General features: G+C 35.7%; 4 protein-coding genes, 2 non-coding genes and 4 pseudogenes across 8 annotated transcripts in view; 5 read left to right on the top strand and 5 right to left on the bottom strand.

The window, feature by feature from the left end:
- Positions 1-1,921: 1,921 nt before the first annotated feature.
- LOC143620085 (glucan endo-1,3-beta-glucosidase pseudogene) lies at positions 1,922-3,278 on the top strand (annotated as a pseudogene).
- A 125-nt stretch (positions 3,279-3,403) lies between these two features.
- Positions 3,404-3,476, bottom strand: TRNAK-CUU (transfer RNA lysine (anticodon CUU)). Its single transcript has one exon. It is a non-coding gene; the product is annotated as a tRNA-Lys (tRNA).
- Positions 3,477-4,711: 1,235 nt separating this feature from the next.
- LOC143619936 (uncharacterized) lies at positions 4,712-6,783 on the top strand. The gene is made up of 4 exons (XM_077091755.1): positions 4,712-4,906; positions 4,983-5,105; positions 5,192-5,353; positions 6,266-6,783. The coding sequence occupies exons 1-4, from the start codon at positions 4,800-4,802 to the stop codon at positions 6,567-6,569; spliced, it is 696 nt and encodes a 231-aa protein (XP_076947870.1). The 5' UTR covers positions 4,712-4,799; the 3' UTR covers positions 6,570-6,783.
- A 794-nt stretch (positions 6,784-7,577) lies between these two features.
- On the bottom strand, positions 7,578-9,601 carry LOC143620002 (actin-7-like; annotated as a pseudogene). The gene is made up of 4 exons (XR_013151270.1): positions 9,520-9,601; positions 8,982-9,376; positions 7,915-8,530; positions 7,578-7,825 (listed from the first exon to the last, which is right to left on the bottom strand). The product of XR_013151270.1 is annotated as an actin-7-like (transcript).
- A 7,114-nt stretch (positions 9,602-16,715) lies between these two features.
- Positions 16,716-20,018, top strand: LOC143620084 (APO protein 2, chloroplastic pseudogene; annotated as a pseudogene).
- A 5,318-nt stretch (positions 20,019-25,336) lies between these two features.
- LOC143619935 (ubiquitin-conjugating enzyme E2 7-like) lies at positions 25,337-27,241 on the top strand. Its single transcript, XM_077091754.1, has 6 exons — positions 25,337-25,388; positions 25,479-25,581; positions 25,767-25,864; positions 25,946-26,046; positions 26,564-26,641; positions 27,003-27,241. The coding sequence occupies exons 1-6, from the start codon at positions 25,337-25,339 to the stop codon at positions 27,078-27,080; spliced, it is 510 nt and encodes a 169-aa protein (XP_076947869.1). The 3' UTR covers positions 27,081-27,241.
- Positions 27,242-28,250: 1,009 nt separating this feature from the next.
- TRNAH-GUG (transfer RNA histidin (anticodon GUG)) lies at positions 28,251-28,322 on the bottom strand. The gene has a single exon. It is a non-coding gene; the product is annotated as a tRNA-His (tRNA).
- Positions 28,323-36,571: 8,249 nt separating this feature from the next.
- Positions 36,572-38,602, bottom strand: LOC143619933 (F-box protein At1g30790-like). The gene is made up of 2 exons (XM_077091753.1): positions 38,075-38,602; positions 36,572-37,296 (listed from the first exon to the last, which is right to left on the bottom strand). Exons 1-2 carry the CDS (start codon positions 38,563-38,565, stop codon positions 36,627-36,629), a joined length of 1,161 nt encoding a protein of 386 aa, XP_076947868.1. The 5' UTR covers positions 38,566-38,602; the 3' UTR covers positions 36,572-36,626.
- Positions 38,603-48,315: 9,713 nt separating this feature from the next.
- Positions 48,316-51,551, bottom strand: LOC143619932 (ACT domain-containing protein ACR9-like; annotated as a pseudogene). The gene is made up of 5 exons (XR_013151256.1): positions 51,272-51,551; positions 50,321-50,539; positions 49,707-49,816; positions 49,316-49,637; positions 48,316-48,641 (listed from the first exon to the last, which is right to left on the bottom strand). The product of XR_013151256.1 is annotated as an ACT domain-containing protein ACR9-like (transcript).
- A 4,936-nt stretch (positions 51,552-56,487) lies between these two features.
- Positions 56,488-60,948, top strand: part of LOC143620083 (uncharacterized) — a 10,061-nt gene continuing 5,600 nt past the window's right edge. Inside the window, exons 1-2 of the mRNA XM_077091862.1 lie at positions 56,488-56,520; positions 56,608-56,713. Coding sequence (XP_076947977.1) covers positions 56,488-56,520; positions 56,608-56,713 — 139 coding nt within the window. The remainder of the gene's footprint in view (positions 56,521-56,607; positions 56,714-60,948) is intronic.

Genomic DNA, 60,948 nt, shown 5'->3' with positions numbered 1-60,948 from the left:
AGAAAAATTAGATATTTAGATTTCAAATTGTTTGACCCGACTGACCCGAATCACCCACCTGACATGAGGTGACTCGTCGAACCAAAAATTTTTGGGTCCATAATTTCTGTCACTGCCGTCACTAAATCCAAACATCGCCACTTGCACTACTTGAATGACTGTTTGAAGTCCGGTTGAAATGAAAGTTAAAAATTCCAAGTTTTCAACGCATTGTGTATTAACTTAAAAAAGAATTAATCAGGCATGTTTTAGTATAAAAAATGTATAAGTTTCGTTCGTGCTAGAAAAATAAAAAATAAAAAAAATAACGTAAAGCCAAAATCGTCCATAAAGTTTGGTCATTTATGTGATTTCCGTTCAAAAAATTTCTTTTTTACATATGTACCATTGAGGTTTCCCATTTCTTGCCAAAAATGTCCAAATCGTTAACTCCATCTAATTAAGGGGTACAAACATCTTTTCACTTTTATTTTATATTTTGTTCTTTTTTTTAATCCAAGCCCCCTACTTCCCCAACCTAGGGGGTGTTTGGGATTCCTAATTTTACCTCTTTATAATTTTTCATTAAATTAATAAGTTATAAAGTTGTAATTTCTGAAACTTTTCCTCTCATAATATAAGTAATCTCAAACACCTTGATACTTTTAAAAAGTTAATATAAGTTATAAGTTGGAGAAAATAAGCAATCCCAAACACCCCTGAGTCATGATCTAAAGTTCTATACCCTAAAATTTGAGTTTAAACGGTCTTCAACATCCATCTTTCACACGAACTCAAGCCACCGTCTGTGCGTCGTGGCTGATACATCATATGATTATACACTTTCAAATGAATTGCTGGAGAAACACGGCCCGCAGTTTGGAACAGATTTGGGTGTAGGTTACGTTTTTCTAGCAGAGAGGAAATCGCGTTGCGTTTTTCCGGCAGATTGCGTCCTCACCTCTCTGTGTGGTCGATGGCCACTAATGTACTAGTGATGTGAAACCGATGTGTGGTGATGGTGGTGGTGTGAAATCGATGGCCTCTAAATTGATGTTCCTGGTTACCTCCGACGTCTTCCCTGGCGAAGAAGAAAATGAAAACTTATTGAAGTCAAAGAAGAATGTAAATTATAAGATGTACAAGTATTAAAACACATGTTGTACAAACTAAAAGTTCGAACGTAAGAAAACGAAAGCTTATTAATTAAAGTGTAAAGAAAGAAACAAAAATTATATGATGTATAAATACGAAAGAATGTTGTACAAACTAAAAGGCACGAACTAAATTGAATAGTATAGATGTGTGGAGAATCATATTTGTTAATTATATATTAAAAGTAGATCTAATAATTCCTATTGAATGATGTTATTTATTTTATTATCACTGACTGTCACAAATTTAAAAAGTTGGTTTTTAATGGTCCTCCGTTAAAAGGGATTAACGACGCTATGTTTTTTATAAATTTCAAATTAATGTTTTAAAGGTTTTGATAAAAAGAAGGATACGAATCAATTTATATAAAACTTAGTTCCAAAAATAGTGATCCAAAACAACGTAGTGGTGGTCCTACATTCATGCATGTTCGCTATCAACCGATCCCAATAGCCCGAGATACTTGCTGCGTTTTTAAACCAACAAGATGACTCGAATCCTTTCTCGGCATTTCAATATCACAACTGTTGATTAATCTTCATCGGATCTCCAACATGTTGTGGTAACGAATTGTTGGAGAAGTTGTGGTGCAGTTTCTTGATGTAACAAAAACGATGATCCATTCAACTAGTAATTATTGTAAGTTTCTTTTTGTTTAATATTATCATTATCATTTTTCCTTATTTCAAATTGTTATATGGTTTGTGTAATCCTTGAGAATGTTTCTAGTACCTAGTCTATTAAACCTTGAAGATGTTCATCTAGCTTTGTACCAACATTAACAGATATGGAGCTTCCGAAACGATTATCCATGCGTCATCTTCTTCTTTTAGCCACATTCCTCCGAATCGTATTGCCCGTGTGCTCGATCGGTGTAAACTATGGCACGACTGCCGACAACCTCCCGTCGCCTAGACAAGTCGCACAATTCCTTAAAGAGAATACGATAATCGACCGGATCAAAATATTTGATATGAATAGTGAAATCCTGAAAGCCTTTGCTAACACGGGTATCTACGTGACAATCACCGTCCCGAATGGGGACATCCCATCCCTTACGGATCCTGATAAGGCGGGAAAATGGGTCCAAGACAAAATAAAACCATATTACCCAGATACGAAAATCCGTTACATCGCTGTTGGTAACGAGATTCTCCACTGGGGAACTAAGGAACAAATAGACAACGTGGTCCCCGCCATGAAAACGCTCCATGGAGCGTTGGAAAAGGCGGGAATGGGTGAAATAAAAGTGACAACACCACATTCACTAGGTATATTATTATCCTCAGACCCTCCCAGTTCTGGTGCATTTAGAACTGGGTGGGACGTCGAGATATTAAAACATATGCTTGAGTTCTTGAGCAGTACCAAGTCAGGGTTTATGGTTAACCCATATCCTTACTTCGGGTACTCCCCAGGTAACGATAGTTACGCTTTGTTCCAACCAAACAAGGGGTTTGTCGACCCTAAAACCGGGAACAAGTATGAAAACATGTTTGATGGATTGATGGATGCGGTGTACTCCGCTATGAAGAAACTAGGATACTCGGATGTGCCTATTATAGTTGGCGAGACGGGTTGGCCATCGCTCGGTGAGCCATGGCTTACATGGGTAAACACCGACAATGCGAAGGCATACAACGGAGCGATGATCAAGAAGTCTACATCAAAAGATGGAACCCCATTAATGCCGGGAAAAAGCTTCGAGATCTACATCTTTGCATTGTTCAACGAGAATCAGAAGCCCGGTTCGCTTGCAGAGCGAAATTTTGGGCTGTTCAAACCAGATTTCACGGAGGTGTACGACATTGGTGTCATGAATGGAACTAAGCCAACATTTGTAAGAACTTGAGCATAATTTATGAAACAAAGTTTTGTGATTGATGTTTTATTAATATTTGAATTTTTTTGTTTTTTAGAGTCCTGAGGGTTCTCCGTCGTCAAGTCCAGATGGTAGTGTTGGTTCTGGAGGTTCTTCGGGTAGTTCTGATAAGTCTTCGGGTGGTTCTGATAAGTCTTCGGGTGAGTCACAGTCGGGATCTTCGGAAACAACTCCTTACAGACACAGTAGTTCATCGACGAAGGTTTCCAAAGGCATTGTTGCTGTTGTTGTTTTTGTACTGGCTTCTTTTTTTATGTTGTAGTAGATTGTCAAGTTATTAACTTAGGAATTGAATTTTTATATTGTAATTAATGATCGATGTTAATCGTAAAAAATATTAGTTTGTCCGTAACAATGCCATGTGACATCCTAATTTCAAAAAACATTCGCCCACCGTGGGGCTCGAACCCACGACCACAAGGTTAAGAGCCTTGCGCTCTACCAACTGAGCTAGACGGGCTGCCGTGCCTGCGTCTTATGAAATAACCACTGTATATTTTAATTGTGATTGTAGTGTATAGGAGTTTTGACATATTATTGGTATGTTAATTGTCATAGTTAAATTTAGGTTAATGATTCGAGGAGATTGTGTTTTTCTTTCTTTTGATTGAACTTTTTTCAAACTGGATTTCGATGTGACAAGCTCGTAAACGGGTCGATTTGGGTTAAATACTTGGTCTCTAAGCCAACTTAATACGGTAATAATAGTTAGTTATTTTTTTACCCATTTTCGTTTAATAGCATCTTAGGAGTAAGTTATTATGTTGTATGCACTTCCTTTATGTGCTCGCTGTTGGTGAATTCATGTTCGTAAGTGGTTCGGTTTGGGGGACGATCAAGGAGTGTTCCTTGGGGTGCAAGGAATATATAAAAATAATATTGATTAATTTATGGATGATTATCTTCCAATCCTAATCGAGTTATGATAGGATATGTGTTAGATAATTATTGTAGAATTAATTAATTGTGTCCCATTTATAGTAGAACATGTTTAGGTTTGCTATATATACCGTGTTTAAGGATAAGGACTTTGTAATCAAGTTTTGAGTTGAGTTTCTTGATTAATAAATGGTTGGGGTGAATTAAGCCAATATCCGATTTGTGTTCTAATACTGAAATCAAACTTTTTCACCAATTAATAGCCTTACTCGTTAATTTTGTGCACTCAGTTATTAGAAACCGAATCAACATGACAAGTAATGTGAAACTTTCACGTATGAAAAGTTGAAAATATAATAGACTCGTAATAACTGAATAAAACATAACCATGGTGAACTTTTTGTTATTGTATGAAAAGTTAGAAAACATAGTAAAATGGCATTTTTGCTTATTAAAAATGAATCAACATGATAAGTTGATAACTAACATGAACATTCTCGATACTTGTATGAAAAGTCGAAAACTTACAAAATAGACTCGCAAGAGTATTTTAAAAACATGAATTTTGCAAAAATGTTTGACCAAATCTAGCTCAAAAGACACGTACCTAAAGACATGCATAATCAGCCAAAACCTAACATCATCAATTTTAGCTTTTTGAATTTGAATGGCTCAAAACCTAACATTTAATCCATGGTTTCTTTGTTTTAAACTCAACATTTGTCATTCTCATTACATAGGCCAAATCCACTTCTTATCTATTGGGTGTATTTGGTAATGGAGTAGTTGCAAACCCTTATTAGTTTAGGTATATTCAACTCAAAAAGACATTAATTTATTACTTACAATTTGTACACATAATGATATTTATACAAACTTTTAAGATCAAAAGGCAAGCAAAAAAATGGGTTCTCCTTCCTTCCAAGAACTCAAAAAACAAGCTTCTTTCTTTTTCAAAGAGAAGATCAAAACCGCTCGATTGGCCTTAATGGATGTCACGCCTGCACAACTGTAAGCTTGTGTTTTTAACTTGCGCTTTTAAATTTGTTTTACGTTTATAGTTTAAATTTTTATTTTTGATATTTAGATTGACTGAAGAAGCAACTGATGAAGATGCATGGCCACCCAACACGCGAACAATGGGATTAATATCACGTGCGGCTTTTGAAGTCGATGATTATTGGAGAATTGTCGATATTCTTCACAAAAGGTGTTTAATCTAGTGATACTTTTGTATTTAAGTGGGTTGATTTATTATTTATGAAATGAATTTGCAAGTTTTGATGGGTGTTTTAGGTTATGTAAGTTTGATAAAGAGAATTGGAGAGGCTCTTATAAGGCTCTTGTTTTATTGGATCATTTGCTCACACATGGCCCAAATAGAATCTGTGAAGAATTTCAATGTGATAAAGAGGTTATCAAGGAGATGACTATTTCCCAACATTTTGATCAAGAAAGGTACGCATAGGCTCTTAAATGGGCCGTGTTTGTAGGTTAGTAGGTCGAAGTAACATGAACTGAAAATTTGGCATGTGCCCAAAAATCATGTCAGATGCATAAACTTAACACGACATGAATTTTCACGGGTTGACACGAAGATGACACGTTTAACCTGAATACAAATTTGTACAAGCTACAAGTTTTAGAAAAATGTGAATTTATATAAATGAGTTGTTTTTATAAACTTGATGCATATTTTATCTGTTGTCCTTTATATTTTGCAATAAAATACTCAATCAATTTAAATTATGACATAAAACAAATTTTAAAAAGATTAGATATAGAAGTAAATGGGTCACCCGTGAACCCGTCAGGTCGACCTAAACATAATATGCTTAGCTAAACGTGTTCACGAGTTCAACCCCAGCCCAAAATTTTGGCTCGCACCTAAAATCATATTAGGCGCACCCGAATATAGCACGGATTTTCATGGGTTGACACAAATGTTCTCCATCAAACTCGAATGCAAATATCTACCCTAAACCTATAAATATACAAACAAAAAAATGTAAATTTATATAAATTGATTAGGTTTTATAAAATTTATGCTTATGTATCTTGTGTACTTTAGTTTGGCATAAAAGACTTAATTAGTTTAAATTATGACATAAAACACATTTTAAAAAAGCAAGTTCAAATCATAAAGGTAAACATGTGAACCTGTTAGGTCAACCTAAACACGACATGTTTAGCTAGTCATGTTCGTGGGTTTCACCCGAAAGTAACCCGAACCTGTTTAGACTAAACCAGACCCTCAAGACTGCTGTCAGATTCATGTCATGTTAGAAATTCATACCCTTATATAAAATAATATATGCAACAATTTATTTATAATTGTGAAAACTTGAATTAATCGTTTTCTACATGCAGATTCAATTGGGGATTAAGGGTAAGAGAGAAATCAGAAAGAATTTTGAAGTTGCTTGAAGAAGACCAAACTTTTTTGAAAGAAGAGCGATGTAGGGCCCGTAAGCTCACGAGTGGGATCAAAGGTTTCGGTAGCTTTACTCAAAGAAATGTTGGTAAAAGATTAGCTAAATCAAGATCACAAGTGTATATCAAAAGTAGTTACAACAATGATCACCATGTTGAAGATGAAGACAATGATTTTGACTTTCTAGATCACCCTTTGACCAAGGATGAGCATCGAGACAGAGTCCCGCTCGTTTCATGATCTAAAAGATAGTATTATCAACTATGCATGTTTGGCATACTCTTGTGGAATATAGACATATAGTAATGAAATAGTATAGAACTAGAGACACATACTTTTGGTGTGTTTGACTTTTGAAAGTCAACCCGATTGTCTAGAATGGTGAATTAATACATGTTTGTTAAATATTTTGTGTAGATTTTCTTTCTTCTATTTCTAGTATTTGTTATGATGATGGCACAGAGAAGAAACAAATCAAGAAAGTTTCAAGATTTATGTAACTACTAAATTTGAAAATTAAGATGTTTGACTTAGAAAAGTCAAGGATCATGCCATCCACCATCTCCATTTTCAGTTCTAATAAAATATGAAGCTGGATCTGGATATCTGAAAATAGCAGTTGTAAAGATGAAAAAGAAACAACAAATTGGCATACCTAACAACTACACAATCATGTGCCATCATTTCATTAAAGCTTTAAAGCAAAATGCAAGACTACATCATTATCCACAAAAGTTGGGAGTTCACTTTTTCATCATGGTATCTTAAAGCAATATGTGTTCTGGCATATTTGACTATACTTGACTTAAGGGTAAAGATAAATCAACAAAGTAGTCATTTTTCTGATATGTAGTAATGAGATAAATTATAAATATGTGGTCTTGTTACCGCACGAATACAATTACTTACGTCTTGTTGCCACATTATGGTAAATCTACTTTTGGAACATGAAACTGTAGTAAGTGCTACACAAAATGCTTGCAAACAATAGTTCCTTAGGAATAGCATCATTATGTTTTCAAATACCGTTTACGTTTGTTATAATGAATGTTACGTGAATCAGATTCAAGTATCAGATGTTTGTATTTTCTCAGCACGTGTTTATGTACTTTGGCAAACAACTAAACTATGGTAAACGAATATACACAACTATAAAATATCTCATGGTTATAGATACTAATTTGTTCAAACATGATCATACACTCATAAAACCAACTACTTTCAGCATTTTCTCAAAACACGTATATATAAAGACAACATTTCATATAGTCTCTAAAAACGAATTAAAATAAAAGAATTGTAGAGCTTACAAGTTACAACAATCATATCCGCGCTCACTCAATATCATTACTGCACTCTTAAAAAACACCATATATAATTATAACCGACAAGAATAAACAAAACCAAGAGTAAACGTCGCAAGGCACAAATCAGAAACATTTCCTATGCACGATTGACGGGCCCGACTCGTCATACTCAGCCTTCGAGATCCACATCTGCATTTACAGCATGTATAACAACTGTTTTTAACAAGTACTCGATTTTTAACATAAATATTACAGTATTTAAGTATTATAAAACAAACCTGTTGAAATGTGCTAAGAGATGCCAAAATTGACCCTCCAATCCAAACACACTATACTTCCTCTCAGGAGGCGCCACGACCTTAATCTTCATACTACTCGGCGCTAAAGCAGTAATTTCCTTACTCATCCTATCCGCAATACCCGGAAACATGGTAGAACCACCACTAAGCACAATATTCCCATACAAGTCCTTCCTAATATCCACGTCACACTTCATAATACTATTATATGTTGTCTCATGAATACCCGCTGCTTCCATTCCAATCATGGATGGTTGGAACAATACCTCCGGGCACCTGAACCGCTCTGCCCCGATTGTGATCACCTGCCCATCGGGCAGCTCATAGTTTTTCTCGATTGTGGACCCCGAGTTTGCGATCTCGAGCTCTTGTTCGTAATCGAGGGCTATGTAGGCTAGTTTTTCCTTCATGTCTCTGACAATTTCCCGCTCGGCGGTTGTGGTGAACATGTACCCGCGTTCGGTTAGGATTTTCATTAACGCGTCGGTTAGGTCGCGTCCAGCTAGGTCTAGACGGAGGATTGCGTGTGGGAGGGCGTATCCTTCGTATATTGGGACTGTGTGGCTCACACCGTCCCCGGAATCCAGGACGATACCTACAGCAAAGGCGCATACGTGGTTTAAACGTTAGAAGGATAAAAAGTAATGATATAAGGAAAGTGAAATAACTGCCGTAACCGAAACGGAAAATGAACAAACCAAATAAAACCGACGGTTTGGTTTTATGTTTTACAAGAAACTTATTTTTCAATTGGTATTGTATCAAACGAAAACCAAAAAACTCAACTGAACCGAAAAAATTGATTTTTAAGTAATTTGTAAGAAACTAATACATGATGCAAAATAATCAATTAATCATTAATCATTAGTTAACAAAAAGAAATAGACTCAGAGTTTCAAGCCCAAATTCATTCATTTGGGTCATTTTTTCAGCCCAGAACTTTCAAGCTCAAATGGTAAAACCAAAACCGAACTGAACCTATTGTACCGTGTTTACCCGCCAACCCATGAACACAACCTGTTTAGCATTGATAATAACAAACTTACCAGTTGTTCGACCACTGGCATAAAGAGACAGAACTGCTTGAATAGCCACATACATCGCAGGGGTATTAAACGTCTCAAAACATGATTTGAGTCATCTTCTCACGATTGGCTTTCGGGTTCAATGGTGCTTCGGTTAGAAGAACCGGGTGTTCTTCAGGTGCAACACGAAGCTCATTATAAAAGGTGTGATGCCAAATCTTCTCCATATCATCCCAGTTGCTTACAATCCCGTGTTCAATTGGATATTTTAATGTTAAAATACCTCTCTTTGATTGGGCCTCGTCTCCAACGTATGCATCTTTTTGGCCCATTCCGACCATCACACCCGTATGACGGGGACGACCCACAATACTTGGGAACACAGCACGTGGAGCATCGTCTCCTGCAAATCCAGCCTGCAATAAACATATTCATCTTATTTAACCGGCAGATGGTAAAAGTTAACTGGTAACTACATGTGGGCTGGGCTTGAGCTGTTTTTTTTTTTTTTTTAAAACGAATGAGATCAGATAAAGTACAACTAAAATAAGAAACATACCTTAACCATTCCGGTTCCGTTATCACATACGAGTGGCTGAATGTCTTCATTTTCTGCCATCTTATGTCACCTACATGAAAAATACAGCATAAGTCTTGATATCTAAAATTACACCAGCTTTTAACAACTTAAAGCAACCAAATAAGAAACATATATAAAATTCCATATGGGCTGAACCATAAAAGATAGACCGGATCTGCTTAACTCAAAATTTATTTGATGTTTTCTTGTACAGATGAAAAATGAGAAATATTTACATAGTGTAACGAGTTGCAGAGTGTTCATAAATCGTTAAACCGACTAAACTATAAATTTTTGTAGATAGTATAATAAATAATTGTTATGCTACTGCAGAGTAATCGTGCTTGGCATATTAAACACACTTCGCACGTTAAAATCTATTTGTACCAGATCCCACGCCAAGGCATGTGTATAATAATATTCACAACCCAGTTTTACCATATTTTACACTTTAAATTTCAAACCTAATCGGCCGAAAATCACTTCAAATATTAGATGATCAAACACTTGAATTTAGAAAAACAGAGCATCACTAAAAATGACTAAAATCAGGTGGTGAAACTGGATTATATGCAAGAATGTAGGTATCACAGCATCAAAATTTACATAAAAACAGTTTAACTGAAGGCTAATTATATATAATTAATATTACCTGACGAACCCCTAGAAAAGTGGCTGAAATTTGGGCAAGTGTTTTGTGTTTGAGAGAAATGAGAGACGACTTATATGCAGAAAGAGATTTGATCTGGTCCGTTGGATCTTTCATGTACGAGGTGGGTCACACGTCTTTGTTGTCATGGGTCCCGCATCTGGATCCGGCTCTCCACTCATTTCATCACTTTACTTTTTATATTTTCTTTATCACATGTATTTTGTATAATATAAGAAAGTATAATATGCTATCTAATACAATGGCTACCATTAATTTTATATTTTTATTTTGGGGTGTTTCGTAAATGGTATTTACAGAAATGTCCGACGTGGTGATGCGTGCCAAGTTTCGTGAATGAGATTTGCGAATCTGTAAATGGCATTTGCGGTTTTTAGTATTTTGTTAACAATTACTAATGCTGGTTAAAAAAACATTAGGTAACCCACTTTGATTTTGTTAATTGTCAACCGAAAACTAAGATATGCAAATACCATTTACGGATTCGTAAATCTCGTTCACGAAACCGGACATGTTTCGCCATGTATGGCACTTCCATAAATGTCATTTACGGAACACCCAAAAACCCAAAAAAAATCCCATCTCTTACCCACAAACCATCATTAAAAAAAATAATAAAACGCGTCAAAACTCTCCAATTAAAAAAAAACAACAAACTGTTTCGATTTTTTAATGGTAGCAAGACAACCCCCTTTCCAAACACTCCAAACCGTCCACCCCTAGTATGGATACACCTTAGACTTGTCAAAAGCAAAGTTGGTGGATTCTAGCATTTAAATAAAGGAACACATGGATCAAGGGCCAAGATACGTTATCTTTTGTTTTGTTTGTTTTGAGGGCGGGGTATCCCACGGTCTTCAAACACCGCATACATGCATACACACACTACTTAGGCTTTGAAACTGTTTTTTGTGCGTTTCAAATACATCATAGCACACTAGAAGAAAGTTTTTTTGGTTCTCTTTTATCTTAATTTTGTTGTTTTGAGGCTAGCAACATGTCAAAGTTTTAGCACGTGGATAATTCATCTTTATCAAAGGTTTAGCACGCCTCATTAAATGTTGTAGTTTCTTAAACCTTCTATCGCTAGTTTTAATAGTTGTAAGTATCTTCATATGGATCATTGGTGTGATTTTATGAAAATGCTTTTATAAAGTGGTATACCTTTTTGTATACAAAAATCCCAACATACCATCCATTTTACGAATGCAGCCATTCAGATTTTGACTTTGACTTATTTATATAAAAGATTTAACAGTTTTATAAAAAGCCACATTTGTTTTATAAATATGTTCCTACCCTTGAATCCGTTAAAATTGTAGAAACACAAGGTAGTAAACCTTTGTTTGAACTTCATTTACTTTCATTAGACTTTGTTTAAACTTTGTTTACAAATATCCTAAAATTTTGTGAATTCTTTATCATATAGCTTACAAACATTTGTCGATCGTGCGTTTTATCGGTGATCCACGGTTAAACTGTGACATCGAGTGTGGACATGCTGCTTTACTTTAGATCCTAAAACTTGAGTTATTAATCTAACATTTGTTTTAAAGATACGATTATAATATTTTACAAAACAATAGCGTTTGTTTGAAATGGGAAGTGACTAGATTGAACTTTGGTGTCCTTTGGTCGGTAGCAAAGAACTTCATGTGACTGTCATTGATAATTGCTTTTGACACTTCATAATTTTGGGCGGCCACGAAAATTATAATAATAATCCCTATTGATGAGTATTAGTCGATAATAATTCCTATTTAATTTATCACCACTGGCGGTCCCAAATTTAAAAAAGTTGGCCGCCAATGGTCCTCCGTTAAAAAGGACTTAACGGCGTTATACTTTTTTTTTCCGAATTTCAAACCAATGTTTTAGGGCTTTTGATCGGAAGGAGGATACGAGTTGATTGATGTAAAACTTAGTTCGAAACGGTGCTCCAAAACATCGAAACAATGCTTCAATTCGGGTATTTAAACTTCCAATTAACAAAAATTAAGTCATTTGGATCACTGTTTCGCGCTAAGTTTTTCATCAATGGACTCGTATCCTCCTTCCGATCAAAACCCTAAAACATTAGTTTGAAATTCAGAAAAAAAAGTATGCCGCCTTTAAGTCCTTTTAACGGAGGACCATTGACGGCCAACTTTTTTAAATTTGGAACCGCCAGTGGTGATAAAATGAATAGGGATTATTATCGGTCAATACTCGTCAATAGGGATTATTAAAATCCAATAAATCACATATAATTTTTTTATAATATAATAATTAAGTTACAATTGAGAAAATAGTTAAAATAAGCATTTTTATTGTTGATAATTAAAAGAAAAACTGCTTACAGGCTGGTAGTGAGAAAATCTTTTTCTTTCTCCAATCTCATAGTTGTCAATCTTGCCTTTATGTCCAAGGAGGCATGTTCATCATTTCCCCACCTTCATCTCATGACACCCACAACCTTTATATAATTCATACTATATCCTTACAATTATTAATTAAAATATATATATATATATCAAACGATAGTTTCAAATAAAATAGGAAAAAAAAATCTGAAAATATATTTTTGAAGCCTTGTCAACTTTTGTTGTAACCAAATTGACAAATTGGCTGCATATCAATGAAACTATATATTTTGCAAAAATAGTTATTCTTATTACTTTGTCATAAGATATCCCATAATCTAATATCTAATAAACAGTTTTGGTAACGCGGAATTTAGATTGAGGCGATGCGCACACCAGTTAGTTATAATCGACACCCATGTTGAAGTTTAAATGGCCATATAGAAAGGTGCATGCATGGTTTAATGCCCATGTAAAAGATTTTATGCATGGTTAAAAGGCCACATAGAAGGTTTTAGGTATAGTTAGACTGTTGATAGCGTGTTTAGGTACGTTCAATTGGGCATATATAAGGGTTTAGGCATGGTTTAACAGCTAATAGACTGAATCAGCATAACCGATATGACTGACATGGCAATAGAGGTATACATTCTATAAAACCTCCTTTTTAAAAGAGTATATGTATAACACCCTAGATTTATGTTTCCGGTTAATAGACTATGCAATACTCATAACATCGGTTTTGGTCAAAGAGTTTGCTTTATATTTATTGATACCAGGATGATTGTGGGATACAAGAAATATTCATATCACTTAGGTATAAATATTAAAATTTTAATGATTATTCAATTTAAAATTTAAAACAAACTTTTTAAGTATTCCTCACTTGTGGGCTAGTGGTAGGAAGGTTTGGATTTCCCAGTGAAAACCTAGTTCGATCCACATTTATGTCACTTTGGGTGGATATCAACAATGAAGGATTTGAGCTAGGTCTTGCAAGGTTGTTAGTTCGGATTCTGAGTCCACCGGGTTTTCATCCCATCGTGGGTTACGCTTGTGCCGGCACAACGACTATCAAGTGGCAGCCGGCGGTATGGTTTCCCGAGGGAACGCCGCCAAACTTTGAAGCCAGCGTGGGCCCAGCTAAGACAACATTATCTAGCCAAAGTGGGGCAACGGGAATCTTCAAATTGAGCAGTGCGGTGACTTAAACACAAAAAAGAAAGTCGTCGTTAAAAAAAAAACCAAAAAAACTTTTTAAGTGTTTGGATGCCAATGATGTCAGGAGGTGGGAAGGATTACTAACTCATGGGGAGTCCTGTCCGGGTGATCCCAAGTTCGAATCCATTCATGTGTACGTTCTAAAATAAAGACAGTATCACTGTAAGGAGGTTTTGAACTCGGGTAAGGTGGATAGTATACGGATGGTATGTCTTTCGAAGTCTTGACAACCACTTTCACTTGACCAATCAAAAATTTTTTTTAAGTGAGTATTATGTAACACCCCAGCTTAAAACGGAATATAACCGGGTGCAAAGTAGAGATCATTTATAAGCTCGTAACACTATTAATAGTGACAATATATTTATTTTATTTCATAATTTCACAAATACATAAATAGTTCGATAATGAGACAAATAACATTACATAAAAAAGTAGTTATTATTCATTTAAATAAATCCTAAGTTCGATCTAGTTTTCTTGTCTTTACACTTCATCGTATCAGCCTGCAACACGTTTAAAATAATAATAATTTTGTCAACAAATATGTTGGTGGGCTTTCATAAGCTTTGCATATAAATCTATATAAAAAGTGCGATTCAACAATTGTTATGCGATATATATTCAACATAAAGTAAATAAAATGCAACGAAAAAATAGTGCCTCAACTAGGGGAATGGTAATGATACCACAATTCTTTACAACCGAAGTTGAAGGATAGGTAGCGCAAGTACGTCTCGTCAGACCCTCCCACTTTGCGTTTGCTATTGCGATTGCGTCTCACCATAAAGCAGTAAACACATTGCACATAATACTCGTATACATCATAAATAATATGTATGAAAAATAACAACACAAACGATATACTGTGAATCGGTTTGAAAACAAATGCATGACCAACGAATTAAAATTTGAGACGTGCTACACCCTAAAAATATTATAAATCGGTAAAAAAATGGTTATGAAAAACTCACTTGATAAAGCTAAGCGAACAAAAGATAAAATTAAGCGTTTAAGCAGCTGAACCGGACGAGTTCTGTGAGCGGTCCTAGAATATGGTGGCTTAGGAAGTTAGGTGTATGGGGTTATGGGTGTTTGTGTGCTACATTTTGTATTTCAATATTTACAGCTTCAGCATCAGTTTAGGTTTGAAACAACAACAATGTTTTTAAAATATATGATCAAACGTTGAGGGTTTAAAACTTGCAATATCTATACTATATAAGGAGGGAGAGATAGGCAAATTAAAATGTTTGCTTTTAAGTAAAAAATAAAATTTAATACATAAGACTAAAAAGGACAATATAGTCTTTTGAATTATAAACATAACGTGCACTTTCAAATTATTAAGACAAAATGGCAAAAAACATCCTTTACGTTTGACCTGATTTTCATTAGACGTCCTTTAATGAAAGAAATAGCAAAAGGCATAACTCATGTTTCAAATTTGTTTCACGTTACGTCCTTTATCACTAACCCAGTTAATTTTTCTTGTTAAATATGGTCATGTGCCTTGCACATGAGGCCAGTTTGATCATTTTACCCATTCCTCTTCTTCCTCCATGGCCACCAAGCTTTCTGGCAGCCATCACCAAGCTCTACGGTAGCCACCGCTGCTGTCTTCTCCGACAATAAAAACCACCTCCAAGCGCCTCCGCCTCCACGACCACCGTACCACCCCCACCCAACCCTAAACACCTTCATCATCTACTTCTTCCCCACCGGCAAGCCACCACCCCACAAGTAGATCTCCTTATCAAACTTGAATCAAACCAAAATCAGAACTGAAACACATAGCCCCATCCTCAATTTCACATGTATTTAGCGTTCCCTTTCTTAATCGACTCAATTTCTCACTGCAAAGTTTCTAAAAATTAAAAATAGGGGTTTTTAAGATCTTTCAGGGAGTGGGTTTTCCAACTTCTCACCTAATTGCTTAAACAACAGGAAGATATCTGAACATAATTTATTGCTTGGAATTCGACCTGAATGTCAACTGAAAACGAGGGTGTGAAGATCGAGGGGATGGCGATTACTTTTCAAAGGATCTGAAAATCGATCGAACCAACGGGTTACCGGAAAAATTGATTTCTGGACGCTTGGTGGTGCTCAGTTGCAGGTGATTGACGGACGGCGCTTGGTGGCCTCGCCGACTTGCGTGGTGTTGCGGTGGTCGAGGTTGACGGGAATGGTGGTTTCAACGGTGATGGTGGAGGGTGTGATGGTGGTAGGGTAAATCGGTAAAGGTTTTCGGGTGGGTGGGGAACTGTGGTTGTTTCGGAGGCAGTTGGAGGTGGTTTTCATTGTCGGAGAAGACGGCAGCGGTGGTGGCTGCCGGAAAGCTTGGTGGTAATAGAGTAAGAAGAGGACGAGAGAAAGATTAAGTTTTGAAACATGACCACACTGCCCATATAGGGGGTAAAATGACCATACTGGCCTCATGTGCAAGGCACATGACCATATTTAACAAGAAAAATTAACTGGGTTAGTGATAAAGGACGTAACGTGAAACAAATTTGAAACATGAGTTATGTCTTTTGCTATTTCTTTCATTAAAGGACGTCTAATGAAAATCAGATCAAACGTAAAGGACGTCTTTTGCCATTTTGTCAATTATTAAACATAGTTAGGCTATGCGCTATGGGCGCGGAAGGAGAGGGAGAGGGGCGTGGTGGGCATGAAACATCGTAGAGGGGCGCGGCGAGGTGGGGCGAGGAGGGGGGAAGGGTGGAGGGGACGATGGGCGCGGTGGGGGGCCCACCACCAACGGTCACTAGCCGTTTGAAAAAAAAATTAAAATTAACATTTCTATATAAATTCAAACCTTTTTCTCAGTTTTACTCAAACAACTTTCATAGTCACACCAAATTTAACCATCTTCACAACATTCATCTTCACGCCAAATTTAACCATCTTGACAACATTCATCTTCACACCAAATCATGAATCCTAACTCGAACCCGAACCCGAACACGGGCTCAAGCTCAACACCGAACCCAAACCCGAACCCGAATCAAAACCCGTGGGATCCGAGTTGTATGTGGTGGGCTAGTTTGCTCTCAAATAACGTCGACCTTAGCAACCCGTTCTATGCAAACCAACAACGACCGACGATTCCTCCACCCATGCCACCGTTTACCCCCGATATGTTCTTTCGGGCGCCAATGCCGTATACGTCCTCGCAAGTACCACAAACCAAAATACCCGAAACGCAAGTACCCAAAACGCAAGTCCGGCGTCCAAAAAGAAGTCATAAAAAAAAGAACCCGGGTGACGTTCGAACAACCGAAAAGGGCGAACGACAAATGTGGGAAGCGGACGAGGTAATGGCGTTAGCCTTAGCATGGATCGACTCTTCCGAACACTCGATTCAAGGTATATTATAAAAATATTTATATGTTTTCCATGTTATATTTTTTTGTTTACTAATATTAAGCTTTTATATGTATCGAAGGTGACGGCAAACATTCGTCGGAGTTTTGGGTACAAATACGCACCAAGTCCTTTGCTTTAATGGGTCGAGGAGAGTATCGCGGGAATGACTCCGTCTACAACAAATGGAAGTCATTACGCACACAAATAACCGACTTCACAGACGTTCTGTGACATTCGTCAATTTCGGGTCTTGTTTGTATTCGTTTTTGTATTTGTTTATTATGTAAACCTACCCGATTTGTAAACCGAAGCTTAGGTTATAATCAAAATGATGGATTTATGTTACAATATTGTTTCACACTTGTTTGTTGGGTCTTGAAAACATCCTACCTTTATTTTTATTTTTATTTATTTATTATTTATTTATTTATTTTTATTTTTTTTTTGTTTTGTGTTTTTGTCTTGATCCATTTTGCATGAAAACTCTTGTGTCTCACACCCATATTTGACCACCAACATTACCCTATATATACACCACCTCTCCTCTTCATTTTCCCTTGCTACAACTCCAAAAAAAAAAAACTCTCTCAAACATCAAAGATTCAAGGTTATCTTCTTACGTGTTCTTAAAGGATTTTGGTCTTTCATCTTAATTAGTTTATGTAGCCTTATTAATACTTGTTTATGGTTGTGCAACATATATATAATATACACCTCTTGTTTACCTTTGGTAGTTACTTCTCCGATTCCGGTCGGTGAGGTTTCGGACCCCATAAGGCAAGGCTTCATGGAGGACTTCGTGTCCTTAATATATATACATCTATATAACTTGTTCATACATATTAATCTTGCTTATTTAAGTTTGTTGGTCATGTTTACAAGTTCCATGGTTATGGGTTTCGGACCCCATAAGGCAAGGCTTCATGGAGGACTTCGTGTCCTTAATATATATACATCTATATAACTTGTTCATACATATTAATCTTGCTTATTTTAGTTTGTTGGTCATGTTTACAAGTTCCATGGTTATGGGTTTTTAAGAGTCTATGCTTCGGTTTAACCGTAAATAGCTCTAAACCGTAAACCGAACTTTGTTACTAGTTTTGTTTGTTTAAACATACTTAGTGTTAGATCTAAGTTTCTAAAATCATTTTTACAAATTCTATGGTTATGGGTTTGTAGAATCTTACCTCGGTCTTAACCCGAAACACGATCCGAACCGAAAACCGAACTTTTGTTTAAAAACTTTATTGTTAACTTTTGGTATTTTTTTTATTTGTACATTATTATACAAGTTATTTAGTGTTTGGACATGTGGAAACCATCTATGAACTTGTTGTAAGATGGAAACTGAACCAAACCGATTCTTGCTCGCTTAAGACACACAAGTGTGTTTTTTTTTAGCCATCAAGACTTGTATATTTCTTTAAAAATAGTTACAAATTAATTTTTAAATATTTTCTTAAGTACTTGGAAATGTTGGATCCAACTTGATCTCATAACAAAGTTTGGACCGACAAAACCAAACACTCGCTTAACGTGCGTTGTTAGTTCTAAAACAATGGAACTACATACTTGGTTAAGTCTTATTAAATTTTATTGAGTTATCTCATAACATTCAATATTTTGGAAAGTTGACTTTGGGTTTGACCAATTATCAAGATCCGAACCGACAACCCGAACACTCGATAAAAAAAACCTGTTTTAGTATCTTTATTCCAAAGGGATTTGCATTCTTGCATTTTACCCACCTTATTACTTAACATAGGTTGAGTAAATATTAAGGTTAGATACTTTAACCCGGTTTCGAGCAAACTTACATTTTTAAAGAGTTATTATTATAAATTCTTAAATAGTCACATTTTAAACCTTGAACTTTAATTATTTACATTTCTCAACATTTATTTTGTTTAAAGACCTTTAAGACAACCTTTCTAAATTCAAGACTTCTTTTCTTATTGTGCGTTAAACTCGTCGTTCCGACAAATCTTCAAATTATCATCTTTCAAGTTTACATGTTTTAAGACTTATTTTTTCACAGGTATTGTAATGAAATTCATGTAGGCCCTGTGGGCCACCCGTTTAGATCATGCCAAGGCCCAAATTCCTTAACCCGAAAGGGAAAACACGAGTGGGTAGATGCGGTTATAGACGACATAATAGTCCAAGTCGAAGCCTATCATCTATACGACCATTTAGGGAAACGCATCCCACATGAAGAACGATTCTCCGTCCCTCGAATCCCAGCCCTAACCGAACTATGCATCCAAGACGGAGTGGACATACCCGAATTCCCAACAAAACGACGAAGAAAACCCATAATCCGAATCAGTAAAAGCGAGTTCATTGATGCAGACGAAAGTGAATTACCTGACTTACCCCCGCAAGATCCAAAACCCGTATTATTAACCGAAATACCTGATTCAGAAATCATTATTCCAAAAGAAGAAGAAGTAGTTTTACTTGCAGAGGAAAAGTTACGAGTGTGGGATAAAATGAGAAGTGGGGCCCAGAGATTGATGAAGATGTACCCTGTTAGGGTATGTGGGTACTGCCCTGAGGTGCATGTAGGCCCCACAGGGCATAAAGCGCAGAACTGCGGGGCCTACAAGCACCAACAGAGGAATGGGCAGCACGGGTGGCAGGCGGCGGTGCTTGATGATTTGATACCACCAAGGTATGTGCGGCATGTTCCTAATTTGGAGGAACCGATGTTGCAGAAGGAGTTGAGGGGGTTTTATGGGCAGGCCCCGGCGGTGGTGGAGATTTGTGTTCAAGGTGGTGCTGCTGTGCCGGAACAGTATAAGCCTACAATGAGGTTGGATGTTGGGATTTCTAGTAGTGTTAGTGAAGCAGAGATGGTGGTTTGAGTTAATTGTATGCTTTGTAATGTGTTGTTGAAAATTATAATTTGCATGTGATTATTTTCCATGTTATATGCACATATGAAGTGATACTCATTTCGGAACTAATAGTATGTTGGGAAATATTTAACCACACTTTTCTATTAATGAACTTGTTAATGTCAATTATAAGCCTTTTTAACCTAGAATGTGTGTAGCTTTCACTCTGTTTTAAGAGTTATTTTGAAAGCTATGATGTTTATAGAATTTTGTCTAAGCGCATATGTGTACATATATTGTACGAACATATTTGTATTTTTTTTCCCTAAAAAAGTTAGGAGAGGAAGTAAGCTAAAAGAGCAAGGAGCGAAAAAATTACATACATGTGATGTGTTTATATGGTTCGATAATGGCCAGAAAGAATAACCATGATCATCGTCCTAAAAACTATGCTGGTTTTATCGGTTCATTGAGCAGATTAGTCTTCAAACCGGATAGTGTTATAAGTAATTTAGAAAATAGTTTTAAAAAATGCACATATAAATAAATAGCGCAAGTTAAGGTGGAAAAAAGTTTTCTCACAGTTTATTGATAATCTATGCAATTAGCTTTGTTTAAAGTATAAACTTGTAGAGTCAGAATACAATAACATGGAATGGTAAATGAAATCAAATCAGTTAATTTATTGATAATTAAGTACGTAACTAGTTTCGTTTATAACACAAAACAATTATTTGAATTAGTTTCTTATATGAATCCAAAACAAATTGATTTAAACAATACTTAATGAAAACATTATATTCCTGAATCCTGATTAGGCCTGTAAACGAACCGAACGTTCGGTGAACTTTCGTGAACCGTTCGGCAGGAAGTTCGTTTATGTTCGTTTATTTAACAAACGAACGAACATGAACAAAAAATTTGTGTTCGTTTAATTAAACGAACGAACATGAACACATGTCCCGTTCGTTCATTTATATTCATGAACGTTCGTTTATGGTTGTTTATTTATGTTCGTTTATGTACTAATAGAAAATAATTAAATATTATATGGATAAGTCATCTGCTTAAATGTTTTATATTTGTTATTTTGTGTTAATTTTAAGTGTTTTCTTTTAAGTTATTTTATATTTGTGTTCATTTACATTTGTTCATGGTGCTCGTTTATCTTTGTTCAGTTATGTTCGTTTAGATTTTAAACAAACAAACATAAATGTCCATTTTTAAATAAACGAACATGAACATAAATATTTGTTTGATTAAGTGTCCGTGTTCTTTTAAAGTTAAATGAACGAACATGAGCAAGCCCTTGTTCATGTTCATTCGATTTGTTTACATGCTTTCATTATTCACATTGATTAATACATCGGTCTCAATCTCTAGGTTCTGCTGATTTTATTTGTGTTCGTTTGTGTTCGCGAACCGTTCGTGAACACATTAATTTCGTTAATGAACGAACATTAACATAACATCTCGTTCGGTATGTGTTCGTGAACCGTTCGTGAACATATTATTTTCTTAACGAACGAACATGAACAAGGCCTTGTTCATGTTCGTTCGGTTCATTTACAGCCCTAATCCTGATTTCCTGATTGTGTCAAACAATTAACTCAAATTTGATTATGGTCTGCCATCACCATAGTCACATTCAAAAACCCTTTCAAGTCTTTGCCATACCTTGAAAATAAAATGAATCAAAACAAACATTATTTTATTTTTTTTCTAAACTGAAATAATGAAAACATTATATTCCTGATTAACAATCATTAAATCATACAATCCATATTAAACATCAACTTCATAGTGGATTAATGTCCCACAAGTTGATAAAAAAAAGTTCGAAAGTTAACTTATAAAGTTCAAATAGCACGATTAACCATTTTTTTATATATAAAAATTAAAAAAACATCTTATTATTTTTTTATATGTAAAAATGTGGTTAAACAGTTATTACTTAATTACATATTCTTTATAAAAATACTGCTCAAAGGTTATAACAATTTTTGGTTTGGAATTTAAAATTATCACAAATTGATTTGTTGACTATAGCGAAATCGTAGAAGAAAAAAGCAAATCAATTAACCTAATTGGTTAATTCATAACTACTCAACTTTGAATAATATTGCCATGGATCACAAATTCTATGTTAGCTATCCTACAAATTGTCTTGGCTATGGGGGTGGGTCTCACCAGTTGGAAAAGAAAAAAAGAAATTTACGAGATTAACGAGGGGGCAGGCATGTCATGGTTCATGATATCCTAGCAACAACCCAAGGTAAAACCAATCATTAACATCACGACACGATTTAAAGCTTTAATTATCTAATATATATAAAAGAAGAGTTTGGTGCCGCTAAGTCGTCATTGGGCCACTTGGCGACACCTTACTTGTCCTTAGTGTTTTTTTTTTTTGCTTTTTTTCCCGTTCTGGTACCGTAACGAACATAACGGAAGCAAACAAATGAAAGTTTTGTTTTTCTTTTGGCTGTTCCAATATCATAACGAACGTGACAGAAACCGACCGAATTTGCATAGACTCAAACGCTTGGGAACGACAACACTCAATCTTACCAACACGCTCGAGTTCACCGACCGATACCATCCCATTGGTCCAAATTTTTATATTTTTTCTCTTTTTTTTAGCTCCGGTACAGTAACAAATGTAACCTAGCCAGAACTGACCGAATTCGTGTCAAGTCAACGCCTTAATGTTCGGGACCAATGCTTGGGTTTTACCACCGCCCGGGTTTACGGACCAAACAAACGCCGTTTTAAATAATTTATTTTTTTATATGTTGATTGACAAATATATTTTTATATGTTAATGTGTCTATACCATAACGAACGTAAATGATACTAACGAAATTCGCGTCAACTCACCGACGTAATGCTCAGGCTTTACCAACATTTGGGTTCTACCGACACCCGAGTTTTAATATTAAGGTTTTACCAATTGCCCCTACACAACGCGCCGGGTGAAAATCTAGTTTTCTTGTAATCTTTGAGCTTGTGTTATTAATCCATACACCTTCTATAAAACAAAACAAATACCTAAATCAAGCTAAAAATTGTATGAATCTAACTATACTATTAAAGCAACAGAAGTTATACACATGACATTTAACATGTCACTATTTTCTATTATATTATATATGACCCATGACCTGTTTTTCTATAACCTATGACCCGTAAGACTTTATAAAATTTTGAAAAATAAATTATTGGGCGATACATGTTTTGAACCCAATACCTCATGTTTCAAACCAAATGTGTCTGTCAACTCCACTAAAACGGTAATTATGTTTGATTTCTTGACTTAACATATATAAATACGATTTCTCTTTAAGTATAAAACCAAAATTATATTTAATTGTTAACATTTCCATAATTCACAATATGACATCGTCTTTTCATATCTATTTAACACAACCATTTAAGATTGTTCATCGGTTCTCTCTTTATTTTAAATATAATATATTTTATTTATTTAGTTTTTGTAAATTTTGTTTTTAAATCCGTGACAACATTTTGTTATAAATATCATTTTTATACACACAATATTTAATTTAACAATATCGGTATGAATGTTTTATTTTAAATAAATCAAACATTAAGATTTGGTTTTCAACTTAAAATTATAATGCATAATATATCAAAAACTTAATAGAAAAAGTCATAAATAAAAGTTTAATTATATAAACAATTGAATTTACGTATTATATATAATACTTTTTTATTTTTATTATATTTTTCACTCTTATTTAATAACCATGATCCAACTTAAAAGTAATTTAATTTTATATTTTATAGCAAAACAATATGAAAGAGGAAAAGATATGTATATCTTAAGAAAGCAAATTAAATATTACTCAAAACAATTATTTAAGCCAAACGGTTAAATATAAAATAAAAGCTTGTCTTGTAGACTTGTAGAATGTTGATAACATAATAATAATTGTTAATGAGCTGGTGATAGAGTGGTAAGGGGGAGACATAGTGTTTCGTGTGATTAATGTTTGATTTCTATCTCCATCATTTAGTTCCGGTGACTCCTGGTGATTATTGAAGACTAGGCGAGTTGGCGACAATCACTAGTTCGATCCTTACATTGAGCAATGAACATGTTTTACATCACCATACTATCGTCCCTTCGAGCGAGTGCTCACAGGCATCGTGTTGGGTATCAAAATTGTGGAAGGAGTACTTTGTAATAGTTGAATAGTTGAGAATCTATTATGTGACAATCAACCTGATTGTACTTAAACAATGAGATTAGTAGGAAAGAAGGATCGATGAATTGAGATTACTTCTTTTATCGATCTTCTGCTTGATTACCAAATTATTCGTAACATATCGGCCATAGGTGAGAGTTTTCCCTAGTTTAAAGATGGCTCCTAATATAGTAAACTGGTTTTTTTGCGCCGGGCAGGTTAGTAAATCCGAACGTTGGTAAGACACAAGCATTACCAGTCCTAAGTGTTGAGGCGGTAAGTTGACGTGAATTCGGTCAGTTTCTATTACATGTGTTATTGTATGGAAACTAAAACAAAAAAGGTTATAAAAATTGAGATGGAACATTGGGATAGCGTTAGTCGTGAAACTCGAGCGTTGGTAAAACCCGAGCGTTGTTGGTCCCTGGGGTCAGTTTCTATTACATGTGTTATTGTATGGAAACTAAAACAAAAAAGGTTATAAAAATTGAGATGGAACATTGGGATAGCGTTGGTCGTGAAACTCGAGCGTTGGTAAAACCCGAGCGTTGTTGGTCCCTGGCAGTGAGTCTATGCAAAGTTGGTTGGGTTTTTCACGTTCGTTATAAAACTAGACTAAAAAAAGTAAATTGCCATTCGGTCAGTTTTGTTATGGTACTATAACTAAAACAAAATGTGCTAAGTCTACGCAGATTACGTCAATTTTTATCACATCCATTACGGTATATTGATATTGGAACTAAACTAATAAAAAACAAACATAACAAAGATAATTAGAAATATAATTATCAAAGTTTAAAACAAAAGAAAAACCAAAAAAGAGAAAAAAAAAACTTGTTCAAATAAAATCTTTTCAAATAGACCAATCATAATCCAACGTTGTCAAACTTCTCTTTTATATTTATTATGGTAACAGTAATAGTAATTCCGGCCCTTTAAAGAGTTGGCGCGTTAAAAACTAATAATAATAATAAGTATAAACTCCTTTTTGTTTCACCTTCAATATAGCGAAGTGTGAGAAAAAACAGTGAACTAATTAGTTTGGAATATAGAATCAGACGATATCTTGTTTGTTGATTCTTCCTTCTCTTGTCTTTATTTACATCTCAATCTTGAATCCATCAAATCAAATCCATGGCGTCTAATTCGTCTCAATCAAGTCTCCTTCTTCAGAAACAGCTCAAAGGTCTTTTTTCTTTACTTTCCTTTTGATTATACGGTTCCAGTTTCAAATTGCTTCATCAATCATCCGTGCTTTATATATTATTATATCCAGATCTCTGTAAAAACCCTGTTGATGGATTCTCCGCCGGTCTTGTCGACGAAGCCAATCTGTTCGAATGGAGTGTCACTATTATCGGACCGCCCAATACATTATTATTATTATTATTATTATTATTATTATTATTATTATTATTATTATGTTCTTGACAAAGTCTCTTTAACACCTAAGGTCTGGGTTCAAGTCCCACTACCAGCAAAGAAATTTACCTTTCAAAAAAAAGTAATTGAATTTTATGCTTTTGTATTTGTGGATCTGTTGACTATTGATTTTGAGTTGCAGTGAAGGTGGTTTCTTTAATGCTATTATGACTTTTCCTCAAAATTACCCTAATTGCCCTCCAACCGTCAGGTTTACTTCTGAGATTTGGCATCCTAATGGTTACTTAGTTAGTTAATTAATTAGTTGTTATTAAAGCAATTATATTCTTTGACTTCATGCTTTTAAGTTTTTTTTTTTAGTTTATACCGATGGTAAGGTTTGTATATCGATTCTACATCCTCCCGGTGATGATCCTAATGGTTATGAGCTTGCCAGTGAGCGTTGGACGCCTGTACATACGGTAGATATTGTTTGAATATTCATGGTTGTACTTGTACGTAGAGCAAAGCCTCACCTTGGTTTAAAAAGGCGCGGTTGAGGTACAAGGCACCCGAGAAAAGGTTCTAGGAGGTTTATTTGTACATATAAACAAAAAAAAAATTATGAAAGGTTTACTTGATAAATAAGTTGATTAATGATATGCAAAGCAAATGAGACAGACGTAGAGTTGTAAATACGACTATTTGTTGTACCTAGATGCGTCCCTTGCACCTTGGCTTTTGGGATAAAATGTCTCTGGCCGCCTACCGCTTTTTTAAACCAAGCACCGTGCATACGTGAAGCTATCGCCTTGACTTTTTATAACCTAGATAGAAAACCAATTTGTGCTCCTAGAAGTTTCATGCTATCATCTTCATTTTTATCTTCATAAAAGTTTTATTAAGGATGATGTCATGGAGAAATTAAAGACAACTTCTTTGTCATCTTTTAGTTTAGTTTAGTTTTTTTTTTTAATTGAAATGTATTTCATATAACAGGTTGAAAGCATAGTGTTGAGCATTATTTCAATGCTTTCAAGTCCCAATGATGAATCCCCTGCGAATGTCGAAGCTGCGGTAACTACCACATTTTTCTATCGTTCCTTGATTTATGTTATCACAAGAGGGTTTGTTGTTCGTGCTTGCTCGTTTAACTTTATCTGAGGTTTTGTTGTTCGTGTTCGTTCGTCAAGAAAATGAACATGTTCATGTTCATTTATGTTCATATTCGTTCATTGACAGTACAAACGAATGAACATAGATGAACCAAGGTAACCGAGGCACCGAGTTAAATAAAAATAAATGCGAACAACAATATATTGGGCTTAAAAAGTTATCAAAACTAGATTAAATTGTAATAAGGCTAAAACATTTAAATGAATTTTAGATATTAAATCTTTTGGTTGAAAGTAAAATCGCATTTTTGGTGTGATTACAGAAACAATGGAGAGAAAGAAGAGATGAATTCAGGAAGAAAGTGGGGCGATGTGTGAGGAAATCACAAGAATTCGTGTAAAACCGCTGCTCATATACATGATTTGGAACTGGTGTGACAAGCATTACTTGTAGAATCAACATTGACAGTGCCATTGTTATTCTTTTAATGCCTTTTGGTTTTATTTTGTGGTTTTTTGATTCCTTATTTACCTAAAATGAAATGAAATTGTTGGTTTGTTTGTTCAGTTATTTTTGAATGAAGGAAAGAGAGGTTTCTTTTGTTTCGGATTGATATGGTTATGCTATCCCCATATACAAAAGCAGCTTTGGAAACACAAGAACAAATTAGCTGTAAAATCTGTATTTTTTTTCCCTAAAAGTAAATATCTTAATATTAGACCATAATCCTTAAATATGTTATAAGTTATGGACATGAGAGAACATAAAGCATATTTGGCTTCAAATACAATCGTGTTTTGGATGTATTGATTTTGGATGAGAGAAATTTAAGGTTAATTACGCTTAGGTAATCCTGTAATGAGTGACCTGACTTCTTTGGAAGTCTCCACCTAGGCTACAAAACATGAAGTTGAGAATTCTTAATGGGCAAAGCAGACCTTTGTAGTATCAATGAGTCCTCAAGGTGCTTGAAACACTTTAGACGAATCCAACATCTCTGATGAGAATCAAAGCAAACTTTGTCGTTCATAATGGAAATGTTTGTAACACCAAAATCTCATGTCAATCTTGACACAAGAGATGGCAGAGCTCATAACGACTATGATCATGTGAGGATAATTCAACAATGATTGATATCGTGTGACCTCTCTAATCAGTCGCAGTTGTTAGTTGTATTTAACGTTTTAATTTTGTTTTATCATCCTCTATGATTCCTTTTACTTACCTAATTATTTTGTATCGGCCCAAATCTTGCAATGTAACAAAAATTCCTATATCTATCAATGTCTTCTGCAGGTTAACATAAACGAAATGAAATGATAAGCTCTTGTAAACACATCCAACAACTTTAACGGCTATAAACTAGCTACCCACTTCCCGTTAACTACTTGATAGAGTAAATTATAATACATAATACATACAAGCCATCTAACACAAAATTGAGTAAAAGAAGCTTAATTTTTATAAGACAATAAAAATTTTAAAAAGTAATAATCAAAACTTGATCCAGAATGCATGTGCAATCAAATTTGAAATTCAACAAAAATAGGTGCCCAAAAAAAAGGATGTTTGTGGCTGCTGGGATTCGAGCCCAGGTCTCCACGGCCACAACGTGGAATTCTTACCACTAAACTACAGCCACATTGATGTTTCGAATGTTTAATTTTATTACCTATATAGCTACGTTATGCCTTTGGTTAAACATAATTACAAAATTGACAGTCACTCACACGATCAACAAATCACACACTAGAATACAAAGTTGCAATTCTGATTACACGATACATAAATTCTAGTACATATTGTACATGTATAATCGCTGAAAACATATGATAAAGTATGTTAAGAAGAAATAATAACCAGTAAAGAAGTTCTATTAAATTAAAAAGTCTTCACAGGAATATATCTATTATTAAAGTAGATTAAATTCTTTTAATGTTTTTTTTAAAACTAATTAAAATTTATAAAAGTTTGCTAAAACACGAAACTAAGTTGTACTTATAAAACTGCTTCAGTTTTTTATAAAACACGGCACTGCATTGGATTGGAATTATGTTATTGAGGATGTTGATCCGCTGTTGATAATGGAAGGGCTCGTTTCTTTTCAAATAGCTTTATGTTAATTTTCAAATTATTTAGTGAGTAGGGTGGTTCGGTTCTCTTTCCGGTCTGTGATGAAGGATTAGTTTTTGATCACTAGGAATCTGCTCATATTTTGTACCTTTTGTTTTTCAGTATATGGGATTTTATTCGGTATGGTGAAGCATAATATCTAAGAATGAAGGTGTTGAATTCGGTTTTGTGGTGGAGTGGGCTTTTATTTAAAATCGGTTTCTTTTTATTTTATTTTATTTTATTTGCTTTGGAAGCCCAAGACCCCAAGTTGTTGGATAAAGGAATTCGGTTACGTGGTGAAGTGGCTTTTATTTTAATACCATTGAAACGTGACATAGTTAAAAGAGATTATAGTCAACTGCAATCAAGTTAGGCTAGTGAAATGGTGAATTATAATAAGCAAACTATTTAAAAATATTATAAAGCTAGTGAAGAGGTATGTACCCGCCTCAACACCGAGCAAGACGGGTCAACCCACAAGATAAGACAACATGCTTGAAATCAAGACATTAAGAAGTCACAAAGCCAAAACCTATGCGCATGGCGCATATCACATATGCTCAGGCATCATATGCCCAGGCACCACACACGCTCAGGCATCATATGCCCAGGCACCACACACGCTCAGGCATCATATGCCCAGGCACCACACATGCTCAGGCAGCATATGCCCAGGCACACATATGCTCGCGCATCACATATGCGCGCGGCGCATCAGCGCGCGGCGCATATCAAATGCTCGTGCATATCACATCTGCGCATGAAACATCTGCGCGTGAGAATAAAGAGAAGACCTCGCGCATCCTCAGGATTGGCGCATATCACACATGCACATAGTCAACCTCGTCCTTATCCAAATCAGGATTAGGGCAACCTTGATTGTGCACGTCAGACAACCTTCTAGAAGGTATCTTTTTAAGGAATAATAATATGCTGATGTTGACAGCTGCCAAATGAAAGGTGGACAACTCAGCATGACACATGTGCTACCACGTGATTACAACCAATGAGAAAGCACCAGGTGTCCCAGAGGACACGTGGCGCAGAGCAATTGGAGGAGGCCAACAAGGCTGAGCCCAATCAGTGGAAACCCTAGCACTATAAATACAGCATCAACTCCACAAGGAGAGATTCATTCATTCACATTCAATTACATTCAATCACAGACAGTTACAGCCAGTAACATACACAATCATATTCAATCACAGAGTATTCAGCTATCAAGCAATACTCTCCAGATTTCCTTACTCTCATATTATTATCTTCTCCACAAATACTTATTCTCACACCGGAGGGTTACCCCAAAGAGGACCCCTCTGTCCCTTTCTGAGGGGTAAGTTGACGGTGCTGTTCATTTTGTAGGTGGAAGAACCCAGATCCAAGAAAACCATCGGTGAAATAGTGTAATCACACCCGAGGAAAGTAGATCGTCTACCAGTGAGTCGATCCACGCTTCTTCAGCTAGCTTGTTTCATTTACCATGGTTACTTAGTCAAGTTACAATGATCATAAGTAGTGTAGCTGTTTAGGCGAATTGAACCCGCTTAAACATCTTTTTAGTCATGACCTTAATTTATAAGATTTAATTATAACCCAAACCCTTTTAACCTAAACTCACTAAACTTTGCATTTAAGTCATGTCGTGTAAACATGTTAAGTCATACATTACCAACTCTAAAATCATCTGAGATGTCAAAGGTCGATCAAGAACTAATACCAAATTCACAGAAATACTCCAACAACCGGAGATCTCTTGTCCACTAAAGCTTTAAAACCCAAAAATTTATGCAAATAATATCCAATGTAAAAGATCAAGTCCCTTACAACAATTAATCCCGCCGTATTTTTAGGTATCCAAAACTTATGATAATGATAACTAATAAAAAATAAAGAAACTAATAAAATTACAATCAGGTAACTAAAAGAAACATTCAAATTAAAATACTCCTTACAAGTCTCCATCCCACATTTCATGGATCATGTTCCGAATCTTCTGGGTCGGATCCAGGAACGGATCTCGACTAGGTTCTTCAATTGTTACCTAGGGAAGACTAAATAGTTTTAGAGTCTCAAAGCAGCTATTGAATTTGAGGCCCTTTTCTCTAGGGGCGAGCAAGATAAGGGTCGGGTAAAGGGTATTCAAATTTCTCCTTAAAGGGTAAAATGGTTTCAAGGGTCCGACCCGTTTTCAAACTTTTGACCCATTTACTAGTTTCTGGATAAATAGACATCAGATTTGTTATTAATCTGGAACTTAGGAGACGTTTGTATTTCATATATGATTCATCAGAAATTTCCCAACTACTAAGAAAAATAAAAATAAATGATCATACTACTGATTGGAAACATATATATGGGAATTCACTTAAGGGGGTGTTTGGTACAGAGAATGGAATTGTAGAGAAATGGAATTGCAGAGAAAGGGAATTGGTCTGGAGAATGAGAATTGACTGTTCTGTTTGGTAGTACAGAGATTTCAGTAGAGAAATATAGCTGATAATCATTTCTCTTGTTTGGTACATAGGAAATAAACAGAGAATTATATCAACTTTATCATTAGCACAAGTATTTTTTTCATAACAAATATTTATTAAAAAATAAAAAACATATAAAAAAATGCATAAATTCCAACCAAAATATGCATTGATCAAACCAATTCACATACAAAACATAGTTTTTAAGCAAAAAACATCAACCATAGTTAAAACCAATTCACATACAAAACATACTTCAACCATACACAACTATCCCATTGAACCATCGGTATACAACTCGACCATCTCAATTTTCTCTTCTATTGTCAACGCAAGAAAAGAACGTCCTAGATCCACATCTTTACCAATCAAATGAGCTGCTTTGAACCGTTTTTTCGTAGTGATACCTGGTAAAGCTTTCAACTCATCACTAACCTTTTCATAGATTTCACGAGCCTCCATACCTTCTTTGCTAAGTTGTTCACCCACCATCTCCCCAAATCGAAGCAAAACTTCCTTGATATCTTTGCAAGACTCTCGATATATCTCATCTGCATCCGTGCTTCTACCTCTTTTGCGCTTGCTTGTTACACTTCCTGTTTGTCCTTCAGATCTATCAACATTTGGAACGGCTTCATCAACAAAATCAAAGTCTTCAATATCAACAGGTGAGCTTTTTTGCGTCTCTTGAACAACATCTTCTTCTCCAAGGTCAACTGCTTTACTACCAGTAGCTCTATCCTTACCGAATATGGTACACAATTTGTCATAGAAAGGAAATGACTTGTCACGAAATTCACAGCACCTTTGTGAGACTACAAGACAATTACAAATAAATTAGACTAAAATTTTAAAATCTAAAAAATATATTTTTTAGAATATACCTTCACGTATTCATTCCAAACACTATCATTGGCAATAATATAACATTTTTGTTCATCCCAACCAAACCCACTTGTATGCACCATATCATATACAATGCTAAAGTGTGTCTTCCATGTCTTCATCCTAGACTTTATATGTGGTTCTGCTTTGAGGCCAGAGTTAGGAAGACTTACATCTAGCAATTGTTGAACACCATTTAAATAACCTGGTTTGAATCCATTGTCAGCACCAGCATACTTTCCGGATGCATGTATCTCCATTAATGCATCAATTAGCTTTGCATCTTCATCATTTGTCCAGGTATGCTTGCTCCGAGTAACTCCTCTCACTATATTTGAATCTGCCATGTCTACGTACAAATGCATAATTATACAATTAAAAATCATAATTCATGTAACTACAAATACAAATATAACAAGAAACATTAATAAGAAACAAATAAAGTGCATAAATAAACATTAATAAGAAACATCCTTGGTTCTACAAATAAAAAATACATAATTGTCAAACATAATTAAGAAACATTGTTGGCACGCTGCGCACGCATCGCAGTCCAACTATTAAACATTTCATTAGCAAGAAGGTCTCTACGATCGGTCCATTCTTGTGAGGGCTCGATCATAGAAATAACACTGTCATGGTCATTTGCAGGTTGTGTGTGATTTACTGGGATTTCGTTATCAAGAGGGTTTTCACTCATTGTTGTTCGTATGAAATTGTGCAATAAACAACAAGCAATGATGATACGTGGCATGGACTCTATGGGATGATATGAGTTATCACGCAAAATAGCCCATCTATCTTTAATCATTCCGAAACATCTTTCTATAACATTCATGGCCGATGAATGTCTCATATTAAAGAACTCCTTAGCATTCATAGGAGGACGAGACCAATCGTTAAGATGATAACGCTGACCTCGATATGGAGTTAAAAATCCTTCACCATTTGTATAACCGGCATCACAAAGGTAGTATGTTCCTACAATTAACCATAAACTCTATGTTAATTATCATACTTAAATCTATGTATATTCTTTGAAAATTGTCTATCACATACCCGGAGTTATTTTAAGACCATTGGGTCTACTGATTGCATCACGCAAAACTCTACTATCAGCTGCAGAACCCTCCCATCCCGCTAAGACATACGTAAATAAAAGGTCTCTCGTACATACTCCGAGTACGTTAGTACAAATCTGCCATTTTCTTGTCCTATAAGGTTTTCTATCAATAGCAGGGACTTTAACTTTAATGTATGTTCCATCTAATGCTCCTAAGCAACCCTGAGTTAAAAGAAAACATTACTTACTAATTTATGTTAGCAAAAAATATCTTTAATAAAAAATGTGTTTGACTAACCTTAAACCATTTCCATCTTTCATCAGTTTCATTATCTGGCACTGGCACGGGTGACTTGTAGAGTTCTTTGTGTAATCGACATATAGCATTTAAGACTAACTTGAAATACCGACTTACAGTTTCCCGGACCGATGAAATCTGTTGACTAGTATCCTATTCTTTGCATTATGAGCAAGAGTATGTAAAAACATTGCAACTTGCTCATCGACTAGCATGTTTTTACTATTCTTTAGTCCCCCTCTAGTTTCTAGCATATCACAAAGTGTTGTAAATGCATGTATATTCATTCTTATGTTAACAACACTCGTAACATCACTTTCATAAACCATCCTCACCATGTTTTCACGCCTATTATGGTAACTCATTAAATATTTTGTACGTAAAGTCATTGACTCAATCGACCGACGCAAATGATAAGTACACAACATCCACCAACGAATCGTAACATAAATGACATAAAATGCACCTATGGCAACTATTCTTTGTCTGGAAGGTGATCTTGCCATCTACACATAAAAATATAAGAAAATTCAAGAAAAGCAAATAACTCCAAAATATAATCCAAATATTAGCAACAAAGTGATCATGAAAGCAAGAAAAATGATTACAGGCTACTTTATTCACTGACTTGCTGAATGTTGTTTAATTGCCAATGTTTACATCAATATATATGTTATTTTGGATGAAATTGAACATCCAAGTTTCCATGTGAGTTACAAGTCAATGTTATACAAGATCCCTAAGGTTTCCATGTGAGTTACAAGTCAATTTCTAGATAAAAATGGTGTAAAAAGTGATGATTTGTTGATATGTAGAAATCTGAGTTTTTTGGTCAGATTTGAGTTTGTAAATATAGATTTATTTATCAACAAAACAATTGAAATAAATTATGAAAATATTTTCACAGAAACTTCAACATCTCTAGGTGTTTATATATTTTTCTCAAATTTTTAAAGTATGCATAAGGTTTTCAACTAAAATGCTAATTATCAAAGGTATCTAAAACTTACTGTTCAGAGTTTGTAAATGTCAAAATTTCTCAAAAATTGACTACTCAGGATTTGCATACAAGGCCAATTGGGAAATATTCTAGACACTTAAAATGTTTATTAGAAAGAGGAATGAAGTCTAAAACTTCAAAAACAAGAGAGTTATGCTCTTTAGAAGTGGACCTAAAATCTGTCAGTCAAAAACAGATTTGACCTTCGGTTTTATTTTTCACGTTTGGGTAATTAAAACTTCTCTAAAAATTACGAAACCAGTGGTTGAAACTAGACTCTTTGAACTTAATGTTAGACTCAAGAAACGATCAATTTGCATCTGTTATGATCAAAATATTGTTTGAACAAAACAGCATTACAGATTTCATCAGCAACAGCATTCAAGCAACTCATGTAAACATTCAATTTATCGGTTCCAACATTCAACCTAGCATCTAAATATCATTCTAACATAAAATTCATGATTCAAACTCATCAATTTCATACCATATAATGTTCAATTCCCAACATAGACATCAAAGATTTCATCAAGAGTCGAATTAAACATAAACCATTAAATCTAACATATCTAAATCGATTACCAACAACATACAAACATCCCACGATAACAATCGACATCAGTAGCTGAGTTTGGATCGAGGTTTAGGTCTGGTCGAGCATAAGAAAGTCGAAAAAATGAAAGTTTCATACCTAGGATCGTTGGAATCGAAGCAAGGATCGCGAATACGAACTCGGTTCTTGGATTGGAGATGATTTGTGGGTGATTAGAGGCTGCAAGTCGATCGAACAGCAGGGAGAGGCGTGAGTTTGCTGCTGTAGATCGAACAGCAGGGAGAGGCGTGAGAGAGTGAGGCTGAGAAATGAAACCCTAGAAATCCAATTCTCCGCTTTTTTTAGAGAAACAAAATCAGAGAAATGGAAATGGTTTATTTCCATTTCTCACATCTTTCTTTCATAAACAAACAAGAGAATTCTTTCCAATTCCATTTCTCACCCCTCAATTCCCTCTACCAAACACCCCCTAAATGTTTTCTACATGTAGTTTGTGAATACTTAAATGTTCTCTACATGTAATTTGTGAATATGAATATTATTTGCATCGGTTCAAATGGTTGATAAACTTTCGAAATTAAACTTTACTATGCTATTAAATGAAGTATAATTGTTCTAGGATTCGTATTCGTATATTAAAGTCCTATACGAGATATGCAACTAGTAAATGCAGAAAAAAAGATATGATTACTGCATTAAAAGGGTAAAGGGTTGGACCCTTAAAACCCTTATTTATACCCGATCCTCTATTGTTTAAAGGGTAGGGTCTATGGTCCGCATATTTTCCTAGAAAGGTAAAGGGTTCGGTAGGGAATTAGGTAAAAATCGGTTCTTACCCTTTGAACAGTCTTAATTTTCTCATAAAAAATTATTTTACTTTTATTCACATATCGCTGTTTAGAATTTCTAAAGACCAATTATTCTCTTCTAATTTTCTTTATAAGAAATTTACGAATAGTCATATACAAATAAGAACCAATCTAGAAAACAAACTTACTTGATAAAAAAAAACATTTACCCCTTTTTTTTTAAATAGTGATTCTTTAAAAATCTTTACTGTCGTTCTTTTAGGTGTTTCTAAACCCAATTCAACATATTATATGCCACGACTTCGTTTGGTCATGGCATCCAAGCTCCCGTATGTAGCCTGACTTCAGCTTATAACCATTATGCTTCTTCTCTTTACATCAATATTCAATAACATCGGTTTCTTACAATAATAACAATAAATTAGAAAAACAATTATGAAACTTAATTCACAAGTTCATATTTTATGTAGTATACAAATAGGGATATATCCTGAGTTACTCAACTTTACAAAATTAGTTCAATTTATTTTCTTTTTGTTTCATATACCGGATACCTATAAACAAATATTAATATATATTTAGGTCGATTTTTTTTCTAATAACCCTCACTTTTTCTTCAACATTCGTCAAAGATTGCGATATATTACATCACATAATGAATGACACTTATCCTAAAAAGTGATATAATATCTCTAAAAACTTTTAAAATACCTCTAAGTCATAAAGTAAAACGTGTACTATCGGACCACCTAAGATAAAGACATAATACTTTCTACATGTTCGTTAACACTCGTAACATTCATGAAAACATGTCCGAACTTAAACTCAAAATCCGTCAGCCCACAAATCTCCACCTTCTTCACCTCATTCTTCTTAATATCATACAAAAACACAAAAAACGGACTCACCAAACTCTTCTCCGCAAATATCATCTCGCCGGAAAATGTAGTCCCGGCGAACTTATACCTCCGGCGATCATTTATCTCACCATACATCGCCGGAATCTCAACACACTTCTTCACCCATGTCTCGTCCATTTGTATCCACATTAGCAACACATTACCTTGATGGTCAACGACGGTCAGACGCTCATCATGTTCCATTAAAGCACATTCTTCCGATTCCAAAATTGCATCATCGGGCATCTCGATTAACCGGAATTCTTCACGATCGACGTCAAAAGCGACCATGACGGGTTTATCGGAAGCTAACATACTCGGAAATGCTCTAAAATAGATTTGACCGTTAATACAGACACTCTCGTTAAATGGGAAGAACGACGGCCCGCCAGTGATTCTACGCCACTTGTTGGAGCGGGATCCGATTGTGAAAATTCGGTGCTCCATGATTATCTCGTCGTTCTCGTGACATGTGATCCAAGTGTCCAATACCTTGTGTGCGTTGGATGCTAGGTCATATCTGTTAGATAAAAGATATAGTTAAGATTCACTTTATTATCTTAGCATAAAACTATAAAACTATGTATCACGAGAGTAACAATTTTTACTAGTTTAACTCTTTTCCTTTTTTTTATTTTTTTAGAACGGCAACTTTTTTGTATTTAGGCTATCGGACTCTCCAAATGCCTCACTCTGGCCAAACTACGTTGTCTTAACCAGGTCCACACTAACTTTAGAGTTTGGGTTGGGCGTTCCTCTAGAAAACCATACCGCCGCCGACTGTCACGCTGGCCAAACTAGTTTAATTGATAACATAATTACAATTTAATGTTTATTTAATGAAATATGAGTCGGTGAATGTACTTGGCTGGAAAATATGTGATCTCACACCCCTTTTCCTTCACGCCCTTTATCCGGTTAGCGGCCAAAGAGGCTTTCTTTTTGGCGTCCATGGTTTGACCGAAGTTGGGATGTTAAACTGATATAATGATATGGTCGCTTGAGGCGTCACATCACTACATAGAATCTAATTAGATTGCTTTTCTTTACAAAATCTATGGTATCACGCCCCTTTTCCATCGTGCTCATTATCCAGTTAGCCGCCAAAGAGGCTTTCTTTTTAACGCTCATGTGTAATGGTTAGGCCGAAATTGAGGGTGTGAAACTGATAAGGTGGCTTGAGGCGTGACCTCATGACTACACGCTATCTAATTAAATTGTTTTTTTTAACGATTATTCTCGATACACTCTTATATTTATACTCTTATTATAAATAATTGATTAATAATGAACAATACCCGAAGACGTTTGTCCGGTGATGTGTACAAGCTGGCGACGACGCCTTCAGCTCCGGTTGCGTCCATGGAAGCTTAACGAATTTACGAGTGGAAGGATTGCAAACACACATGGATCCTAAATTGAAGCAAATCAGCCCGTTAACCGACTGCGAGACAAACGGGTGGGCAAACCCGGGGATAGTAAGGATACGGGTCGGGTTTGGAACAGATTTCGTTTCATTAGACGGAATTTTGACCGAGAAGATTGTACGTTCGGAATTGAAGCGGTTGATGAAGGTGAGAACAAGGGTGGTGGAAGCTCCGGCGGCGGCGGTGGCGGTGGCGGACCGGGAGAAGTGGGATTTGGAGAATGATGGGTGGATGATGGTGGAGTTCCATCGGGTCGAAACGGACCGGAAGCGGGTCAGGGATTTTACGGGGAGACGTAGGAGGATTTCGGATATGAGATCATGGGGAATGGATACGGGTCGGGTGTTATCATCTTCGTCCATTGTTTTTGGATGATGTTCAAGTGTATGGGTGGAGTGTGGTATAAATAGCAAGTTGGGGCCAATCTTCTTCTAGTTTGACTTGGTAACCCAGATCTTCTAACTTCCAAGACACGACATGAATAATAATAATAATAATAATAATAATAATAATAATTTTTGAAAGTTTTTGCCATTATCATCAATAATAAATGCTATACATATATATATATAGGGGAGGAATATTTTGAGAACCATGTTAAGTTTTAAGAACTCAATTCTAGGCCACACATTTAATTAAATGGATTGAAATATGTGGTTGAGATTAAATCTGGCAAAAAAGTCAAAGTAGGAGAGAGAATAAATATTTAAGTGGTTACACTAACTTTTACATCCGTTAGAGCATTATCATCCAACTCCTCATATTATGTGAGGGGTGTTTTTATAATTTAGAGAGTGATTCAGGGTATTGTGAGTGAAGAGTTTTTATATTTTAGAGAAAGTAGTGATTTTTCTGTATATTTGAAAAGTTACTGTTCATCCCCTATAATTTTTTAATATATTTTAAAAGTGGTTGTGAGTGAAGGAAAGAGAAAAGGTAATGATAAAATGTATAAAAAATATTATTTAATTGAAATGGAGAGAAAAAATAGAGTGAGTTTAGTGTAATTTTTGGCTTGGATATAGGGAGTGAGATGATAATGCTCTTACACATGTGTAAAAAGTTGACTCGGTGCGTAAAAAATTATGTAATTTTTTTACGTGTATGTAACTTACATATATTACGCATGTGTAAAAAAAATTCAAAAAAAAATCGTTACACTGAGTTCTTTCGAGTTCTTAAAATTCAAATGGGTTCTTAATTGAAATCTCCCCTATATATTTATATATGCTAAGTATAAAATGAAAACCCACTTGAATTGTGAAAACTCTAGAAACCCATTCTCAACCACATGTTTTTAATTAATGTTTAAATCTTGTGGTCTACAATTAAAGTGAATAAAAAATGTAAATATAAATATAACATTTGCTCTCTCCTGAAAACATATATAAGAATTAGTAAAAAAATGTTAAAAAATAACAAAACATTTTTTTTTATGTTTCGATGTTTTGTATTAAATGCAATGTTTTAAAAACCGGTTTTTTACTCGTACCGGATTGGACTAAAAAATGGTGCAACCGATTGAATCGGGTTATACTGTCACACCCCGACCAAAGGCGGCGGAACATGCCGAGGTGTAACGATTGTCCATAAGCACATGACACTAATTAAAGTGACAATATTTAATAAACTCATTTCATTTCACAACATCGAAAATGTCACATAACAATTATCCATAAAATAACCATAAACAGGATATCACAAAATATGGCAAATTGATATTGTTCATTTTTACTAATATCCTAAGGTCTTTGATGCGTTTTCTTCACAACCATAAATCAACCAAGATGCAAACCTGCAACATTTCATAAAATAAAGTTTGTCAACACAAAGGTCGGTGAGCAATTCATAAATTTTAATCATATTAGTATATAATAAAGATAGCCACAAAACTTGCATACGAAACGATAAATAAAAGTGGTAATTTGGATAAATAGATATCGCTAAACACATTAGCGACACCTAGCAATAAGGGGATGCCAAATAGTCTAGGATTTTATAGTTATCGTTAATTGCATTACGTTAACGACACCTTGCTATAAGGGGATGCCAAATAGTCTAGGATTTTATAGTTCCACCAACCAAAAGCGATAAACACATAGGCATATAAGCATAGAACACCAAATCGAGCAATTATTAGGTAAAGTATACAACTACGTTTGTGGTTTAAGATTCAAATATAAAGCATTTTGTTGAATAAGTATGAAATGTCACCCCCAAAATAAAAGATGGAAAATGGGGTATGAAGTACTCACCTTCAAGTGGTAAACTTGAAAGATGATAATTTGGAGATTTGTCGGAACGACGAGTTTAACGCACAATGCCTAAAAAGAAAAGAAGTCTTGAATTTATAAATGTTGTCTTGAAGGTCTTTAAACAAAATAAATGTTGAGAAATATAAATAATTAAAGTTTAAGGTTTAAAATGTGACTATTTAAGAATTTATAATAATAACCCTTTAAAAATGTAAGTTTGCTCGAAATCGGGTTAAAGTATCTAACCTTAATATTTACTCAACCTATGTTAAGTAATAAGGTGGGTAAAATGTAAGAATGCAAATCCCTTTGAAATAAAGATACTAAAACGGGTTTTTTTTTATCGAGTGTTCGGGTTGTCGGTTCGGGTCTTGATAATTGGTCAAACCCAAAGTCAACTTTCCAAAATATTGAATGTTATGAGATAAATCAATAAAATTTAATAAGACTTAACCAAGTATGTAGTTCCATTGTTTTAGAACTAACAACGCACGTTAAGCAAGTGTTCGGTTTTGTCGGTCCAAACTTTGTTATGAGATCAAGTTGGATCCAACATTTCCAAGTACTTAAGAAAATATTTAAAATCAATTTGTAACTATTTTTAAAGAAATATACAAGTCTTGATGGCTAAAAAAAACACACTTGTGTGTCTTAAGCGAGCAAGAATCGGTTTGGTTCGGTTTCCATCTCACGACAAGTTCATAGATGGTTTTCACATGTCCAAACACTAAAGAACTTGTATAATAATGTACAAATAAAAAAAGTACCAAAAGTTAACAATAAAGTCTTTAAACAAAAGTTCGGTTTTCGGTTCGGATCGTGTTTCGGGTTAAGACCGAGGTAAGATTCTACAAACCCATAACCATAGAATTTGTAAAAATGATTTAGAAACTTAGATCTAACACTAAGTATGTTTAAACAAACAAAACTAGTAACAAAGTTCGGTTTACGGTTTAGAGCTATTTACGGTTAAACCGAAGCATAGACTTTTAAAAACCCATAACCATGGAACTTGTAAACATGACCAACAAACTAAAATAAGCAAGATTAATATGTATGAACAAGTTATATAGATGTATATATATCAAGGACACGAAGTCCTCCATGAAGCCTTGCCTTATGGGGTCCGAAACCTCACCGACCGGAATCGGATAAGTAACTACCAAAGGTAAACAAGGGGTGTATATTATATATATGTTGCACAATCATAAACAAGTATTAATAAGGCTACATAAACTAATTAAGATGAAAGACCAAAATCCTTCAAGAACACTTAAGAAGATAACCTTGAATCTTTGATGTTTGAGAGAGTTTTTTTTTTTGAGTTGTAGCGAGGGAAAATGAAGAGGAAAGGTGGTGTATATATAGGGTAATGTTTGTGGTCAAATATGGGTGTGAGACACAAGAGTTTTCATGCAAAATGGATCAAGGCAAAAACACAAAACAAAAAAAAAATAATAAATAAATAATAAATAAATAAATAAAAATAAAAATAGGATGTTTTCAAGACCCAACAAGTGTGAAACAATATTGTAACATAAATCCATCATTTTGATTATAACATAAGCTTCGGTTTACAAATCGGGTCGGTTTTACATAATAAACAAATACAAAAACGAATACAAACAAGACCCGAAATTGACGAGTGTCACATATACCGGAAGGTTCAACTGTTTGAATAGTTTACCTTATAATTTATTATAAATGCAAATTTAACTCTAAAAATAACCAGAAGTTAATGATTCTATAACAAAAAATAATCCAAAAGTTAATCCACATTAAAAAATTAATTCAAAAGCACTCAAGTTTAAAAAAATAGTCCTAAAGTTTATACGTTTTATGTTAATTGTTGGGTTAAAAGTAATTTTGATAAAATATGGGCCGTAAATATCAAAATTTTCTCAGACTTAAAATCGGTTTGCCAGTAAAAACCGGTATTTTAGAAAAAACTGCCAGTACGATGTTCTAGTAAACCGGCCAAAAATACTGGGCTCAAAATCCCGGAATGTTATGCGAAATCCGGTTTAACCGGTTCAACCGGCCGGTTTGAACCGGTTTTTTAAACACTGATTAAATGTTACAACATATATTACATGTAACAAAAAAAAACGATGTTACATAGGGTTTTCGCGGGTTTTCACAACTCAAATGGGTTTTCATTTTAACCTTACCATATATATATATATATATATATATATATATATATATATATATATATATATATATATATATTGAAAACGGGCTAAGTATAAATAAGTAAATCGAACGTTTACTATGTGTCACACCCCGACTTAGGGTCTGGGTACGACGCCCGTTAATTGGTATCCGGTTTTGAAAATATATCAGGGTTGCGGGTTATTAGCGGAAGTCTTTTAAAATTTTAATATTTATTTATATAAAATAATGAGTTTAATTACCCATTTCAATATTTGATAAAATATGAGCGGAAGCCTTTTAATAAAAAATTTATTTATAAAATGTCGGGTCAGAATTCCCGTTTTGTTATTTCAATACCTGTTATTTCAAAATATGATTCTTTACATATTTAACTAAAATATCTGAGTCATCAGATCACCTCTAATGACTATGTCTCCAATCTTCCATCAGTCTTGCCTGTCAGTTCTATTCTTTACAGTTTCCTGAAATGTGGGGAAAAATACGTCAGCACACAGCCGGTGAATGACGCTGACTTAATAATACCAGTATGTAAACAATAACAATACCTTTGTGACAATACTCATTAGGCACCCAACTCAATTGGGTTACAATTATCCTAAGTACATGTACAATTAATCATATACACAATATCATTTCTCTGATCAGTCCTGTAGACTACCAGAGGCATGTTTGATGATATGCATGGCCTCGGGGAAATCCCAGTCACCATGTATGTATGAATCCAGACACATGTATACTCTTAATTTGAGTATGCCCGTTTCTCATTATTGTAGCACAAAGTTTTAAGGATTTGTAAATCCTATGTAAACAGTTCAGACTCTAAAAGAGTTGTAAAAGTTCGGGGCGTATTCACCTGTTATGATTGTAATCAGTTTCTGACACTAATTCCTGTATATTGATCAGTTTCGGTTACTGACCCCTGTCTATAAATCAGTTTCTGTTACTGATTCCTGTTTCTGTTTTCAGCTTTCAGATTGATTGATTGGCTGTTATCTCGGACCTATAGTACAAGTATAACATTTGTATAAATATCTAGATCTACGATCTAGCTTCAGACCCCGTAGTCTGTTTTGTATAGCTGTAACCTTGATAATTTATTTGTACAAAATATGTGGACATTTGTCCCTTTGTTTGTTTATTAATTATATCTCAGGTTTCTTCTTCAGGAAGAAACATTTATACCAAGTTTCTTCTTCAAGAAGAAACATTACTTTATCTATAACCTGTGTGAATGAATAGTATATTTCTTAATCATTAAGAAATACTATTTTAACTATACCCTTTGCCTATAAATGAATATGTTTCTTAATCGTGAAGAAACAACAATTTAACTATAACATTTGCTTATGAAAAGTTATATTATACTTAACAATGATCAAGGTTCGGGCTATACCCCCAACTATGGTCTAAGCTATTATTATAATAATAAAATAATATCTTATTTTTTTAAGATATATTTAACTTATTTTTTTAAAAGTGTGTTTATGTTATTATTATTTTAACTAATTGAGTATTTTATGTTAAAATACAGGAGATAAAAAAGAACTAAGGTTCTATATTATGGCTTAAACGTTATGCAAAATTTATTTTCTGTTCTAAATTTGCAATCATAGAGAATTAATATGTAGACAAGTAGAATAGAACAAAATAAATTTGAGGTTACATGTGTCAGGCTCGAGAAACTCATACCTTACTTAGATTCATTTGTCTAATACGAATTTTAGGTTTGTATCAGATTTCAGGTTTATATCGGGTTCTATATGTCAACCTGGCTAGCACTAGCGATAACATCTTTAGTAATAGATAGTTGTCAAATATAACAATCCTTGTTGGGGAATTTTATGCAAAACAGATTATCTTCGGAAAATCTGAGAGTCGTAAATCACTTTCAGATCAAAACCTATTTGTTGGTTCCTAAATATTTTGACCGGATAAAACTCAGATTTAAGAGCCAAAAACGAGTAAGGTTTTTTTGTGTGTTTTTATGAACCAGAGAGTTCGAACGTATGATCATGATGATTCCATTATGTTGTTTTAAAATTCAAAACAAAACAAAGACACTCATGTTGATTTTTCATATAAATATGAACGAAATTTAATTAAATTAAATTTATGATGCAATTTTAATGAAGCAACATATGTCAGCTCGACCCTAGCCAGGGCTGCCACCCCTTGGACCCCATTACCAGGGGCGCTGCCCCTGGATCCCGCCAAAAGGGCGTTGCCCCTTGGAACCCCTATGACTTAGGGGCCCTAGGTACCAATAAGATTATAATAAGATCAAATAAGTGTACACTTCACACCTAACTTATTTAGATTCATATTATAATTAACTTAATAACAAATTGGAGAAGGTTCATGTACATTTTAATCTTAACATGAGAACTTAAGAAATAATACCAATTTATAAAAAAAATGAGAACGTAAGAAACAATACCAATCTACATAAACAATGGTTTATAATAACAAAGAAAAAAACCTAAAAATTACAACAAAAGAATCAAAATCAAGAACAAAATAATAACAGCAAATACTTATAATAGCAAAAGAAAAATCTAATGGTAAGAACAAAATATACATCAGCAAATACTAAAAACGTCTCATAATCGAAATTAGCAAATACGAAACAAAAAATAACATCAAACATCAATAAAAATAAACCTAATAATAACAGCAAATTGGTTCTCACAATCTTCATATAAAAAATAAAATGTATTTAATCCTGTTTCATAATAAATTAATCCCTAATTACACTAAAATAAATATCAACACTTTTCATTGGAAAAATCTGATACAATTAACTAATACGGAGTCAAGTTTGTTTAATATATTTTCACTTCGGACATTGCTTTAATATAAAATATACAATAATTTAGTATTTGAAAACGTCTAGAAGGACCAAAACAGATATATGTCCTTTTCACTCATCTGCTTGAAAAATAATTATTTACAAAACAAACCATGTACAAAAATATAAATAGTTATGCTTAATTGTAATTTATATAATCAAGAAATTGTTACAAAACTAGTTAATAAACGAGAAGAAATATAGGGAGAAAGAGATCAAGTATTCCGTTGATCAAGCATACAATACAATGATATATAATGTGGTATATATTGAACTAATTAAGAAACCTAATAATTATATAACTATAACAACCATGACCGGTATTATTCAATTTATTCATACATTTGTTGATAACTAAAGCGAATATATCTATCACACACTCTCTTGGTTATCAACTTATACACTTAGATATGTTGTTTCATTAAAATCTTGTCAAGAAAACTCAGTAGGAGAAAATCATAGGTTAGTGAAAAATAGATAAATGTTTATTGTCTCCCATTGATATTTATAGATCATGTATGTTTCCTCATTAAAAATCTTACTAAAAACAACCAATGGCATAAAACTTGGTGAACGGAAAAAGAGCGCAACTTGTATAATGCTCACCCTCATTTTAATGTATCATTTAAGTGACTAGTTTTGATCCTTAGTGAAAGTTGTACAAGACTTTTGTAGTCAATAATTGGCCACCTGATTTCTTGATGTGCAATTCTTTACATTGAACAATGTTGTATGATCTTCATGTGAGACTTTTATTGCATCCTCTAGTAAACATATAACATAAGATCCACAACCATGTTGTATTGAGTTCCTTGCATCTACATGAGTCATGGCTAACAAAACTTGTTATGATTGATGAAAAAAATATAAACACATATCTTTTATTCCTTAAGTGTACCAAAACATTTGTTTTAACTCATTTCAATGTCTCGTCGCTGAACACAAGTTATATCATTAAAATAATGATGTATTTAGTCCTGTCAAATTTGCAATTTACTATGGTACCTTTAGACCAAAATTTTTTCGTTCTTTTATAAGATGATAATATGATCATTTTCTATATCAAATAATGACAACCTTTGGTGTACTTAGAGTATGAGTCTTTTTCATCAAAATTAATGGTTATTGGTTAAGACTTAGGATCTTATGGTCTTGGGTTTAAAACTTGACTAAAAAATGTTATTTCACAGTGGTAGGTTTCTTCCCTGGTGGTACTCCTGGGTAAATCAGGCTTAGGGCGTCAAAATCAGTATAGACGGTTGCCTCCCGTCTCAGAAAAACTCACTCGAATTTAGAGGAGGTTCTAAATGTTGTTAAAAAAAATTTAATGTTTTACCAAGATGTCTGGCCTATATGGTGTGGTTACGTCCACTTGCCCTTTCGCTTGTGGGTTGTATGGTGTGTATAAATCCATATCAGCTTTGGCTCCAGGTGCTATGTGCATGCGTGCGCGAAGCTGTGAACCTCCTGCATGAGTATCTCGCGTCTTCTTCATGCTGTGCACCTCTTCCTCATCACTAATATTAGCTTGTTCGGTGTGAACAGAATGACTGTCTTCCGGCTGCGCGCGTCTTTTTTGTTGTTCCCTGAATGGTTTGTTTATCAAATGCGAGCCTTTGTGTTAAATCGGCTAACTTTTTGTGTTTTACCAACTCATTGTATTTGTCCATTAAACGCCGTTGTTCGTTTATGAGCCATTCTTTAGGGTCATTGGTTTCAACTTCCGGACCCATTGGTCTTTTTTGTTTTGTACCAGTAAGATTTTGGAACGTGAGATCGTCTGGGGGAGTTTCAGTTTGACTATGAGGTGTTGTGTTGAAGGGAAGGTTACTGGTGGTGCGCGCAGTGTCACGCGGCGCCCTCAGAACCTGATGTCCCTCATTAACATCCTCAAGCTCATTATCCTCCAGAACTTGATCGTTGTTTCAAACACCGGAAACCATTGTGAAGATTTTCAGAGAGAAAATTGATGAAATAGTGGTTTTGTTGCCGTTGTAACAGGTGATGGCGCCAATGAAGAAGCGTATATCGACTTACTTGTATACGATCAACGTTCCTCGGGTACGAGTGTGCTATATCACCGATGATTTTCCGATATACGAGTTCTTCCACCTACAAAACGAACAGTACCGTGAGCTTACCCCTCAGAAAGGGAGGGAGGGGTCCTCTTTGGGGTAACCCTCCTGTGTGAGAATCAGATATTGTAGGAGAGGATAATCAGGATGTGCAAATGAGTAAAGGACTTATAATATATTTTCTTGTCTGCCTCCAACTGTGGAGGCGGCCTAGTATTTATAGTGCTAGGGTTTCCAATGATTTGGCTCAGACCCAATTAGGGCCTTTTTAGCCTCCCCCTATTGCTTCGCGCCACGTGTATTTAGGACACCTGGTGCTCTTTCATTGATTATTCTCTGACCAACGTATTTCACCTGACCCATGTGCCATCACGTGGTAGCACATGGGCTTTGCTGAGTTGTCCACATTTCATTGGCAGCTGTCAACCTCAGCACATTCTTTATTTCTTAAAAGATACCTTCTGGAAGGTTGTCTGATGAGCACAATCACGGTTGTCCTTATCCTGATTTGGATTAGATTATTGTCTCATTTATGCACCTATCCTGGGGATGCGCGGGGTCTTCTCTTATTCTCGCACTGAGTGTGCGCGCTGTGTGCATATGCGATATGCGCCACGCACAGGTGTTTCGTGCGCTTGCGCATAGGTTTCGGCTTTGTGTCTTCGTGACATCTTGATTTCAAGCTTCTTATCCGGACTTTATGGGTTGACCTGCCCCGCTCGATGTTGGGGCGGGTGCATACCCCTTCAGTTACTTTTTTAGTTTATTTATAAACTGCAGATTAAACTACCACTCACAGAGAATATGCATATCCCGAGTGTCTTCAATGCAAATGTGACGTCATAAAAAACACGTGGCCTTCCCTTCCCCGAAAGCTCAACGGGATTAGCGACCAAAAGTTCTGTATCGGGGCCACGGTTTGTGATGATGACTCTCAATGGATGTAGCATTTCCTCCTTTAATCGGGAACAAAATGTAACCTGGTTTTCGATATCTAGAATCTTTTTCCCGTCGCCTGTTTGTATAAATAAATCCAAACTCCGGTACCCTTTAACACTAGTAGAGATCCTTCCGTATGCAATCTGAATAAAAAGTATGTAAGTTATTCATTTGAAAGTAAAAATGACCAAAATCCCGTGCAAGGCATATGAATGAACTTAACAGAATAAGTCAACGCCAGTTAGTCAAAAAGACATAACGTGTTAAAACTTTTCAAATAAAGCACAACCTTCAATTTGGGGTAAACCTATTACTCTATCATTATCTTTAGGGCATAACACATCCAAATTCATTGTATTCATTTGATTAGATTACATTTTGTAATTGTTCACCATTTGAACCAGCCGGTTATTGGTCAGACGGGTGAACCGGTTAAATCAGACCAAGTGGTGCGACCAGATTCCAACTTCTTTATTTTCTTTTCACTTTTTTTCCCTTCAAAATTTCATTTTACGAGTCACTTGTTATTTATAATTTCAAGTCTTAATACTTTACTAAAATTACAAATTCACATCAAAACATAATGCTTTTCATATTTTTTATTAGATATGTACATACAGTTTTATGGTTTTTATTATTCATGGCGTTATCCAGTTTTAAAACCAGTTCCACCAGTGAACCAGCAAGGCGACTAATTCCAAAAATATTGGTTTCGATTTTAACCATTTTGACCCAGACCACAAATTCAACATATTGACCCATAACCCAACCCGTCCAGCCCACCTATTTAAAATAAAATATGACGGGAATAGAATACCCGAATACTGCAGTCCTTCGAGACCTTCAAAATATCATATATGGGCTTTTTCTGATCAAGGCATTGTATTTGAAGCAACGTATGAGACGGGCTCATTAAATTATCCACATTAATAACCGCCTTCTTAACATCTGAAACTTCTTTGGTAAACAACATCAGCAATTTCTTCTGATATAGAAGAAAACCCTTGGTAGCATTTGAACTCGGGGCCTGCTAACTGAAGCTCACAGCTGATACAACATTCTCCTAACACGCCACTAAGATGCTCACATGTTTCTTCTCGTCTTATACGTGTGTGCAGCATGTCCCCACATTTAAGGGTCTATGTTATAAGTTTAGAATCAATATACAGGACCCGGGCCAACCCTAGTCAACAGGTATACAAAGAGACTTACAAATGATCGGTTATAAAGACGAGGTCCAACACTTTCCCGTCTGGTGTTGTCATGACTTTTAAACCTTGAATTGTTAACTCGAGCTCGCAAAGTACTTTAGTGACATCTGTGAATTTGCATTTTTATATTAATGTAAATGAAGTAAGTTTCAAAATATAGCCCTGCTTGCGGTGCGCACATATGATGTATATATGTGTGAACCCTCGGGTGGGCAAAAGTGAAATTGCACTAATTTTGACGTTATTTTACTAATCTCGTGAAAATAACGTTAAAAGTGACGGACGGTTAATCAGGCATCATGTAGTGGCGTTGATAGCTGAAAGATAAGGGTACATGCACCGATCAGCCGGTGTCCCGATGATTGAGTGCTATGTGCCTTATGTCCAAGGCTTGATGCAAAACTACTATCGAGTCGGGGGTCTCACCGGAAGCAGCCTCTCTATCCCTATGGGGTAGAGGTAAGGCTGCCTACATCTTACCCTCCTCAGACCCTACCATAGCTTTGCTATTGGTGGGATATACTGAGTACGATGATGATGATGATGATGATGATGAAGTAAGTTTCAAAATGTGAATTGAAATCAAAATAATAAGATTGGCAGTTATTTACCGTGAATTAACCCTTGGCGATCGAGGGAGAAGACCTTCAAGACATATAATGGAGGTGATCTGGAACGATCAGGTAACTGGTTCAAATAAAATGCGGGCAGAAACGATGGGCAGCAAGATAAGAGCCTGTTTTTCAAGCTCGCCCAGTCGACTTTCAATGAGATTGGACATGAAACGACCCATAATACGACATAACACCATTTCCCGTCTATAGAGAAATCTAATAACACGGATATAGAATAATATATACCCCAGAAGTTATTGCATGCTATTTATCAACTATATATAACTACAATGAGATTTATTAAAAGAAGCATAATTAAATCAATTCACATATTTGCGCTCGTGATAATTACAATAAACCCTAACTAATATATTTTTATCTAATAAGCATCGTTAACACCAAAGGGCTTGTAGCCTTGTGGTTTAACTATCAAGGCGTAGTAAAGGTGTTCAATTCCTCCTCAAATGGTTAAGGTGTAAGTTAGTTCTAAAAAAATATATCGCTAAACATAAACAACTAAACCGAGCTTTTTCTCACCCATACGAAAGCTATTGATAGCGTCTAGGGAGGGTGGATGCAGCCAGACATACATACCACTATCCTCTAGAATAGATGACCATAAACAGACATGAAAATTAAATTATATAAAAAAAGAAAATATAGATTCTCATGATTCGAGCTAAACTGAAGATAGCACAAAGTAATTAAGAAAATATAAGCTACCAATTACAGTAAAATAGTGAGCATGTATGACAAAGTAAATACTAACAAACTATAATATATAAAATACGGAAACAAGAAGAATGTAATATAGGACGAACGGCCACCAGAAATTATGGAAAAACTAAGCAACACAAAACATATTAAACCCTAAAAGTCGTTAAGCAAATTCCATCAAAATGAATATACAGAAAATTAAACACAAAATCGGATAAGAGTTTAACTAACCTCCACGAGTCACATAGAGTCCAAATTCCAGCACATTCCGTACAAGGTCACACCCAAGCCCAGCCTTATCGGGACAGTTAACCGTCACAACAGACGGCTCACCGGAACTCTTACCTTCCTCGATCAAAACGACGTCGTTCGATGACATGCCCATTGATTATAATTTTAATTATCACCGCCGGCGACTAAATCCAGTTGAGATTAACCGGAATGTAGTCGGAGGCGGCGTGTTTTGTACTTTTGTTGTTTTAAGGTGAGAAGAGAAATTAGTTGGTGTTTGGTTTGTGTGGATTAATGATGGGGAGTTGAGTTCATGTGGCGTGGGCTGGCGGATGGCGGCGTCCCATGTGGGCCCCTATGCTGTGTGGTTTCCACGTCAGCGGGTGCACTAGCCGACATATTAGACGTATCCTTCCACTTCCAGGGTTATTATTATATGCGGTTGTGACTAATTGTCGCTCTGGCCAAATAACTACTTGTGTCATTTGATATATATATTTTTTATTTTTATTAGGTTTGTTGTAAAGTTATGTTATTTTAATTTGAGTGGTATGTTTGTAAAAATAAAAAAAAATGCACCTATTCAGCTGTTGTTTGTGCCATACGTTGTCTCTTTAATCTATAATTCTTTATAAGCATACTTGATTTTTCACATGAGGATCATATTTTATATTTATTTTTGCATAGCTTTATAAACTTAAAGATAATATGATATTGTTAATTTTATTAAAGAAATCAGATGTAATAAAATATTAAAAGAGTTACACGGATAGTAACGATAGTATGATATTATAGTTATACCATATAAATTACATTTGTTTTATTATTGGTCTCCACTTTTCATTTGTAGATAAGGGTAAGTGTTGGCTTCGTCCCACCCTTTCGAAATCCTACATATAGCTCATGATCCTGCACTTTCTTGTCGTTTTCAAGCGACACTTGCATTAAACTGAAAGCCCTATCGCGTTTCTTTGCCTTTAGCAACCCCAAGATTAACAACAGCATCCCCGTTACTCATTCCAACTATCACATTGTAGATCTGCCATTGGCAAGCAAAAGAATTGATGTTACAATAATAATCATAAATTAGATGATGTAGAATTTAACTTTCAGCCATTTTAGGACAAAATAAAAATCATAAACCTTAAAAAATTGGTTTATAAGTTAATTATATGTGTTTTATATGCAAGTTTATGTGAATTGATTGTTTATTTGCTATTAGTTTTCAAGACAAAATGATTGCTGAAAGAAAGAACAAAGTTAATTGGAAGAAAACTGAAGTTAAGACTTTTAACAGATTTGACATGATCATGTTAACACTTGGCATGCCCTTGCCGTACCGTAATCAAGCACATAATCAAGATTAGGAAGTTGGCACACATGCAGAGTTAAGGATTAATTTAGAGTGCACAACTAGGTCTCTAGGTATAACTAAACTTCGTGGCCGTTTAAAGAAACGAAACGCATATATGGCAAAAATAGTAGTAGTCAAACACAAATGTGTTTGTAAAAAAGAATGACCGCCTAGAAATTTGATAAAAAGAAATTAGGAAGACTCTAGCATATTCATACTTGATGAGTTGCAATTTAGTTTTGTCGAAGGGATGGGTTTTAAGTATTTATATGAGTATATGTTAACCATCGTTTATAATTGCACGTAGAACCACAATTAAAAAAGATGCCTACCATTTGTGTAAAGATGAAAAAAATAAAACTTGGTTGATTTGTTAAAAATTGCTGCTAGAATTTGTTTGGCCACTAACATTTGAACCGCTAGGTAACTGTCCAGTTACATGTATGTCACCATCCACTTCATAAACAACAAGCAGAATTTGAGAAGAAAAAAAAAAGACTTACTTTTCTCGTCAAGAAAATCAACGTGGGGGAGACACTAAAAAAGCAATTGATGAATGTTTTCTAGTATGAAGAATTGAAAACATTTTCGCAATATCAGTTGATAACACTAGTTATAATTTCGTGACACTCAGATTTCTTGAATGAGATATTTTAGAATTCTAAAACATGTCTTTTAAATGATAAATGGACACACATTAGATGCTAGCCCACATTTTAACTTAGTGGCACAAGATGAAATTATACATTCGGTGGGTGGTTAGGTGGATTAGACAATCACCTTCTAGGCTAGATAAATCGATCAACAATCTTAACAAGCTTGTTAAATTTGTCTAGCCCATAAGCTGATCGTCTAATCCAACTAAACACCCACCGAATTTTTTCAACCGCCTTATTAACGTATTTAGTTACATCTTGCACCACTAAGTTTAAAAATGTGGAACACGTCTAACGTGTGCCCATTTACCATTTAAAAGACACATGTTGAAATTCTTAAATATCGTTTTCAAAAAATCAAATACCACATAGTTAGAACTGTAAAAACATTTCAATTACCCATTCTAGTAAACATTTTTCAAATGCGTTTTCCAATGTCTGCTCTGTGGTAATTTTCTCGAGAAAGAAAGTTGTAAGACTTTTTTCCTCAAATTCCATTCATTATATATGTTGACCATGTAATTGGATTGTTGACTTGAAGTCCAAGTGTTGGTGGTCAAACAAATCCTACTAATTTCTTTTAATAAGTTGACCAAGTTTTGTTTTCTCATCTTAAAACAAATGGTATACGTAATTATGGCTCTACATGAAACTATAAAGGATGAATGGCATTTACTCCTCTAACACCTAATACATAAACCCCATCCATTCGATAAAACTAAATGACAGCTTATTGATGTTTGAAAAGAATGTTTAATAAGCGTGAAATGTATGTATATCCATGAGCATATCAGAAATCATATGCGATCTGTATGTTGCTTAGACTTGAGTGATTAATTTGGTCCGATTATATGAACTATGTATCTGTCATACGATTTACAAGACAAGGTAGGCAAGTGGTGTCCGGTAGCTAGGGTTGGTGTCTTGCTATTGCTAGTAGGACTCCTTTACGTTGGCGTGTACCTGGGTGGGAACAAGAGAACCACGTGTTTCACCTTTCTTAACTGTTTATTTCCCTTTTGTACTTTTATTACTTTCTAATCATTTTTTCTTCTGCGTTCTTTTTTTTTTAATTATTTAACAACACACTTTGTAACTCATAATCATTTTACTAAAATTTGTATAGACTGCTCTTATACTACACTGGGTTCCCAAATTTCATTTAAGGGAGGGATGAAAAAATTGAAATGGTTGCATTCCTGTGTTTCATTAAAGGAGAGAAATAAAAAGATTGAAAAATATGTATGTTCTCGAGTTTCATTAAAGAAAAGAAAAGAAAAAAAAAAGAGAAATATAGAGTAAAATGGAGGTGATTGACTTCTTTCCGACATAAAAAGAATTGGAAGGAAAGAAAGTGTGAGAAGGAAGGAAAGAGTAGAGAAAAGAAAGTAAAGAAAAAAAAATCTTCACTTCTTTTCATTTCATTCGTCAATGAGAGACTTGGGAACACAACGTTAGATATAAGTTAGTCATATAAATATAACATTATTTATCAGTGTCCAATAATATTTATTTTGTAAAAAATATATTTTTTGATTTAAAATATGTTAAAATATATTTATTTTAGGAATTTCCTCAACAGTTTTCACCTCCTCGTTTTATTGTAGACTGGTAAGTGGTCCTAGTGCTTGTTTTAATCCTATGTGAGGTATATAAATGTTGTTTTGTGTGAATCTATGTTTTTAGTTTATCTACTTGTGCACTTCACTCTATGCATTGTATAGATTATTGAACATTTGCTCAAAACTTTTTTGTATCCTATTATGTTTTCTTCATAATCAGAATTACCGACATGCCATGCATCCTACTACACAGAAAGGGCAAACCGGACGACAACTCTTCACAAATTTAACCATTGTAAAAAATGATCTGAAATTAGTGTCGGAACACTTAAAATTTGTAAATATTTGAATTTTATTAACAGGTGTGCATAAATTTGCAACAAATTAAATATTTGTCGGCAGACAGTCCAACACACACAAACACACACACAAAAAACCAAAAAAAAAAAACGGTTACTTAAATCACTTCATTACAAAGCCATCCCAAAAGAATCCAGACAAAAAGAGTAGACATGTTTGCATGTATTCGATCAGCTTTGTTGATAGTTTATTCCACTTGAAACTTATTTGCTCAACAAAACAAGAAGACCAATCAACCACTTCACAGGAATCTACTAAAAGACCAGAAAACATCAACAATGATTCGAAGTTTTGGAATGCAAGGAACCAAAAGAAGTTTAGATCATTGATTTCTTTCTCTAGTCTTTTGCTTGCCAAGTGCCAATCAATCATAGCGTACACAATGACGCAAATGCATTGTAGACTAAATATCCTATACGTTGACACAACAACAATAATAGCATCTCCAATGGCTCCTTTGTAAGCGAGTCTTAATTGGCCTCCTAAAAAGTCAATGTGGAGGGGGGAGAGAGAGAGAGGAGAAATTGGAGCTAGGTGTGGAGTTACATGGTGTTTGATTCAACCGACAACCATTCATTTTCGTGTTTTGATGATTTATATAGAACGTGGAATATGATGGTTTCGAATGAAACTGGCGTTTTTTAACGATTGAATCTACTGGTTTTATATATAGAAAAAAGTTTGAACCAATTAATTACCCATGAAAATTTCACTAAATGATTTTTTTTTTTTAAATTTTAACCAACAAGGAAGTTTTTAAAATTTAGCCAATCAAACCATTAGTCTTATTTCAAATTTATAAAGCCCGTTTTTTTTAAATAAAACCACATCATTTACCAATTATAAAAAAAAGATCATGTTTTTATTTTCAAATAACTCTTAATTCCCCAATTGTTTAAACCTAAATGCTAAAAAATAAAAAATCGATTGCATTATTAAAACCGTAGGCAAGCGATCTCATACCTGTGACCTTCGTTTCTGTCATTTTACCCGACCCGAAAATCAAACGCAGAGTTATTGGAAATTTAAACACCGAAATACTGACAGCATAGGAAAAATATTATGGTTCTTACTGGAAATTCATTGGCTTTTTTTTGGTAAATAGTAAATACACATTATTTTTCATTTTTTCAACTAGGATTAGTGAATTGGAGAATGGGACCGACGGATCACGTGCAGAGTATGTCCTCTAGTCACCCCACCGTCTCCTTTATGTTCATCAATATATAACTTTCTAATGTTTATATTACAAAAGCAGTGTAAAGAGTGATAGTACGTTAGAAGATGTGTGACTCTTCTGCTTCATACATACACATGGTAACAGGAAAAAAAAAAAGATTTATTTATATATAAGCTTTTGTTCCCAAATCATAATCTCGTATATATACTATGGTTTTGCTCTAGGTGCAATATATGATAGCGAAGTGTTTGATATTTCGCATGAGCAAAGAAGAATGCATGGAAGTCCTTTCTAAACATGCAAATACCATGCCAGTCATAATTTCAACCGGTTAGTTTCTGAAGAGGTAAGTCCCAGTTGGACCCGCAAGACTCACCTCAAAGAGGGACGTCTGCGCAGTTGAACCCGCAAGACTCACCTTCAACAGGGACGTCTGCGCAAAGGCTAAACTCGCAAGACTCACCTTGAAGAGAGACGTCTGCGCAGAAACCAACTGGATCCGCAGGACCCACCATGCTCAGAGACGTGACGTCCTTACGCGCAGTACGCAAGCTGTTCCCGCAGGAAAAGCCTCCCAATGGTCGACGTACTCCGCCTGTTCCCGCAGCAATGGATACTAGCCATCAGGGAAGGCTACCTGCGAAGCAAGGCTACACGCACAAGGCACTTAACTCTTAAATAATTCAGTAATGTCACCTGAAGAAGGAGTGAGCAAGCCGGGAATACTCCCGCCCAAAGCCGAGAATACTCCCGCCCAAATGAGCCAGTCCGTACGCTACTGGAGGATCTTTTGTACTGTACCTGACGAGGTATGGACAAAAGATCTGACCAAAGCTGCGACAGCTCACTGACAACAGTACAACGAGCAACATGCTCTTTTACTTAATGTCACTATCAGCCGCTGCCTACTCACCAACCTGTCGTAGCAAGTGCATAGCCTGCAGTTTGTGGAAAAGGAATAGTACACAGCCGGCCTGGTCACTATCAGCCGCTGCCTACCCACCAACCACCAGCATGGCATGTGCGTAGCCCACAGTTGGCAGAACAGGAATACTATTCAGCCGGCTGTACCTTCTTGGAAACCTACCTTCGGCTATAAATACTCCAACACCTTGGAATGGTATTATTATCTCATTATCTTATCTTCTCTAGCAATCTCTTAATATACACTTATATTCAAGAGCAATCTAGTCTGATTCTCACGCCGGAGGGTGGTCACAAGGAGGTACCCCCCCCCCCCTTCTCAGTGACGAGCTCACGTGTCTGTTTTGCAGGTCATCAGAAGAACCATCTTTGCCGGACCTAACCCCTCGTGGGAAACATCTACTTAACCCCCAGATTATCCGTAATCTGCCGGGGTCGCTTAGTGTTTCTTCATTGGCGCCATCCGTGCATAAAAGCTAAAACTTGAATCTTTTTCAGTTTTTTTTTCAAAACTTCTGAAAAATGGTTAACGTTACTCCGATCCCAAGGCCAGGGAGTAACCAGGAAACCCCGGTAACCACAACCCCATCTACTGGGAGGAACACCGGAGAGTACACAAATTTTACGAACACTACCCCGGTTACTCAAGCCGGGGCAAGTGCAGTAAATTTTACGAACACTACCCCGGTTACCCGAGCCGGGGCAAGTGCAGTAAACAATCCTCCCCTAGGATTCATTGATACCCAGGTGGAAAGACAACAGACGAGGCCCCCCCGCCAAACACTCGAACAAGTTAAAGCGTGGGCGGAAAAACGTCAAAGGGAATTCCAAGCTGAGTTGGATGAACGCTTACGTTCACTCCGACAGGCTGACGAATTCGGAAGCACTCGACAGCAGCTCAACACGAGCAGTGAGTGCGAGTACTCGGACGATGATCGGGAGGAATCAGACACCGACGTGAACCCTCGCCACAGGGCAAAAGGGAGGCGTAAGGAAACGGACTTCCAACCGAAAAGGAATTTTGGAGAAACCTTCAAACCAAAAAACGCGGGTGGAAACCCACGTGATTTCTCTAAAACCTTCAGACCAACCGCTGCAAATGCGGGAACCTCCAATTTTGCAAGGGACATTGCGGAAGCAATCTCCCCAAGAAGTGCCAAACAGATGTCCAACATCGGCACTTATGATGGTATATCCGACCCAGACGATCATTTGAACAGATTCATAGCGGGGGCAACCGTCAGCAACTGGACGGAACCTACGTGGTGTTATATGTTCCAGATGACGCTGGTTGGAGCAGCCAGAGCGTGGTTCGACAGTCTACCGGTCCACCACATCTACGATTGGGCAGACTTCCAACAGAAGTTCAGCCAACACTTTAGTCAACAAAGAAAGTACACTGAAGAGCAATGGACAATCCTCAACTGCATCCGAGAGGAAGATGAGTCTTTACTAGACTTCATCACGCGCTTCAATTCAAAGAAGCTAAGTCTGGGCAGTATTAGCGAAGATCTTGTTCGCGCTGCTTTCATCCAGGGCGCGAAAGACCCAGAGCTCATCCGCACCTTAACGGGTAAAGATGGCATGCCATCCACATGGGATGCCATCATGACAGCAGCTAAACGCTTCGCGGAAACGAAAAAGCAACTGGGTAGAGATCTTCCCCAAAGCACAAACCTCTACACCCAGAAAACAAGAGAAAATAACGTCCTTACCGCCCGACTAAACAAAAAGAGGAAGCTAGGTATTTGGCAGTCAAGGGTAAACTTCGACACCTCATCCGGCTCGCACCCTCGGTTAGGCGGAAAGGACAACAGGCAGTCGTCGAACCGGAACCCCCGGTGGACGCCGCTCACCAAAAGCGTCACCGAGATTTTCGACACCGAGAGGCTCCCATGGCCAAAGGCTCCAACAATCCGAGAGCGTCACAACGCTGATCAGAGCAAATTCTGTGACTTCCACAGGACAAAAGGCCACACCACCGACGAATGCATAGACTTGAAGGACATCATCGAGACATTCGTCAGAGATGGAGAACTCGCACACCTCGTGGCGTAAAGGATGCTGAGCAGGCCAACGCGTGTAGAACCCCAGTTGGGAAAAACACGAAACTGCAGCTTCAATGTTGGAGACTACATACTGCGTAAACAACGAGATTCCGAACCAAGTGCATATCGGCTCGATAGCACTCCCATCCAAACAACATGGAAGGGAGCTCAATTACACAGTCTGCATGTAGATCAATTCCAAACTTGTAAAAGAAAAGGCCCAGAGCCACTTCTAATGGAAATGATTCTCCTTATCATATTGACGCTGATAATTTTACATTTATACTTATGAACTTTCCACACTGATATGCCGGTCTTCACCGCATACATAAGTGGGGAAGTAAGTCGTTGCGTGTGGAAGGCGGCAAAACCCGCATAAACACAAAAAACGGCCAACCTTCACGCAGGTCAGTTATAGGTAAAGTTGGGTCATCCCACTAAATGAAAGTGCCGGTCCTACCCGCACAAATCATGATAGAGGAAACCGAACTAACCTATTGACAACCGCGCGTCGAACGGTTAATTTATTCAAAACACTGATATGCCGGTCTTCACCGCATACATAAGTGGGGAAGTAAGTCGTTGCGTGTGGAAGGCGGCAAAACCCGCATAAACACAAAAAACGGCCAACCTTCACGCAGGTCAGTTATAGGTAAAGTTGGGTCATCCCACTAAATGAAAGTGCCGGTCCTACCCGCACAAATCATGATAGAGGAAACCGAGCTAACCTATTGACAACCGCGCGTCGAACGGTTAACTTATTCAAAACACTGATATGCCGGTATTCACCGCATAAATAAGTGTGAAAAGTCGTTGCGTGTGGACCGCGGCAAAACCCGCATAAACACAAAAAACGGCAAACCTTCACGTAGGTCAGTTATAGGTGAAGATCGGTCATCCCACTAAATGAAAGTGACGGTCCTACCCGCACAATCATGATAGAGGAAACTGAACGTTAACCTATTAACAACCGCGCGTCGAACGGTTAACCTATTCAAAACACTTGGAAAATTGCTAAGTTAAAGTATGCACGAGCGAATCATATATGGTTTATGCGGCAAAACAAGTGCCAAATTAAGCTATAATATGCATGAGCAAGTCATATAAAGTCTATAAAGCAAGTCATCCAGTGAAAGTGGCGGTCCTACCCGCACAAAGATTTATATAATCCATAAAAATTCAAGTATTACAAGAATGGCCGGGTATCTACCCGCCTACAAGAGTGTAAATCTATACAAAAACATAAACCTATCCTAACAGTGGGAAAGGATCTAAAGGTTCAAGCTTCAGGACCACTCCCTCCAAACCACTTGTACCCGCACCATCAGTTGGCTGTGGCGGTTCAAGGAAGATCTTAAGAATGGTTAGCCCATCATCAGCAGCAGCAACTTCGTTCACCTTCTCCACCACCGGATGCGGGAAGGCAGCATACCGGTTCACTGCTTGGTCATACGCAGCTTCAGTATCTACATCATATAGAGGGAAGTTGGAAGGCGGGATGCCCTTCTCAACAAACCCCAGACCAAGCAAGAAGCCAGCCTTTTCCCCATCCTCATGAGAAGCGTTGAGGGCTGCGCTCATGGCATCGTCGTA

The sequence above is a fragment of the Bidens hawaiensis genome, unplaced genomic scaffold, assembly GCF_021521415.1.
Source record: "Bidens hawaiensis isolate Kalapana, Puna unplaced genomic scaffold, B.hawaiensis_p1.1 tig00002525_1, whole genome shotgun sequence".
Lineage (NCBI taxonomy): Eukaryota > Viridiplantae > Streptophyta > Magnoliopsida > Asterales > Asteraceae > Bidens > Bidens hawaiensis.
Note: the sequence above shows the minus strand (reverse complement) of the source record. Positions and strands in the feature narration are given on the sequence as shown.

Excerpts from the sequence above, each read along its gene's own strand:
- LOC143619936 (XM_077091755.1), top strand. The coding sequence starts at position 4,800 with ATGGGTTCTCCTTCCTTCCAAGAACTCAAAAAACAAGCTTCTTTCTTT. Across the intron at positions 4,907-4,982 it reads GATGTCACGCCTGCACAACT|ATTGACTGAAGAAGCAACTG; the intron begins GTAAGCTTGTGT and ends TTTGATATTTAG. Across the intron at positions 5,106-5,191 it reads GTCGATATTCTTCACAAAAG|GTTATGTAAGTTTGATAAAG; the intron begins GTGTTTAATCTA and ends TGGGTGTTTTAG.
- LOC143619935 (XM_077091754.1), top strand. The coding sequence starts at position 25,337 with ATGGCGTCTAATTCGTCTCAATCAAGTCTCCTTCTTCAGAAACAGCTC. Across the intron at positions 25,389-25,478 it reads TCTTCAGAAACAGCTCAAAG|ATCTCTGTAAAAACCCTGTT; the intron begins GTCTTTTTTCTT and ends TATTATATCCAG. Across the intron at positions 26,047-26,563 it reads GTTGGACGCCTGTACATACG|GTTGAAAGCATAGTGTTGAG; the intron begins GTAGATATTGTT and ends TTCATATAACAG.
- LOC143619933 (XM_077091753.1), bottom strand. The coding sequence starts at position 38,565 with ATGGACGAAGATGATAACACCCGACCCGTATCCATTCCCCATGATCTC. Across the intron at positions 37,297-38,074 it reads CACCGGACAAACGTCTTCGG|ATATGACCTAGCATCCAACG; the intron begins GTATTGTTCATT and ends TTTATCTAACAG.